This window comes from Crocodylus siamensis, chromosome 3 (genome assembly GCF_052110815.1).
Source record: "Crocodylus siamensis isolate JL-2025a chromosome 3, ASM5211081v1, whole genome shotgun sequence".
In the NCBI taxonomy this organism is placed as follows: Eukaryota; Metazoa; Chordata; order Crocodylia; family Crocodylidae; genus Crocodylus; species Crocodylus siamensis.
Window position 1 is genome coordinate 801,050 of NC_143397.1, and position 64,513 is coordinate 865,562.

The 64,513-nt window shown below is 55.5% G+C and overlaps 2 protein-coding genes and 2 non-coding genes across 11 annotated transcripts; all 4 read left to right on the plus strand.

Annotated features, from left to right (window-relative positions):
• Nucleotides 1-2,986: 2,986 nt before the first annotated feature.
• Nucleotides 2,987-6,821, plus strand: LOC149867871 (B-cell differentiation antigen CD72-like). Of its 2 annotated transcripts, XM_090037473.1 has the most exons (7): nt 2,987-3,141; nt 3,214-3,312; nt 3,946-4,035; nt 4,252-4,566; nt 4,978-5,126; nt 5,480-5,589; nt 5,836-6,821. In XM_090037473.1, the coding sequence occupies exons 1-7, from the start codon at nt 3,057-3,059 to the stop codon at nt 5,984-5,986; spliced, it is 999 nt and encodes a 332-aa protein (XP_089893599.1). In that variant the 5' UTR covers nt 2,987-3,056; the 3' UTR covers nt 5,987-6,821. The 2 variants fall into 2 exon arrangements, with proteins under 2 accessions (XP_089893599.1, XP_089893598.1); XM_090037472.1 differs by having other exon boundaries at nt 4,252-5,126.
• Nucleotides 6,822-23,091: 16,270 nt separating this feature from the next.
• Nucleotides 23,092-23,163, plus strand: TRNAQ-UUG (transfer RNA glutamine (anticodon UUG)). Its single transcript has one exon. It is a non-coding gene; the product is annotated as a tRNA-Gln (tRNA).
• Nucleotides 23,164-24,859: 1,696 nt separating this feature from the next.
• On the plus strand, nt 24,860-24,931 carry TRNAQ-UUG (transfer RNA glutamine (anticodon UUG)). Its single transcript has one exon. It is a non-coding gene; the product is annotated as a tRNA-Gln (tRNA).
• A 9,881-nt stretch (nt 24,932-34,812) lies between these two features.
• LOC149867874 (natural killer cells antigen CD94-like) lies at nt 34,813-47,323 on the plus strand. Of its 7 annotated transcripts, none has more exons than XM_090037475.1 (8): nt 34,813-34,938; nt 36,244-40,904; nt 41,423-41,512; nt 41,921-42,160; nt 42,486-42,634; nt 43,088-43,185; nt 43,586-43,754; nt 43,900-47,323. In XM_090037475.1, the coding sequence occupies exons 2-7, from the start codon at nt 40,712-40,714 to the stop codon at nt 43,707-43,709; spliced, it is 894 nt and encodes a 297-aa protein (XP_089893601.1). In that variant the 5' UTR covers nt 34,813-34,938; nt 36,244-40,711; the 3' UTR covers nt 43,710-43,754; nt 43,900-47,323. The 7 variants fall into 7 exon arrangements, with proteins under 7 accessions (XP_089893601.1, XP_089893606.1, XP_089893605.1 ...); XM_090037480.1 differs by lacking the exon at nt 34,813-34,938 and having other exon boundaries at nt 35,445-40,736; nt 40,806-40,904; XM_090037479.1 differs by lacking the exon at nt 34,813-34,938 and having other exon boundaries at nt 35,445-37,022; nt 38,132-40,904.
• Nucleotides 47,324-64,513: the final 17,190 nt, after the last annotated feature.

The following is a 64,513-nucleotide window of genomic DNA, read 5'->3' on the forward strand; positions in this document are numbered from 1 at the left end:
CCAGTAACTTCCTGGGAATTGAGGTGAGAGTGGTGGGTCAATAATTTCCTATGTCCTCTCTTGTCTTTTCCAGAGAGGGCTCCATGTCTCCCTTATCCCATCCTGTGGACCCCACCTGTGTCCCACAACTCAGTCAGTGTCATTGCCAAGGCCCCGAGGTCCCTCTGTCCAGCCCTTTGGTACCCCAGAGTATAGTCCCCGAGGCCCTGGTGACCTGAGTTCACACAGACTCAGCAGGCACTGTCTAGAAAGGGCATTGAGGGGGTGATCTCTTGTTGTAGACCAAGTCCATGGCTGGGAGAGAGGCCAGACAAGCTTTTGGGCCCAAAGGGCCTTTGCTGTGGGTGGGAAATGTCTCAACTGCAGCCCCAGCTCAACTCTGAAGATAATAGAGACCAAATAAACGGCAAGCTCTGTGGCATGTGACATGTGACATATTTCCCACTTCCTAACCATGACAACACCCACGTTTCTTATGTTCAGCTGGGTGACAGCACCGTGCCCCAGCCCACTTGACTTCACAGCTCCTTGTCGTGTCCGTGATTCCTAGTAATTGCTCTTCATTCTACCCGTGCTAACGACCCTCTCTCCTTGCTCACGGCCCTGATGTCCCATCAATCCAGCTGTCCTTTGTCCTGCCATGTTGCTGGCTGCTCCTGGTCCTGTAACTCCCGTTTCACAGCCCTGCAGACTGTTTTTAACTCATTCCAAGGAAGTTCTAGTCCTTTGTGCTCCAGTCTTACATTGAATAACCCAGCTCTGGCCTAGCTGTATAAGTAAAGCTTCCCATTTCCTTTTGGCTGGGGAAAAATCTGTGTTGTGTTAGATGTGGTGATGCACCTCACCATTTGCACCCCCATTTTCAAAATCCTAGATCCTCCGTCCATAAATATACTTATTTACAAGAGCCGACATACCGTGATCACTCCCTCCCCTGCCCCCAGGAGTTATTCCCTATTCAGACTTGCAAAATGTCTGCAGAGGAGTCCTGTCATCTGAAATAGCACCAAGCAAGATGCACACGACCACAGCCACGCACGCCTACCCAGAGCACAGCGGTGTTAGTGCCTGGCTGGAAGCAGGAGCTCCCTTTCCTGCCTTCCTGGAGCGCAGGTGCTGGTCCTGGTGCGGTGGGAGTAGCAGAGCACCGGTCTGTTGTGACACCTGTGCTGCTATGACCAAGGTGCGCAGTGTCCTGGGAGGACAGGTCTGTGCTACCCAGCTGAGCTGTGGGGCAGGGTGTGAGCTGCCAGTACTGTCTGGGGCTGGTCTCATCTGGGTCTGCTTGAGGGGTGGTGATGCTGAGTCCCCCAGGCTCCAGTGCCAGCATTTTGGGCTCTGAGCCCAACAGGGACACCGCTTAAATTGGGGCAGGTGATGCTTTGTGTGGTGGTGTGGAGGGTGGGGGAGGCAGGAGCTAATTGCTCACAAGCAGCTTCTACAACTGAGCACAGAGCCAGGCTGGTTTGCCCTGGCTGGGCCTTAAAGAGCCACCCAGGCACCATCCAGCCCCGAGGTGCAGGGCACACGGCACAGAGACACCCGCCCCAAGGCCCCACGAGACTGGGGCTGGAACAGCGGGGCCTGTGGGCCTGGTGCAGACTGGCATTCTGGATCTTAGGGAGAAGCAGGAGGACTCTTTGTCCTCATTAAGCCGTTATTGTAACAATGAACCTGACCAAAAATGACTGACCCCTTCCGGTGGATGACATCGCTCTTCAGTGATACCCCCCTTTCTCAAAGGAAAACTTGATACACAGCTACAAAAAGAACCTAAACAAAGGAGAAACTTGGTAAGTCTCTTTGATTAGACCCGACTAACTCACAGGTCTAATCTCTTCGGTGCAACGGAGGTGCGTCCAGAACTAGTGTGATAAACAGGTGCAATTTGGTGGAGAAGTTCTCAGTTTCAGTGGAGAAGGCCACAGGGCGGGGTGGGCTGCCTGCTTACTGTAGTGAGGCAGACGGGGGTGTCATTTTTCCACACCTGAAACAGCAGAAACCAGATCGAGTGCAGGCCGTGTGGCACGTGGTGTGTTTCCTGGTTCCTCACTGCACCAACAGTGTGCCAGCCCTGCTCCCAGGCTGCCTGGTCCTCGCCTGAGTCGCCTTGTGCACAACTGCCGTGCCCTGCAGCCTGGGCAAGTGTGACCCAGAGCCCCCATCTCCAAGGGTCCCATAGACAGGAAGGGTCCTATGGGGGAAGGAGAAGGGTTACGGTGCAGCAGCTCAAACCGATGTTGCTGGTCATGTGCAGTTCCAGCCCGCCCACCTCGTGTGCATGATGCTTTTCTGTTATTGTGCATTCATGCATAAGTGTGCGAGGACGTGCGTATGTGCTATTTTGGGGAAAAAAAGCATTGTGAGGATGTGGTGCAGAAACGTGATGCCTGTGCGCTGCCCATGGTACGTGGTGCAGTCTCTGTCAACGGTGCCGTGCCGGGTGCCTCACGAGAACAGAAGAGCTGCCCTGGGCCGGCTCAGACCCCAGCTCTGTCCTGCCCCGTCTCTGGTGTCACACGACGGCAGACAGCGGAGGCTGGAAGGGAGAGTGATCAGGGCTTGGACAGGCTTTTCCCCGTTCCTTTCTCCCCCTTGCAGCCTCCAGCACTGAAGGTGCAGGCAGGTCTGATGCAGAGGCTGTGCCCTCACCCCCTGCTCAACGGCAACCGATGCCCCTTTTGTCCAAGCATGTGTCCAGTCCCTTTTTGGGAAAGGGGGGTCAACTAGATGCTGGTGTGAGTGACCCTGAGGCCTCTGGTGCCCCAGTGCCTGAGGGTGGTGCAGTGCAGGATAAGCCCAGCTCCAGCACCAGGTGGGGGCTTTCAACCCTGTCCAGCCCCCCCAGCCCCTGGGCCCCGCCCAGCCCCGCCTGTGCTGGGGGGAGGGCAGGGCCCTGGCTGCCAGAGCCAATGGCAGGGCCACCACTAGGCTTGGCTTCCCCTGCCTGCTGTTGAAGCTGCTTCTGCTTCTGCCTTGGCACTTTCCTCTTGCTGGGACAGCCACGCCACGCCGGCCCCAGCAGCCCGGGACCTGTTCCATGCTCCATCGCTGGGATGAGTGAGGGTGTGACGTACGCCGACCTGCGGTTCTCCAGGGTCCCCCCAGGACGGAGTGTGACCCCCCGGGTGCAGGGGGCAGGTAGGAGCCAGCACCCCTTCCTCGCCCGTCCCTGCCCCAGCCCCACACCCTGACCACCCGCCGTGTCTGCAGCCCCGGCAGCCCCGGGTGAGGCTGACGACACCTACGAGAACCTCCAGCGGGGCCCGCTGGGCGAGGGGCCGGCCAGGCACGGGGTCCAGCAATGCAGAGGTGAGTGTGCAGGCATCCCCCGCCCTGCCCAGGGCTCCCCAGCAGGGATGCAGAGAGCTCCCGGGGTGCACAGCTGGCTCAGGGGTGAAACAGGACTGCAGGGGCCGAGATCAGAGGATGGAGGGGCTGTGCTGCCCCAGGGCTGAGGGGTGGCTCTGCTTGCTGTGCCCAGGCTGCAGGAGAGAGGGGGCTGCATAGCTGCGGCTTTGCTGGTGGCCACATGGGCCGGAAGGAGTCTTCCCCGCTCCCTGGTTGCTGCAAGCATCAAGGTTTGCTTTGCCGCCCTCAGAGGCTCTGGGTGCTGGCTGCAGAGAGGTGCTGGGCTGTGGGTGTGAGCGCAGGCAGAGCCAGTGCAGCCCAGGCTGGGGACGGGGCAGGGCTGAGCCAGTGCTCCGGCTGGGACCAGTCCTGGCTAGAGCGCCTTGCCCCTGTGCTCAGGCTCAGCCCGGGGCTGCAGTGGGGGCAGGAAGGGCTGGGGCGGGTGTGGGGGCAGGATCTTGCTACTCCCCAGCCCCTCCCTGCCCTTGCAGAGCTGCTTGCTGGCAGTGCTGGGGTGGGGGTGCCTCTCCCTGGCATGGGGGCTGTGGGGCTGCGGGTGCTGGGGCTGCTCCCACAGTGCCTCGTCTCTTGCAGAGCGCCCGTGGAGCGCGCGGCTCCTGCCCCTGGGCCTGCTGGCAGCCTGCCTGGCCCTGCTGGTCAGCACCATTGCCCTGGGGGTCTGCTGTGAGTGGGGCCCTGCTGGGCGGGTGGGGGGGGAGATGGGCAGGGTCAGGAGCCCTGCGCCCGTGCCCTGGGCGGCTGCTGGCTGCACGGCGCCTGTGGCCCCGTGGTTGGGTGGAGGTGTGAGCAGGGAAGCGGTCCTGCTCCTGCCCAGGCACAGCCTCCAGCCAGGGAGGGGTGCCAGGCCCTGCCCCCGGCACTGACAGCCCCTGCCCGCAGACTGGCAGGAGGGGCAGCGGCTGCAGCAGGCGTGGGCTGCCCACGCGGCCGAGCGCGACGGCCTGGGGCAGCTGGCGGGCGCCCAGGAGCAGCGGCTGGGGCAGGCGGGCGCGGCGCTGGCGCGGGCCCAGGAGGAGCTGGCATGGACCCGAGCGGAGCTGGTGCGCGCATGGCACGAGGGGAACCGCAGCCAGGAGAAGCTGGAGGAGACGAGGGCGATGCTGGCGCGGGCGCAGGGGGAGGCTCAGGACCTGCGGCAGGAGCTGAACAAGACTGCCACAGCCCTGGCCAGTGCACGGCCCTGCCAGGTCACAGGTAGCCCCCAGCAAGGGAGACAGCACCAGCCAGGACCCCCGGGGCTGGCGGGGGAGTGGAGGGCAGTGCCCAGGCTTATGCACCAGCCCCGGTATGCCTGGGGGTGGGTATGCCTGAGGTGCCTGGGGGTGGGGTTAGGCAATTCCCAGAGACCCCCGGGGCTCAAACCAGGCTGCCGGGGCGGGGGCGTGTGGGGGGCGTTGCTGGGATGGGAGCTGGTGGACGGCAGGGGCTCCTGGGTTGCACAGAGCCAGGCTCAGAGCCCAGCCCTGACTTCAGAGCTGCCCAGCGCCTGCACCCGGGACCGTCCCGAGCAGCACAGAGCAGGCCCTGGGCACCCGCGGGCGGGAGGGAGACCCTTGGGCGGGGACACAGAGCGGGACTTGGGTGCGAGCGGCTGCCTGTGCCCAGACTGCTGCCCAGAGACCTGGGTGCTGCACCGCGGGAAGTGCCTCTTCTTCTCCAAGGAGGAGAAGACCTGGTTGGAAAGCAAACAGGCGTGTGAACGAGAGTCCTCCCGCCTCCTCATTTCCTGGGACTGGGACCGCGGGACCATGCCGGTACGGGCCTGGGGCTGGGGAGGCCGTGGGAAGGTGGGGCCTGGTGGGGGCGGGGGGGCACAGAGACGGTCGGGTTGGGTTGGGCACGGCTGGTGCTGGAGGAGCCTGGTACTCCATCCTGCTGGAGGGGAGATGGGGTGGGCAGAGCCTGGGGCAGCTGAAGGGAAGAAGCAAGGCTGGAAACCTCCTGCCAGCTCAGCGGCCCCGGAGGCTGGAGCGGCCGACGTCCCTTCTGCTCCCCCCTCCCGGTCCCGCGGGTCGGCCCCAATGCCCGGGGCCCCTCCGGGAGCGGTACCCAGTCATCGGGGTCTCCCTGCCCTGGCGCTGTTTCACCGCCGTCGTGACCTCCCCAGAGCTTTCTTGCCCGCCTGGAGACCCCGTACTGGATCGGACTCAGGTGGCGATGGGAGATAAGGACCGAGGAAGTTCCGTGGCAGTGGGAGGACGACACCCCGTACACCTCGTAAGCTGGCACTGAGCTCCTAGCCCGGAAACGCCTTGCACCCCCTTCCCGAGCACCAGCGCCGGCGCATGGGGAGCTCCCTGTCAGCCCACCGCAGCGCAGGCCTCGATGGGGGCACTGGTGCAAGGTCAGGCTGACCACGGGCTCCTCTGCGTCGCAGCTGGGGCTGAGGCTGCAGCCAGGCAGGCAGGGCCTTGCGGGGGCTGCACTGGTCTGGGGGCCCTGACATGGCCTCTGTCATTGCAGGTCTGAGAGTGCAATAGGTCATGGTTTATTTGGAATAATAAAAAGGGGCAGCATAGAGAAAGAAGGCTGGTACAACGACAAGCACCCCTGGGTCTGCGAGAAGCCGGCCCGCCGCCCCCAGGAAGCCACAAGGGCCCACCCCGGGCGATGAATATGGGAGGGTCCCGTGAGTACAGGAGCGCATGTCTGCAGTATCGCAACACCAGGGACGTGTCCTCTTCCCCCCTCATCCTCATCCACTGGACCCTGCACCCGGCGTGCGTGCATCTGGGGCTGGTCCGCCTGCCCCACTCACCCTGCCTCTTGCCTTCAGCTCCATTGGCTCCAGGGACCAGCTCCAACCTGCACCAGCATGATCCCCTCACAGTGCCATGGACTCAGCACTGCCTGCTCCCCAAACTGCCCGGCAGACAGGACCTAGCAAGGGCATTAGGGGATCCTAGACGTGTAGGACACGAGGGTGGAAGGGACCTCAGGAGTCATCTAGTCCAAGCCCCTGCTCACAGCAGGACCAGCCCCAACTCCATCCTCCCAGCCAAAACATTCCTGGATGCTCCCAGGACCCCCGAGCTACACCGGACCCCAGCTGCTGGACCCCATAGGCAGGGCCGACAGGCAGAGCCCCGTTCCCTGATACAGGCTGCTGTCCCTTTCCCCCGTGCCCAGCCAGGGCAGGAGGGGCCCCTGAGTCCAGCCAGGGGGTCCTGGCAGCCCCGGGGTTGCTACCTCCACGGTGCCAGGTACTGGGCCCCCAAGGAACTTGTGCAGACCAGGGAGACAGCCCCCCCCCCACAGGCCTGTTTGTGCCCCCCGTCCCATCCCCATGGAGCTTCATACTGGGGGCCTTCTTGTGCCCCGGGCACAGGACAGGCAGGACGCATCACGGGACAGGAAGGTTTACTGAACATTGTAAAGAAGCCAGGATATATTACTGCTATTTGTGCTGCTCACAGTCATGGGCATATTATTAAACCCCAGCAATTGCATTCACCAGTGCAGTGTGTCTGGGGAAGGGAGCGCTGGGGCAGGAGCCCCCTGGCCGCCTTATTGCACACAGGCCTCCCCCAGTAGCTGCTCTATCACTGGGACCCCCACACCCCTAATTCCTCTCCCACCCTGCGCCCGGGGCTGTACACACTGTTCCCACCACCCTTGGGAGACCAGTCTGGAGGGGCAACACACAGGCTGTGAGCCCCTCCTCTGTGCACACCTGTCCCATGGCCCTGGGCAAAGGGGGCAGGCCAGCTGACCTCCCCCGCCCATCTCTAGCCCTGCCCTGATCCAGGACCCCGGTGCTGGCTTCCTAGATGGTGATTGAGGTGACCTGAGGCTGGATGGACAGAGCTGCCGCCCCAGCCCATCACCTCAGAGGTGGGGCATGGGGTCCCCCAGGAAGGTGCATGGGGCAGTGTCTCCAGCTGGCAGGGACCACTGCCCAGTCTCTCCCACCTGGATGGTGCCGAGGCAACCCTGTCATTGCACTTGCACCTCGGTTCGTGGCTACGGGGCATGCTGGCTCCTGTCGTGCTCACCAGGGGCATGGGACTGCAGCACAGTCCTACCAGGGCACCAGGGCTCGCTGGCGAGTCAGAGCAAAGCTGCATCCTCCCTGGCATGTCCACCCCACCGGCCAGGCCTGGAGCGGTGCTACCTGCCAGGACGAGCCTAGGCCCATGTGTCATTCACTGCAGGGGGCTGCAGGGCAGGGAGGCACCAGGCACAGGATCCTGGTGGGTCTGTGTGGGCTCTGGACCTGGCCGCGGCCGTCGTGCCCAGGACTAGGACCGTGCCTCAGGCAGCTTCATGCTGTACTTGGCCAGAGCCCATCAGCTGCACCCCATGGGGCTGGGTGGTGGCGAGCAGACCCCCAGCTCTGGCTTCTGCCCCCAGCACAGCAGCAGGAAGAGCTCAGGGAGTGCAGGGGCCTGTGGGAGATGGACCTATGCCCAGTGCACTCCCAGAAGCACGTGACCCCCAGATGTCCCAGGCTATGGCACCATCATCCAGCTTGATGTGGGTGGCCCGATTATTCCCAATTTAGACATGACTGCAGCTCCAGAAGAAAGAAGGAGGCTGCCCCTGGAAGCCCAAACACCCAAGGGGAAGTGCTGGGGAGTGCTGTTCTGCTGAGAGCAGGGCACGCAGCTGTAAGGGGCAGCCAAGGGGTGCAGACCGGGTCTCTGGAAGAGCTCCTTCACTGTTAGAGCAGCAAAACAGCAGAGCAAGATCCCTGCTAGCAGGATTTGAACCCAGACCCCCATAAAGAGACACAGGCAGCAACACCACACAGGAGGTGCTGAAAGAGCCCCCTCAGCCCAGCCTGGACCCCCACCATAATGGGAACCAAAGGAAGGTACCAGCCCCTGGTGGCTGGGCTATAAATCCTCTCCCACCTGCCCTGGGGCCTTTCCTGAGCCAAGGGGCCCGAGGTGCTGCTGTCCCAGACCCTTCTGCCTGATTTGGGTGCTGCCTTGGCTGTAGTTGTGGCTCCCCAGCACCCTAACCCAACAAGACCACAGCGACTTGGCTTCTGGTAAGTCCCTGGCTCTGATCCTCATGCCCTGGCTTCACCTGTTGCTTCTGGTCTCCTGCTCCCCAGGTCCTGCTTGCCTAGGACCTGCCTCTCTCCTTGTTTCTGGTTGACCCCTGCCTTGGACTCCCACCTAGGGCAGTGGCAGGACCCCCATTATTGGAGGTGTCCAAGAAGAGGTTGTAGAAATGTTGTTCTAGGGGGAGCGGGGCTCGGGGGGTGTCCTGAGACTGGAAACAGCAACTCTTGGAGGCCAGGGATGTTTTCCACCCCAGCTCCTGCCCTGGGCTGGCTGGAAGATGCTGGGAGCAGCTCTACAGCCCAGAGCAATGAATATCGGAGAGGGCTTTTCTCAGCAGCAGAGGAAGGAAGCAGCACTCATCACCGGCTTGGGTATGAGAGGAGATGAAAGGCACTGGGATAAGGACTTGGAGGAGATGCAAAAATACAGTCCTGGCTGAGCAGGGAGGGGGCTGAGGGGTGGTTCTGCTTGCTGTGCCCGGCTGCAAGGCAGAGTGGGGGTGCATGGCCGCCCCAGGCTCCAGGGCTCTGCCGGATCACACATGGGCTGGAAGGAGTTTGCCCCTCCTGCTGTTAAGAGACTTTTCACCTTCCTCTGCAGTGTTTGGTGTTGGTTGCAACCCAGGCTGGGGATGGGGCCTGGGCTTTGCCACTGCTCCTGCTGGGACCAAAGCCAGAGAGTCCTGGCTACAGCATCTTGTCCCTCTGCTCGGGGTCAGAGCGATGCTGCCTTGGGGGCAGGAAGAAATTTTACCTCTTGGTCAGTATGGTATGGACTGGGGGGGCAGGGGGGACTCTGTAGCAGGGGGAACAACCTCTGTCTTGAATCTTCACAACTCCTTTCTGCCCTGGCACCTTGGGACACTGGTTGTGCCCTTGGCCTCCAATTTTTCTGTGGCAAGTGAGGCTGTTCTTGCTGATTTCTGGGACTGTGCCTGGCTCTTGGGCAAGGGGGTTGCTTATGCCATGTTGTTAGTCAATTAGACACACGCTTGGTTGTAATGCTCTGGACAGAGCTGATTTTGCCCTTGGTGGGGCGTTGGACTAGATGTACCTTCCCAAGGGCCTGGCCAGCCCTGCTTAACTCCGGATGTAGTTGCATGTTACACTTAGACCATGCTAAAGGCACTTAAAATGCAAGCATTGGCATGTTAAAGCTCATTTGGGCAGGGGGCTGGACTCGATGATCTCCGAGGTCCCTTCCAGCCCTGATGTCTATGAAATTATCTTATGCTAAGTGCCCTCTGAGTTTCAGTGATGCCACTTCAGAGGAGGGTAACGCTGCGCTGCACTCATGTTAGGGTAATGTCAGTCCGTTTCATGGAGATGAATGGAGCAATCTGCAGTCCTACAGCATCCCAATATGCGTGGCTCCCATCTGCCCCCAGCAGGGGTAGAGCCCAGGTATCTCGGCTTGTAGCCACGCTCCTGCTCACCAGCCCTCTCATGCAAGTCGGAGCCACGCAAACAAGTATTGATGTTAACCCCTTAACATGCAACGTCTCCCAGCATCGTCTTAATTTTACCCTGCTTCACGTTGGGGCTACCATGCCTGCGTTTTCTGGACATGTCCTCTCTCCTCACTGCCCCCCGCCCCCCGCACTATCATATACCCCTTCCCCCTTTCCTCTCCACCCCCAACGGGTGTCCTTTTTTGATCCTGGAAATATGGGAGCCCTACTTCATGTGCCCCTCCCCACTCTGGCCATAAAACTGGTGGTCTGGCTCAGACGGGAGCCCCAGGACCCACCCGCCGCAGCTTGCAGCATCTGTCTTCAGGGACAATGAGGCTTGGGCGTCCCTGAGGGACATGGCTGTCTGACCCAGCAGGGCAGGGAGGCACCAGGGATCGCCGGTCCCTGGAGGAGCCTGGGCCTGGACCTGGAGCTGACCCAGGGCCCTTGCAGAGGATAGAGGGTGCAGGATTTCCCCACAGGACTGCAGTGGCGCACATGCCTTTCCACTGTCCTCACCTCTGCCAGGCCGCGGACATCTGAGCTGCACAGATCCCACCGAGGGGGCTTTTCCTAGGGCAGGCAAGGAAATGCCCACCCTGCAGGCTGGGAAGCTGGACTGAGGCTTGCCCCCTTGCATGCTGATCTCCTGGCCCAACAGCACCATGGGCTAGAGCAGAAGCAATGTCTCTCATCCCTTTCACTGATGTTGGCTGGGCTCCCCCTGGCCAGCGCGGGCCTGTGCAGCAGGGAGGGAGGGAGGGAGGAGTGGTCAGCCCCCGTGCAGCCAGGCTGTGCATGGCACTCGCCAGTGCAGCACAAGCAGCTCGTGCCTGCCCTGGCCATGCTGCTTAAATCTTTCCTATCCAAGCTGGTTGTGGAGCTCTGCTTCCTACCCCTGAAGAGCACGGTGCTCCCCAACATCCACCACTGTGGGTTGCAGTGCTCCTCCCATGGTCTCCCAGTGATCTGGGGTGAAACACCGGGGCGTGGGGATGGAGCTGTGCTAATGCGCCTGCTGGGACCAGAGCCAGAGGGTCCTGGCGAGCGGGCTTTGCCTCTGCTCCGGCTCAGACCAACACTGCACTGGGGACAGAAAGGGATCCTGCCCCTGCTCAGACTGGCCCAACTGGGGGGGGTTCACCTTCCAGATGTGACCATGCAAGGGGGTTGGACAGATTGAGGGGGGCCACAGTGAGAGAGGGAGTGGGCCTGGCTTGGTGGCTGGGGCAGGGGCTAGAGGAGCTGCTCATCCAGGCACTGCCTGGGCCTGGGGTGGGGACAGGACTATGGGACGGAGCCACGGGCAGCTTGGTTGGGGCAGGTGGCAGGGTGGGCGGCCAGGCAGGGAGCCCTGAGCCCTGCCGTGGGCACCCTGCATCCTCCCCTGCCCCCCATGAGATCGGGTTTGCTGTGCGGTCTGCAGGGCGGGGAAGGGGTGCCACGTGCACACCCCTTTCATTTTCAAAAGGTGGTCACCCTCCATGGGAGGGTCCAGACACGGCCCAGGAGACCTCGCCATTGCAGCCTGTGCCCTGGGACCTGCTCAGCCAAGGTGCGAGGGCGGCTGCCTGCCGCAGGGTTGCTGCTGCTGGGATCTCATTGCCCTGGAGGACAAAGCCCATGAAAGTCGAGCCAGCTGCAGCGCCCTGGGGCTGGAGTCGGCAGAGGAGTGGGGGGCAGAGCGGTGTCCCGGGGTGACTCCAAGGGGCTTCAGAGATGGTTCGTCAATCCCCTACCCCCACATGCCTTGGGTAGCCCCAGCCGTGCCTGCAGCTTCTCGGGCCTGGGCAGAGCCGGTACAGCCTCCAGGATGCTCTTGGGCCAGAACCCCCCTGCCAGCTCCCGCCAGGCCCTTCTGTGCCGGGAAAGCAGAGCCGCGGCTGCCAGAGGCGAAGGCAGGGCTTGAGCATCCCGCCGCGCTTGGCTGTCCCTGCCCGTAGCTGAGGCACGTTCAGCTTCTGGCTGATGCCACAGCACTTTCTGTCCTCTCCTCCAGCAGCTTCGCAAAGCTGAGCTGCTTGCAACGTGAGCCGTTGATCGCGGGATGACTTGCCCTGATGGCTCCTACGAGGCCAGGTGGGCCCAGGGTTGTGGCCTGGCCTCATTGCAGTCCCCTTTGCTGGTGGGTTGTGAGCCGGTTGTCTCTGCGCCTGGCTGTAGCTACGCCCAACTTGCGCGTCTCCAAGCTGTGTGTGAGGAGCTCATGTGGGACCTGCTTAAAGCTGAGGAAATAGGAAGAAAGATGAAAAAGTGGAGGAAAAAACCCAAAGCCACAAAAACTTCAACTAAAAGAAGGCTTGGACCTATTTGAAAGTATTCATTAAACACCTCTCCCACTTCTCAGTCCCCTTGATGTCGGTGTCAAGCTCAGATATGATCAGTATTGCTCCTGCAGGAGCATGTAGCAGCCCCAGCCATGGGGTGGGATCGCATTGTGCCAGATGCTGTACACGCACGGAGCAAAAAGACAGTCTCCGCAGGAAAATAAAACAAGAAGAGAAGAGGTGCTGCGTCGGGCTCAGTGATGGGTAAGGGAGAGTTTCTAGCCAAGAATGGAGTGAGTCGCCTCGGCTGCTGCCTGATGTGGTTGGGGCAAATCCCATGATACCCTCTGCACAACTTACCTGGCAGAGAAAGTCGGGTGACTACAAAGGCCAGCTTCCCAGGGTGAGGTATGTGTGGTGGGCTTTGGCCTACTTTGTGGTCTGGACCCCCCATCATTTGCCCCGGCACCTGCGCTAGGGGCAGGTGTTTTTTCTCTCCCCTTTGGACTCCTGGCATCTGGGCACACCTGGAGATGAGCTGTGCTGATGCAGCCAGGAGGGCTGCAGCCTCCGGAGGAAGGTGAGCAGCGGCGAGACCTGAACAGGAGACGTATCCTGTCAGGATTTGGGTAACAGGCAGCCAGGAGCACCCCACGAGCCTCCCCAAACACGTGTCCGGAGAGGAATTCTCCAGGAAAGTGCTGCGAGATCTGCCTCAGACAAACAAGGCTGATTAGTTTTACGTGATTTACCTGGGCTTCACCTCAGCTTGGGAGACTGGCTTCAGAAACCCTGCCTCCAGGTTGAATTTCTGGGACCATCTCTGAGAGCAGGGTCCCAGACTAGCTAATCTGTGGTTTTTTGGTTTGTTTTCTTTTTGTGGGGAACTGCCCTGGGAAATGGAGGCAAAAGACTGAAAAACTGCAGTTTTACACTGCAGAAATAGAGGAAGACATTTGGATCTGGCTGGGAAGACGCTGTGAATCGGTGGGGTCTGAGGAGGAAAAAGATGGAGAGGGAATCTGCACAGGGGCTTGGATGCCAGGGTCCAGTTAAAATGTGCCCCAGATAAACCAGGAGCACTGCAGCATTTGTCAGCAGCCCTGACCCTCGGGCACTGCCAAGGGTTTGGGTTTTTGTTTTTTTTTTAATTATTGAGAGCAACCCAAGTGATGCCGCAGACGTGGAGAGGAGGGCCATTTGTGAAAAGATTGTAAAGTGGAGATCTGTGCCATGTGCCAGGAAAAAGGACCTAAAATAGGAGCCTGTGGGCAGGCATGGCACTGCAACCTCGGTGGGGAGGAGGGTCACCCGTTTAGAAAGTGCCCCAAGGAGAAAGCTAATGCAGACAATGGAGAGGAGAAGGAAGATAATGTCCTCTCAATGCTCTCTGACACTTTGTACTGGGGAAATACTGATGAAATTAGCTATGAGGAAGGAGAGCACGAGAGAAAAGAGGAGGAAGAAGGCAGCCCAAAGACACAGGCCCCCAAGAAATGGGAGCAACCATTAGCCAGCTCCTTCAGCGGCCTAAAGAGTCAGGTTCCCGGCAAGCCCTGCAAAAGAGCAAAGCAGTGAGGATGGGGGTCAGAAGGAGTAATGGAGGTGAATGAAGAAACCCTTGAGGCAGAGCCAGCCCCAAGGGGAAGGAGGAAACTCCAAGCTCTGGGCCCCCAAGTCCGAGCCGGGAACCTGGAGATAAGTGACTGGGAACCAATCTACAGGCTGAGGCAAGCGCAGAAGAGCAACCGAGAGTGAAAACCCCCACGCTCGCCAGGAAAACAGCAAAACTGGGCTGGGAAAAACAGCTACCTAAGATATGAACACAAAAGATGTAGGCTAGAGGCTCTGGTCGCAAGAGGGAAAGCGAAACCAGGCCCCCCGCTTCCTCCCCCTCCGCCCCTCCCCCCCGCTATACAATCAGCAAAATGAAGAGGCTCCATCTTGCTTCAGTCAATGGTAGAAACCTCCCTGGGCAAGGGAAATGGGGCCGGATCTGCCAGATCTTGGAACAACTAGAGGCAGACAGTTTGGCTGCACGGGGCAGCGCCGTGGTTGGGGGTGGATGACATGAGGGCTACTGGCGTCACAATCCTGCGGCGAGGAGTCACCGTACACACCCTGAAGCATGGAGAAACAGTTGCAGGCAGGATGCTACAAGCCACCATAGAAGCAGAAGGGACAATTTTCTGAGTGGGGTGTGTGTGTGTGTGTGTGTGTGTGTGTGTGTGTGTGTGTGTGTGTGTGTGTGTGTGTGTGTGTGTGTGTGTGTGTGTGTGTGTGTGTGTGTGTGTGTACGCGCCAGTCGACCCTGTGACAGGGGCAAGCTTTCTTGCCACACCTTGATGTAATAATTATGTGGGAGGATGCCCATTATGCACCCCAATATTTGGGGGGCCCTTTTGACCCCTATCTGGGTCCTGGCCCCAGCATTGACCAGTCAGGCCCCTCAGTTATAACTAAGCCACCTGCCTGCACTTGGGGATTGGGGTCTTGGACCACCGCCTCCTTGCAATCCAGGCTGAAATGGGAGGGCAGCTGGAACAGGACAGAGGGGTGTGGGAGCTAAACACCAGTCTGTCGGAAGATGAGAAGACCCAGTGCAGATTCAGAAAGCATTAATTAGACAGGCTGGAGGACCCTCGAGGGCCTGTACCCAAACCAGACAGTGGTGGGCCAGCATCAGAGACAGGACCAAAGGTTTCTTCCACAGAAGGCAGCATGAGTGCCTGACCCGTAAGTTGCAGGTCCTGCATTGGCAGGTGGCGGTGGGCTGGGATGTGAAGGAGGACACGCGGGAGGCAAAGGCCCAGTTTGATGCCTGGTACCAAGAGGAGGCCAGGAAAATTCATAGATTCATAGATTCATAGCTGCTAGGGTCGGAAGGGACCTCAATAGATCATCGAGTCCGACCCCCTGCATAAGCAGGAAAGAGTGCTGGGCCTACATTACCCCAGCTAGATACACATCCAGCCTTCGCTTGAAGACCCCCAGGGTAGGGGAGAGCACCACCTCCCTTGGGAGCCCGTTCCAGACCTTGGCCACTCGAACTGTGAAGAAGTTGCTCCTAATATCCCATCTAAATCTGCTCTCTTCTAGCTTGTGGCCATTATTTCTTGTAACCCCCGGGGGGGCCTTGGTGAATAAATACTCACCAATTCCCTTCTGTGCCCCCCGATGAACTTATAGGCAGCCACCAGGTCGCCTCTCAACCTTCTCTTGCGGAGGCTGAAAAGGTCCAGTTTCTCTAATCTCTCCTCATAGGGCTTGGCCTGCAGGCCCTTAACCATACGAGTGGCCCTTCTCTGGACCCTCTCCAGGTTATCCGCATCCTTCGTGAAGTGCGGCGCCCAGAATTGCACGCAGTACTCCAGCTGCGGTCTGACCAGCGCCCGATAGAGGGGAAGTATCACCTCCTTGGACCTATTTGTCATGCATCTGCTGATGCACGATAAAGTGCCATTGGCTTTTCTGATGGTTTCGTCACACTGCCGAAAAGGATCAGGGCCCATTGGGTGGAGGAGGGAGAGGAGTAGTTTGCTTGCTTCTCCAAACTAAACAAGGGCAAACAGAAGCCCATGACGTGCCTGAGAGATGGGGCAGGAGTGGAGCACCGGTTGAGGGAAGGCATGCTACATGCAGTGGCCACTTCCGACAGGGAGCTCTACACCACACGACTGGAGGACCCAGGGCCCAGGCAGCAGTGCCTGCAGGAGCTCACCCGGGGCCTCGGAGAGAAGGAGCAGCAACAGCGGACACTGGGAGAGGTCGAGCAGCCCCTCTGGGGATTCAAGAATGGCAAGGCTCCTGGGTCAGACGGCCTGCCCGAGGAGTCTTTACATGGCCTTTTGGGACCTAGTGGGCCCTGACCAGATGGAGCTCTTTCCAGAGCACCTGCAGGAGGGCCATCTCGGGGCAGGGATGGACTGGGACATTGTGACCATCTTGCACAAGAAGGGTCCACAGGAGGAACTGAAGAACTGGAGGCCCATCACCCTCCTGAACTTCAATTGTAAACTGCTGGCCAAAGTCTTGGATGAGCTATTTTGATTGTGTTCTAGATGCCATCATCCATGAGAACCAGTCGTTTGTGGTACCAGGACGCCAGATTCACGGGGCCCTGCTGCAAGTGAGAGATGCGCTTCAGCTGGAACCGGGCAGAAGGTGGTGGTGCTGAACCTGGACCTGGAAAAAGCCTATGGAGGTGTCACACTGGTTTCTCTTGGAGACACTGAAGTGAATGGGTGTCCCCCCAACCTTCATTGCCTGGATAAGGATGCTGTACATGGACCTGAGCAACAAGGTGCTGGTCAACTGTTTCTTGAGCGTGCAAATTGTGGTAGAGTCTGCCAGGGCTGCCTGCTCTCCCCAGTCCTTTTTGTCTGCGCCATTGAACCCTTGGCTCAGTGCATTAGGCAGGACCCCAGGATACATGGAGAAAGCAAAAAAGTAGCCAAGCTCCTAGCCTACTTGGACAACCTGAACATCCTGTGTTGGAATAAGTGAGCTGTAGAAATGGCCCTGTGGCACATGCGGGTTTACAAAGTGGCATCTGGGGCCAAGCTCAACATGAGCAAAACACCTGCCTGGCCATGGGTGAGCTCAGGAACCTCGAGCCCCTGGGGGTCTCAGTCCCCTGTGAGGGGGTCAGGATCCTCAGGGTGGAGTTTGACCCCAAGCTGAGAGGAAGGAGGGCCTGGGAGATGGAGGCCAAGGTGAAGCAGAGGCTGGGTCTGTGGCATGCACGCCAGTGCTCCCTGGGGGGGGGCATGTGGCACTCATGAAGGTGGTGTTGCTACCGGTGCTTCTGTACACTGCACTGGTCTTCCGCTTCCCTTCTCCCCTCCCCACCGTGCATCACCCACACAATCCAGAGAGCCGTGTATGTAGTTTTCTAGGGATCCCAAATGGAGAAGGGGGCAAGGAAGACCCTGTACAAGAAGAAACGGACCGGGGGCAGGGGGATGCCAGACCATCTACCTGTTCCTGTAGGCACAGTACAGGAGTCAGATCTTCAAGCTGGCAACTCTTGAAGTGGTGTGGACAACATGGAGAGGGTCCAGAGGAGGCCACTCGCTTGATCAGGGGCAGCAGGGCAGGCCCTATGGGGAGAGGCGACGGGACCTGAACCTGTTCAGTCTCCACAAGAGAAGGCTGAGGGGGGTCTAGTGGCCTGTTACAAACTAGTCCGAGGGGATCAGCAGGCATTGGGGGATCCCTGTTCCCCCAAGCACTGCCAGGAGTGACCAGGAATAACAGTCACAAGCTGGCAGAGGGCAGATTCAGGCTCGACATCAGGAGGCGCAACTTCACGGTCAGGGCGGCTAGGATCTGGAACCAACTTCCAAGAGAAGTGGTGCTGGCCCCTACCCTGGGGGTGTTTAAGGGGAGGCTAGATGTACACCTTGCTGGGGTCATTTGACCCCAGTACTCTTTCCTGCCATGGCGGGGGGTCGGACTCGATGATCTGTTCAGGTCCCTTCCGACCCTAGAAACTATGAAACTGAACTGGAGTCCAAACCATCCCGTGTTATAAAGTGTTTTGCAGATCGCCTCCTGAGACCATTTGGGGGTGGGGGAGTTGTATGCACCAACCAACAAGAGACTGTGTGTGCACCATGGAGCACCCCTGGTTCCACGGGGTCCTAAATGAGTTCTGACACCAGTTTGGCCTGCAAAACTGGCCTTTCCTTACGTCCAACCATGGGAAGATACAGAAGACAGTCAAGAGACAGGCTACTCCTGGAAGATGACTGCCAAGCCCGCTGGGACTGGGATTTTCCACAAGGACCTCTGAAAGGGCCACAGAGGCACTTTGCCACTTTGAGTGGCAAGGGAGCAGCCCCAGCTGTCCTAGGGAAAGCTGCCAAGGCATCGCAGAGACAACTGGACACCTACTATGGCTTTGCCCCTTCACCAAATGAGTGTGAAGCAGGGTTTCATAGATGTCATAGACATTAGGGCTGGAAGGGACCTCGGGAGATCATCGAGTCCAGCCTCCTGCCCAAAGGGCAGGAAGTCAGCTGGGGTCATAGGATCCCAGCAAGATAAGCATCCAATTTACTCTTGAACCAGCTTCGTGAAGAAGTAACAGAAGTAAGGTTGACAAGGGAGGTGGCACTGTCCCCAACAGCCTGCTTTGACCAGTTTGTGTCCTGCGTGAGGAGTGCCCTGACGAAATGCAGGAATTTCCTGTGGTACAGACACGTCGAATTTGAGGAAACAGACTGTGTAAACATTTGAGGACAAAAAGTACTGGAGTGCAAAAAATAAAGTCAGGCCGTAATAAGGAGCATAAGTAAAGGCCAAAAAACAAAGGGACCTTGAGATAAACTTATGGAGAGACAGCTAGAGAAAACACGTTTAGTCTAGCGAGACTCCAGGGTGATTTATTGTCAGACTGCCAAGACTGTATTCAGGGGGAGGCTCCTGTGTGTCTTTTTCTCACAAGTATATAACAGAGTCTGTATTCTGCAGCTGCAGAGAATTAGCCGCCCTTGCTTCTTCTCCTGAGACCATGAAAAATAAAGTGCTCTGTTAGCCAAGCAGTGATCATGTCATAATTTCCACATCAATATATAAGGTTATATATAATAATAATAAAACAACCTCTCTGCACAACTTTCCTGCTGCTGCCTGTCTCTCTGGACATGACTGAGGGCAGACAGCTCCTCAGGCACAGCTGCCTGTGGGTCCTCCTCTTGCCTGCAGGGCCCTGGGATCGCGTGATGCCCCATAGAGGGGCAGTTGCTCCATGGTTGCGCAGCTGGCAGCCAGAACAGATGTCTGATAGACTGCAGCACCTAGGAAGCCTTCAGGCTGTAATATGGGAGTATGTCCCACTACTTCTACCTCTTGTGCCATCTCTCCTAGTCCCTAAAAGCTGCTGAATTCACCTTTGTTGTTGGTAGGGGCTCCCCACAGTAGTGTAGGGCTAATAATTAGTCCTGCACCTCACTGGTGACCATAGACTTGCTGCTGACTTACAGCCATGTGAGGGAGTGGAGAACGTGATTCAATGCTGTGAAACTCAGGATGAATTTAAGCTCATGGTCTCACTCCAGACTTGTGGGATGGCTCCATCTCCAAGGGAGGATCCTTGCAATGCCCCTGTGCACCTATGAGGGTGACAGTGCAAGATGTGGGCTCTGATCATCCTTTGAATGAGGGGCACTTTCAATGGGACGGGCAATGCATTGTCCATGACCAGATTTCCCTCTCCTCCTCCAAGCAATCACCCTTGGGGTGGAGGTGGGCTGTGGGGGGTGGTGTGCTTCAAGACCAAGTGTAAGCTGGAGTGTAACAAGTATTGAAACTGCTAGCTCTTTGCCAGGCCTCATGACAAGTTTTGCAAACTCAGATTCTCCAAATAAAGACCGTTCTGCTATACCTTGTTAAATTTACCCTTGCACTAACCCACAATAATTTTACCCTCATGGTAAGGAGAAATACAGGCTGTTACAGCCAAAATAAGAATGCCCACACAGCCCTTAAGTTTCACAAGCAAATGAATAGAAACTGGAAGGCTATCCCATGGGAACAATTAGTGAGCAATCAACTTGGTAATGGCTACCTTTGTGAAGTCAAGTAGCTCCTTGACCACAAACAATGGTAAGATTGTCATTTTTCTCACCCTCCCCCCCAAGAAGAAACCAGGCTCAGAATAGCAAGCAAGTAAATGTTAATCTTTATAGGAAGGAAAGATTTAACTTTGCATTGCATGCATGAATGCATGCATAGCTAAATTTAAAGTTAACTATGTAAGCTTAAATATTTAAGCTTTTAATATTCATTTATTTATTTAAAAATTAAATATTTAGCCTTTGGAATACTTGAATTAAAGTTAACTAATTCAAACTAAATTAAAATTCAATATATATATATAATATATGTAGAACAACCCCACACAGAGCATAAGCATTCAAAGTACATGAATCAAATCTAAGTGGTAAAAAAAATCATGGCATGTAAGCACCATCCAGTGGTGCTATGAAGTACATAACTTAATGCACATGATCGAATGAACCTACACCATGCCTGCAGAGAGCAGGTGGAACTAAATCAGATGCAGTTGAAGTGACATTCAGATATATCTTTTGGACGTGCATCAAGGCCCTAAGAGACTTGCTGAGGAGCCTGAGAGAGTCGATCCAAGAGTGTGTGTGGGCTGGGTGGCTGGAGACCTGACCCCAGTACAATCTCACTGGTCTGCTAGCAGAGCCAGGGCCCAGAGAGGGGCCAAAGGCTGGAGGCAGCCACAGCTCTCAAGTAACCCAAGGTGGGGCCAGGGCCTAGGAGAGGCTGCAGGTCCAGGGTTAGCCAGAGCCAGAGAGGAAGGGTTGAAAACCCAGAAAGGGGCTGCATGACAGCCATGAGACCAGGGCCCAAGAGAGGGAGTGAGCCAGGGCCAAGGGAGCATGGGGGGGGGGGGTTGACATCAGCAAGGGGCCAAGGAGCTTGTAGCCAGGGTTGTTGGCCAGGGACAGCATAGCTCTGTGGACCTGGTCCTGGGTAGGACCAAAAACTGCACACTACTGGGGTTTGGGGTGATGGTGGTGGGACTGTGTGTTGGTGTCACTGGGCATAACCCTAGGTAACTCAGAGGGATGGAAGACCACGAGTGTCGATGAAGCCCCTCTGCTCTGGGCCCAGGCGAGCCAGGTCCCCCCCCGCCCCTTCCTGAACCTTTGTAACCTTTTCTTTGAACTTTTTGTAACCTCCTGTAATACTGGAAAAACAGGATGAGTAGCAGGCAAGCTGAAACTCCCTAAAACTGTTATCTGTGGAATGCAAGGGCACCGCTCAGAGAGGGAAGGGAGGAGGGAAGGGGGTGGGGGGGGTGGAAGCCAACTAGTGGAAAACTACTGCAGAAAGTGACCAGGGTATAAATATACACTGTTGCAGGGCTAGGGGCGCAGGATTTGAGACCATACAGTCTCCCTGCGCCTTTTACTTGAGCTCTAATAAACTCTGTCTACTTCTCCCCCCAGTGTGTTTATTGGCGCGACGCACACCGGGCAACGAACCCAATTGTTGCCTCCCTCGGGCACCTTGTGCCGGCAACATGTGTGTGGTGGACCAGCCCCTAGAAACTGCCACCAGAGCCAAACCTCAGAGAAGGGTGAGTGGGTGCCCCAAAACACCAGCCCTCACTGCCTTGCTAGTTACCCCTTGGTGGGGAAAGGGAAGAGGAGTGTATCCCGATCTAAAAGAAATGCAGGGCCACATGGTTCAGGCCCAGGAAAAGGTCCATGAATGAGTCTAGGGTCCAGAGGCACAGAGTGGGGCGTAGAGAGGGAGTGAAACCAGAGGGGCCCAGAGGTCCAGGTGGGTGCCGAGTAGGAGCGGGACCAGATGGACCAGAAGCCCAGGTAGGGGAGAGGGAAGACAAGAAGCAGAAGGGACCAGAGGCCCAGGAAGGGGCTGCGTGAGCGCACGTGGGAGACTGCTCCGGAGAGAGCAGTGCAGAAAGGGAATTTGGGGGGGCCTCCAGGGGCTTATGGCCACCCCTGGGGAGGCTGCCCCATTGCAGGGTGACAGCAGGTGGGGGGCTACCTAGAAGCTGGTCTCTTTGGCTTGATGCACTGGCACAGGCCATATCAGGGAGGCTATGCCTGGACTCAAGCTGGGGTGTGAGGGAAATGGGGCTGTGGCTCGAGGGGTGGTGCTACTTCTGCCACCAGCCCAGGGGCTCGGTGGGGGGCGGGAGCCAGGCCCTGCAGGGAGTTTTCAAGCCGGGCCTTGGTGCTGCCCTTACCCATTCCAGCCCAGGGGAGCTCCTGCAGCAGGACAGTCATGCAGCCTTGAGAGGGGCGGTGTGGGCCCTGCCAGTTGCGGTTCCTCCTGGCACCAGCACCCCCAGGCCTTTAAGAAGCCAGCCAGCCCAGACCCGCTTCCCTTGCCCCCTTGGGGATGCAGGAGATGGCCCCTTGCCTGTGGCCGGGATGCATCTGGGAGTGCAAGAGCATGTCCCTGATGGGGCTGGGGCAGCAGGAGAAAGGGCAAACAGAGGTCCAGGGGCTGAACTGTGCTGCTGGCAGGGCAGGCTCCGCTGCCCTCACCGTACAGCTCCTGTCACTGCAGGATGAGACTGTGACGTACGCCCCCCTCCCCAGTTGCTGCAGGCATCGAGATTTCCTTTGCCACCCTCAGAGGCTCTGGGTGCCAACTGCAGAGAGGTGCTGGGCTGTGTGGGTGTGAGCACAGGCAGGGCCGGAGGCACCGTGCACACTCATCCATTCAGACACACTCGCGCTCACTGATAAACAGCAGCGACAAACCTGTGTGCGATGCTGCCACCTTCCCTGCAGCCCAGGCAGAGGCTGGGGACCGGGCTATGTCAATGCTTCTGCTGAGATCAGCCCTGTAGGGTCCTGGGTACAGGGTCTTGCCCCTGCACTGTGGTTAGACCAAGGCTGTAGGGGGGCAGGATGGGCTGCGGCAGGTGTGCGGGGAGGATCTTGTGACTCCCCAGCCCCTTGCTGCCCTTGCAGAGATGCTCATTGGTAGTGCTGGGGTGCGAGGGCTCCAGGCTTGCTGCCCTCTCCATGGTGTGGGGGTCACGGGGGCTGCAGGTGCTGGGGCCGGTCCCAAGGTGCCTCATCTTTTGCAGAGACCCGGTGGGACCATTTGTTTTCCTAATTTCCACTTATTTACATTCTCACTGGCCTCCTGTCACACTTTTAGCTTCTTTAATTCCTTGGACTCTCAGAACAGCAGAGACTTTCAATGCCTGAAGAAGGGTGATTGTGCCTGAAAGCTTGCAAAGAACTTTATTCCAACTACTCAGTTGGTCTAATAAAAGATATCACATCTACCCAAAGAACTTTTCTTGCCCCAGCTTCCCTGGGCAACCCAGTCTCTCCAGATCTTGTTGTGGCTTGGGGACCCCAAGTCTCTGAGTTCAAGGCAGGCTCGTCTCAGCATAGAAGTAGGGTTGGAGGGGACCTTGTAGGGTCAGAGGTCGGAAGGGACCACCACAGCTGGCTCTGTGGTGTAATGTTTAGCACTCTGGACTTTGAATCCAGTGATCTGAGTTCAAATCTCAGCGGAGCTAACTTTCTGCTCTAAATCCCTTCCTGTGGAGATGCCCAGCAGGTTTGGTGACCTTGGAGCTGTGGTGTCAGAGTGTGTCTGGTGGTGCCTGTTCCTTTGGGGCTGGGCACTGGTCTTAAGCCATCCAGTCATGCTCCAGCACCATTTCAGTACCCTAAGTGGTCCCTATATTTTCATTTGGTTGAGATGGCATTAGGTCCTGAGCCTCCTGTTGTGAGAGGCTGGGCAAAGACTGGGTTGCCTCTGCAGCCAGGTCCTGATCTTTCACCTTCACACCCTGCAGAGACTCCTGTATGGTGCCGGTAGCCATGCAGCGTGGAGTCAACCGACACCTCTTCTACCTGCACGGACTCAGTCTTGCATGGGGCTTTGGGAAGCTGGTCTTTTACCAAGACCTCCTCAAGGCCTGGGGGCTGATCTCCACCTCCAGGTTCCCGTTGTGGGTGGCCCGGGGCAGCGACTTGCTGGCTGAGCTGCTGCTGTGGAAAGCCCCATTTGGTGGTCCCGGTGGCTGCATTGCCCTGGGTGTACCACAGGATGGCCCAGGTGGGGCTCACCTGGATTCGAGACCTCCTGGACTATGCCAGGCTGGACTGGGTAGGCCCCGCTGTGCTGGCCCAATACATGGGTCTCATCATGGAGCGGGCATCCTGCTTGTGACTAGTTCAGGAGGTGAAAGGCGCCTTGCCTGTGAATGCCCTTGCCCATTTAGAGCTAGTCCTGCATGAGGGTGGTTCCTGCCCACTTGTATCCCCCAGGCTGGGGGAGCTGCTGGTGGGGCCCTTGCTCCAGCTGGCCCCACAGCACTCCCCGCTCCATCATATCAGTCAGCTGGAGGACACACGACCAGTCCACTTCTCCACAGCCCCACTGGTGCCCACTCTAGACACTTATCCACCACATGCTACATCACATCGCCCTCACGTCCTGCCCAGACACTAAGTGGCAGGACCCTGGTGGCACAGTTTGTACTCCACCCTGATCCCACGTGCTGCTGGGGACTTAGGTTGGTGGCTTCTCCATGGAGCCATCACGATAGGTGTGTACTAGCACAGTTCAAGATGGCCCTTGACACATGCCCATTTCGTGGGCAAAGGGAGACCCTGGCGTACCTGGTCCTGGAGTGCTCCAGGTTGCAGCCTCTGCACGTCCTCCTCCTCCAGAACCTCCTGCTGAGGTTCTGGCTGCATTTTTCCCCATCCAGGTTTCTTTTCACACTCCCCATTCATGGCCTCACCAAGGTCTGGGACCTCCTGGCCTTGGCCACACTGGCCATCTCACTTACCAGGAAGGAGGGTCTGGCTGGGAGAGTCCCTGGGGACTGTGAGGCCTGTTTCCTGGGCCTGTTCTGGTCCTGCATCCGAGCAGAGTACTGCTGGGCAGTGCACTAGCTGGAATGCTCTGTGCAGTGTTGCCTAAAGGTGCACTAATTTTAACCATTATGACCCCATTGACACTCTTTTTTTTAGTATTTTTTTTGCCCTGGAATCAGTTGCTGGCTTGGATCCCACCGCTGCCCAACAGCAGCAGCCCACAGGAAACTAGTGGGCTGAGGTCCACAGGCCAAGTCAACAAATAGGTCTGCCCAAAGAACTTTTCCTGCCACAGCTTCCCCAGGCAACCCAAACTCTCCAGATCTGTGTCATGGTTTGGAGAGTGCAAGGTTCTGAGTTCAAGGCTAGCTTCACCTATCGCATGGCTCTGTGGTGTAATGGTTAGCACGCTGGACTTTGAATCCAGTGATCTGAGTCCAAACCTCAGTAGACCCAGCATTTTTCCCCCAAAGCCCTTCCTGTGTCCCTGTGCAGGTGCATAGCAGGGTTGGTCTGTCTGGGAGCTGGTACTCTGTGGGTGTCAGAGTGGACTTCAGAATGGCACAACCCGCTGTGGTGGTGCCTGTGGCGGCCAGTAGGGGGCACTCCTGCATTGAGCCGCCCACCCCCCTGCGCCTGACTGCCTGCCCGGCTCCGAGTGCCTCCCTGGGGGCTCCTCATGCTCGGCCGACCCCTCTCCCGGAGCACACTTGCTAGCCTGGGGGTAACGTCGCCCCCACCACCCCGAGAAGGGACTGTCTCGGCCCTGTGTCCTTGGGGAAACACAGGCCTAATAGTCCAACGGGTACTCGACCCGCTACAGGCACTTCCCCAAGTCAATGGGGCAAAAAGTCAAGTCTCCCTTAGTCCGCAGACCTAAGGGGTCTCTTAGGCATAATTTAGACCCACCCCTCAATAAATCTCCCACACCGGTCACAAAGGAGAACTTTATTGATTACAGAGGTAGGGTAAACTAGGGTACAGGGTTGCGCAATATCCTAGAAATCCTAAAGAGCAAACAGTGTGGCGGAGGTAGCCTTTTGATCACGCATCTGTGTTACCGCCAGCTAGATATCTAATCCGAATGAGTAGCTTACTCACACGCATCTTCCAGAGGTCTCCAGTTTCCCCTCTGGAGTCTGGGGGTGAGAGAGAGCTAGGTCCAGACGGCAAGGCTCCTCTGTCTCCCCTGCCTTGCTGCTGCTTCCCCTCATGGCCGAAGAGAGCGAGTCTCCCTCCCCCCCCAACCTATACAGCCCCTGTGACCTCATTCACCCGGTCCAGTGGAGGCCAGCCCCGGTTGGCTGTCGGCCAACCAATTTGAAATGCATCACCTGTTACCGGGCAGATCCCAGCCCCCCAGGTAGAAACCCCCCACCCAGGTGGCTGATGCCAGTCCCGTGGGCAGAGGGAGCAGGTCCCCCCTCCCTCAGGACTGCAGCCAGCTCAGGTCACCTGAAGAGACAGGCTGAGGTGTGACCCCTCTGTGCTGGCCCCTTTAATCACATTGTCACAGGGCAGAGATTTTGGGGAGAAACCAAGGTGGCTTTCTGCCACACTTCCCCCACCTTTATAAAGCTTGGATCCGTAGCTTCACAGAGGTATGGAGACAAGCGTGCTAGTTTGGAGGGGTCACCTTTCGACCCTACAGAGAAATTACACACCACATAATACTGATCCTAACAATAAAACATATAACACATAACAGCACACTCAGGAACTTCCCCGCCCGAGCGCTCTCAAGCAGGTCTGAGCCCACCCGACCCACGACCCCGAGTCCTTTCGTGACAGGGCGTCTGCGACCACGCTCTGGCTTCCCTGGATGTGCTCGATGGTGAAGTCGAACTCCTGAAGCTGCCGGGCCCATCGCTGCAGCTTGGCAGTGGGGTTTTGCATCGTCTGCAGCCGCCGCAGTGGGGCATGGTCCAGTAGGACGGTGAGCTGCTGCCCCCATAGAGAGGGCCTCAGCTTGTTCAGTACCCACACGATTGCCAGACACTCCTTCTCCATAGACGACAGGTTTCGCTCCCGAGGGATTAACTTCCGGCTGAGGTACACCACGGGGTGCCGTGTCTCTTGGTGCTCTTGTAGGAGCACGGCTCCTCGTCCCGCGTTGGAGGCGTCCGTGGTGACGTAGAAGGGCTCATCCGAGAGCGGTGCCTTCAGGATCGGGTGTTTGACCAGGGCGGCCCTTAGGGTGTCGAATGCTTCTTGGCACCCCGGCCTCCAGACCACGGGGTCAGGGCTTCCCTTCTTGGTCAGCTCGTGCAGGGGAGCCGCCGTCGCCCCGAATCCCGGGACAAACCGTCTGTAATATCCGGCCAGGCCGAGGAAGGCTCTGACTTGCTTCTTGGTTTGTGGAGGCGGCCAGTCCTTTATGGCCTCGATCTTGTCCCATAAGGGAGCAATATGACCTTCACCCGCCCAATGTCCCAAATATACTACCTCAGGTAGTGCCCACTGGCACTTCTTAGCTTTCACCGTAAGACCAGCGTGCTTGATCTTGCCTAACACGGGGGTCAGATGGCTCAGGTGCGATTCAAAGTCCTGACTGAAGACGGCGATGTCATCGATGTACGCCACGGCAAACTGCTTGCACCCTTGTAGCAGGTTCTTAATCAGCCTTTGGAAGGGTGCAGGAGAGTTGTGCATACCAAAAGGGAAAACTGTAAACTCGTATAGTCCCACCAGGGTGGTAAAGGCAGACTTGGCTATGGCATCCGGATCCAGCGCCATCTGCCAGAATCCTTTGGACATATCGAGAATAGAGATGACCTTGGAGGGACCCAGGCAATCGAGCAAAGTGTCCATCCTGGGCATAGGGTATGCATTGGGGTGGCGATAGCGTTCAGCTTCCGGCAGTCCACACAGAACCGGATGGGCCCGTCCTGCTTCCGGACGAGCACCACCGGGCTGGCCCAGGGACTCCCTGAAGGCCGGATTACCCCTAACTCCTCCATCTCTGTGATCTCTCGCATTATTGCTTGCTTCACATTCTCATTAACTGAGTACGGTCGGGAGTGTACAGGGTGATGGCTGCCCGTGTCTATGGAGTGCACCGCCAGGTCCGTTTTACCTGGTTTGTTGGAGAACACTGTCCCAAAGTCTTTGAGTGCCGCGAGCAGCTTGTCCTTGTCCTGGGAGGGCGGGTGGTCCGGCAGGCACGGTTCCTCCATTCCTGCCTCCCCATCCCAGTCACCGGACAAGACCGGCTCCTCCGGGTCCTCGGGTGATCCTTCTACTGAGGAAATCCAGAGCACCGCATCCCCTCTGTCAAAGTGTGGTTTAAGCATGTTCACATGAACAGTCTCAGGCTTTCTGCCACTCCTGCCCACAACATAGGTCACATCATCCAGCTTGTCCAGGACAACATGAGGACCTTCCCAAGCGGCTTGTAGCTCGTCTGTCTTTGGTGGCAGGAAAACCATAACCTTATCACCGCGGTCAAAGGTACGCAAGCGAGCCTTTTCATCGTACCAGGACCTTTGCTTCTCCTGGGCCCGTCCCAGGGACTCTCGTGCCACTTTCATCATGTCCGTCAGGGTCTGACGAAAGTTCAGCACATACTCCACCACGGAGGTCTTGGTGGAAGGGATTTTCCCTTCCCACTGCTCTCACCAAATCGAGAGGACCTCGGACTCGCCTCCCAAACATCAGTTCGACTGGGGAGAACCCCGGGGACTCCTGGGGCACCGCCCGGGAGGCAAAGAGCAAGTGCGGCAGTTTCTCATCCCAGTCATTGGGGTTCGAGTCCACATCGGCCTTCAGCATCCCTTTCAAGGTCCCACTGAACCTCTCCACTAGCCCACTTGTCTGAGGGTGGGAGGCTGTGGTCTTGAGGTGTTTCACCCCCCAGCACTCCCACAGGCACTTCATCACCTCCGCCAGGAAGTTTCCACCCCGGTCGGTCAGGATCTCAGAGGGAAAACCCAGCTGACAGAAGATCTTGGTCAGGGCATCAGCAACCACAGGTGCCTCGGCGGAGGTCAGGGCAACTGCCTCCGGTACCGAGTGGCAAAGTCCACTAGAGTCAGGATGTACTTTTTCCCTCTATGAGACTTATGCCTCAGAGGGCCCACAATGTCTATCCCCACTCGTTGGAAGGGCTGATCAATGATCGCGAGGGGCTGTAGGGGAGCCTTTCTCTTGTCCCCACTTTTGCTCACCCGCTGGCAGATTTCACAAGATCTGCAGTAGTCCGTCACATTCTGGGCAATTCGGGGCCAACAAAAATTTGCCTGCAGTCGCAGGCGTGTCCGTTCCCTGCCCATGTGACCAGCACACGGTAAATCGTGAGCCATGGAGAGCAATCGTTGTCTGTATTTGCGAGGTACTATGATCTGGCGATGGGGTTCCCCGGTCTGGGCGCAGTTCTTGGGCACCCACAACCGATAGAGAAGTCCCTTATCCCAGACCACCTATTCCCTCTTCTCTGGGGTAAACTCACTCTCCTGCCCCTGAGCCATCCCCCGGAGGTCCTCCAGGCTGGGGTCCACCAGAACCTCCTGCTTGAACTCCTCTCGCCCGGCTAAGCTGTCCGCAGAGAGTTTGGGGGCTCCTGCAGGGAGTGCGCCTTCACCCTCAGGGGCTTCCCAGGACTCCTCCCTGAGAGTCTCTCCTTCCTCTGCCACTGACGGAACTAGACACCTCCCTGGGACTGTCACTTAGCCCACCCTCAGGGTTGCTAGTTCCCTCAGGGTCCGGTGTGCGTTCACCCTCCGCTGGGGCCTCTCCCAGGGCAGCCAATGGCGTGGCTGTCTCTTGGGGAGTTTCTAACCCTCCCCCTCTAGCCTTTTTGCTCTGCAGACGTGTCACTGCATTAATGTGGTAGGGCTCTAGCTCTAGGACCTGGTCCACCTCCTGGTGCAGAAGTTCTTGATTAAGTATATCCTGTCCCACCAGGATGGGGACCGGAGCCTCTTCCAGCACCCCCATTTCTACATGCATCGCGCAACCTCTCCACTCGATGGGTGACCGGGTTACCTGTACCTCGAATGGCGGAGACCCCACCCCTTGAGTGGTAAGGGTCTTCTCTGGGATTATGTCTGCAGGTGAAACTAGGTTGGCATCGATTAATGTCACGCTGGACCCCGTGTCCAGTTGCCCAATAAGGGTTCTCCCATTGACCGTTATCTTGGTCCGGTGGGGGCCATCACCTCCCCTGGGTTTGTGATCCTGTAGCAACAGGCATGCCCCTCAGAGGGGCTCGGGTCTCCCCCCTCACTGCGTACAGCTGTTGCATGTCTGACGGGCTTGGGTTTGTTGCTTAACTTTGGGCAGTTGGGCTTGATGTGGCCCGGCTCCCCGCAGTTATAGCACCCCCTCTTTTCCGAATTTGGAGGTTTGGTCGAATCAGGGGCCTCCTTACGCTCGATCTAGGACGGCCCCTTTTCCCCTTTTGGACCTGGCCCTCCCTTCCCCACCTTTGGACCCCTTTATGTTCCTTCCCAGAGTAGGGAGGCTCCTTGTCTGACCCCTCACCATTAAGCAACAGCTGATCCGCAATTTCAGTGGCCTCAGGGCCGGTTTTGGGGCCCCTGTCCTTGACTAGGGTTTTAATCTCCCTTGGACATCGGTAGTAAAATTGGTCCAGCACCATAAGGTGGATCAGCTTCTCTCTAGTGTCAGCCTTGGCTCCGTCCGCCCATTTAACGAGTGCATCCCACAACAGGGCCATAAAATCAGCCATTGACTTCTCGTGCTGTGGGATGAGATTCCGGAATTTTTTCCGGAAATAGTCTGGTCTTAACTTGAACCTCGAAGCCACAGCCCGCTTAAAGGTATCATAGTTTTCAGCTGCATCTGAGGGCAGGCTGTTCAGGACCACCGCCAGGTCGCCATCTACCAAAGCGGCTATGTGCAGCATACTCCTCCTCGGGCACCTTTAACCATCAGGCTTGCCTTTCAGAGATGCTAAGGAATAAGTCGGGGTCATCTCCAGGTCGGTAGCAAGCGAAGGCTGAGGAGTTCGGTTTGGGGCGTTCCCCGGGCGCTCGCGGAGGGCTCTCACCTCCCCCGTTGGGCTGCCGCTGGAGTACCTCCAGTTCGTGCTTGTGCTTGGCCTCTGCCTCTCAGGCCTCCGCCTCGTGCTTGAGCCTTGCCTCTTCAGCCTCGCGCTGTGCTGTCTTCTCTGCCAGGTCTATCTTTTTCAGCTCCATCTGGGCCTCCATCTCCTTCCTTTTCATCTCCATCTCCAGCTCTGCCTTCCCACGCTGGGCCTCCATCTCCATCTTTTTCAGCTCCAGCTCATACCTGAGCTTGCCCTGTTGCTCCTCCGTAGGGGTTGATCTCCCAGAGGACAGCGAACTTGGCGTGCGGCGCTGTGATTCGGGGGAGGACTCAGGAGCTGGCGAGTGTGGAGGTTGCTCTATGGCTGAGTCATGGTCGCACAGGAGTTTAATCAGTTCATCCTTCTTTAGTCCTTTCTTCACATGAAGGCCTCTCTCTTTTGCCAGCTCTTTCAGTTCAGGCACGGTCTTTTGGGTGTACTGCTCCGCCATCCTGGCTATCTACACTATCCAGTCGACCCGATGCCAAATTAGAAATTGTTTGCTCAAGGGATTTCAGTGACTCTATTACTCTTCCCAAATTATGTCTGTAAAACAGCCGGGTATTTGTATTCCACCATCCCCACCATGTGTGGCGGGCCAGTAGGGGGCGCTCCTGCATTAAGCTGCCCACCTCCCTGCGCCCGACCGCCTGCCAGGCTCTGAGCGCCTCCCTGGGGCGCCCTATGCTCGGCCGACCCCTCTCCCGGAGCACACTCGCTAATCTGGGGGTAACGTGCCGCCGCCACCCCGAGAAGGGACTGTCTCGGCCCTGTGTCCTCGGGGAAACACAGGCCTAATAGTCCGACGGGTACTCGACCCAGTACAGGCACTTGGGGCACTTCCCCAAGTCAGGGGACAAAAAGTAGAGTCTCCCTTAGTCTGCAGACCTAAGGGGTCTCTTAGGCATAATTTAGACCCACCTCTCAATAAGTCTCCCACACCAGTCACAAAGGAAGACTTTATTGGTTACAGGGGTAGTGTGAAAATACGGTTCAAGATTGAGCGATATCCTAGAAATCCTAAAGAGCAAACAGTGTGGCTGAGGTAGCCTTTTGATTACACATCTAAGTTACTGCCAGCTAGATATCTAACCAGATCTCGAGTAGCTTACTCACAAGCACCTTCCAGAGGCTGGTGAAGTTTCCCCTCTGGAGGCAGGTGCTTTCTAGCTCATGAGATTGGGGGAGAGAGCCAATTTTGGATGGTAAGACTCCTCTGTGTCCCCTGCATGGCTGCTGCTTCACCTCATGGCCAAAGAGACTGCCTCCTCACCCATCCTAACTTATATAGCCCCCGTGACCCGAGCCCCTCTGAGGGGCGTGCCTGTTGCTACAGGATCACAAACCCAGGGGAGGTGATGGCCCCCCACGGGACCAAGATAACGGTCAATGGGAGAACCCTTATTGGGGAACTGGACATGGGGTCCAGCGTGACATTAATCAATGCCAGCCTAGTTTCACCAGCAGATATAATCCCTGGGAAGACCCTTACCATTCAAGGGGTGGGGTCTCCACCATTTGAGATACAGGTAACCCGGTCACCCATCGAGTGGAGAGGCTGCACGATGCATGTAGAAATGGATGTGATGGAAGAGGCTCCGGTCCCCATCCTGGTGGGACGGGATATTCTTAATCAAGAACTTCTGCACCAGGAGGTGGACCAGGTCCTAGAGCTAGAGCCCTACCACATTAATGCAGTGACACGTCTGCAGAGCAAAAAGGCTAGAGGGGGAGGGTTAGAAACTCCGCAAGAGACAGCCACACCATTGGCTGCACCGGGAGAGTCCCCAGTGGAGAGTAAACGCACACCAGGTCCTGAGGAATCTAGCAACCCCCGGGGTGGGCTAAGTGACAGTCCCAGGGAAGTGTCTGTTCCGTCAGTGGCAGGGGAAGGAGAGACTGTCAGGGAGGAGTCCAGGGAAGTCCCTGAGGGTGAAGGTGCACTCCCTGCAGCAGCCCCCGAACTCTCTGCTGATGGCTTATCCAGGCAAGAGGAGTTCAAGCAGGAGGCTCTGGCGGACCCCAGCCTGGAGGACCTCCGGGGGATGGCTCAGGAGCAAGAGAGCGAGTTTACCCCAGAGAAGAGGGAATAGGTGGTCTGGGATAAGGGACTTCTCTACCGGTTGTGGGTGCCCAAGAACTGCACCCAGACCGGGGAACCCCATCGCCAGATCATAGTACCTCGCAAATACAGACAGCAATTGCTCCCCATGGCTCACGATTTACCGTGTGCTGGTCACATGGGCAGGGAACGGACATGCCAGCGGCTGCAGGCAAACTTTTATTGGCCCCGAATTGCCCAGGATGTGATGGACTATTGCAGATCTTATGAAATCTGCCAGCGGGTGAGCAAAAGTGGGGACAAGAGAAAGGCTCCCCTACAGCCCCTCCCGATCAGCGAGTGGGGGTAGACATTGTGGGCCTGCTGAGGCATAAGACTCATAGAGGGAAAAAGTACATCCTGACTCTAGTGGACTTTGCCACTCGGTACCGGAGGCAGTTGCCCTGACCTCCGCCGAGGCACCTGTGGTTGCTGATGCCCTGACCAAGATCTTCTGTCAGCTGGGTTTTCCCTCTGAGATCCTGACCGACCGGGGTGGAAACTTCCTGGCGGAGGTGATGAAGTGCCTGTGGGAGTGCTGTGGGGTGAAACACCTCAAGACCACAGCCTCCCACCCTCAGACAAATGGGCTAGTGGAGAGGTTCAGTGGGACCTTGAAAGGGATGCTAAAGGCCGATGTGGACTCTAACCCCAATGACTGGGATGAGAAACTGCCGCACTTACTCTTTGCCTCCCGGGAGGTGCCCCAGGACTCCCCGGGGTTCTCGCCAGTCGAACTGATGTTTGGGAGGCGAGTCCGAGGTCCTCTCGATTTGGTGAGAGAGGAGTGGGAAGGGAAAATCCCCTCCACCAAGACCTCCGTGGTGGAGTATGGCGTACATCGATGACATCGCCATCTTCAGTCAGGACTTTGAATCGCACCTGATCCATCTGACCCCCGTGTTAGGCAAGATCAAGCACACTGGTCTTACCATGAAAGCTAAGAAGTGCCAGTGGGGACTACCCGAGGTAGTATACTTGGGACATCGGGTGGCTGGAGGTCAAATTGCTCCCTTATGGGACAAGATCGAGGCCATAAAGGACTGGCCGCCTCCACAAACCAAGAAGCAAGTCAGAGCCTTCCTCGGCCTGGCCGGATATTACAGACGGTTTGTCCTGAGATTCGGGGCGACAGCAGCTCCCCTACATGAACTGACCAAGAAGGGCAGCCCTGACCCCGTGGTCTGGAGGCCGGGGTGCCAAGAAGCATTCGACACCCCAAGGGCCGCCCTGGTCAAACACCCGATCCTGAAGGCACCGCTCTCGGATGAGCCCTTCTACGTCGCCACGGACGCCTCCGATGCAGGACTAGGAGCCGCACTCCTACAAGAGCACCAAGGGACGCGGCGCCCCGTGGTGTACCTCAGCCGGAAGTTAATCCCTCGGGAGCGAAACCTGTCGTCTATGGAGAAGGAGCGTCTAGCGATCATCTGGGCACTGAACACGCTGAGGCCCTCTCTATGGGGGCAGCAGTTCACCGTCCTACATTGCAGCGGCTGCAGACGATGCAAAACTCCACTGCCAAGCTGCAGCGATGGGCCTGGCAGCTTCAGGAGTTCGACGTCACCGTCGAGGACATCAGAAAAAGCCAAAATGTGGTCGCAGACGCCCTGTCACGAAAGGACTCGGGGTCGTGGGTCGGGTGGGCTCAGACCTGCTTGAGAGCGCTCGGGCGGGGAAGTTCCTGAGTGTGCTGTTATGTGTTATATGTTTTATTGTTAGGATCAGTATTATGTGGTGTGTACTTTCTCTGTAGGGTCGAAAGGTGACCCCTCCAAACTAGCACGCTTGTCTCCATACCTCTGTGAAGCTACGGATCCAAGCTTTATAAAGGGGGGGGAAGTGTGGCAGAAAGCCACCTTGGTTTCTCCCCAAAATCTCTGCCCTGTGACAATGTGATTAAAGGGGCCAGCACAGAGGGGTCACACCTCAGCCTGTCTCTTCAGGTGACCTGAGCTGGCTGCAGTCCTGAGGGGGGGGACCTGCTCCCTCTGCCCACGGGACCGGTACCTGGGTGAGGGGCATCTGCCTGGGGGGCTGGAATCTGCCCGGTAACCAGTGACGTATTTCAAATTGGTTGGCCGACAGCCAACTGGGGCTGGCCTCCACCGGCCCAGGTGAATGAGGTCACAGGGGCTGTATAGGTTGGGAGGGGGGGAAGGAGGTGCTCTCTCTTCGGCCATGAGGGGAAGCAGCAGCCATGCGGGGGACACAGAGAATCTTTACCAACTAAATTGGCTCTCTCCCCCAAACTCACGAGCTAGAAACCGCCTGCTTACAGAGGGGAATTTCACCGGCCTCTGGAAGATGCTTGTGAGTACGCTACTCGAGATCTGGTTAGATATCTAGCGGGCAGTAACACAGATGCGTGATGAAAAGGCTACCGCAGCCACACTGTTTGCTCTTTAGGATTTCTAAGATATTGCTCAATCCTGTACCCTAGTTTACCCTACCCCAGTAATCAATAAAGTTCTCCTTTGTGACCAGTGCGGGAGACTTCTTGAGGGGTGGGTCTAAATTATGCCTAAGAGACCCCTTAGGTCTGCGACTAAGGGAGACTGTACTTTTTGCCCCCTGACTTGGGGAAGTGCCCCAAGTGCCTGTACTGGGTCGAGTACCCGTCGGACTATTAGGCCTGTGTTTCCCCGAGGACACAGGGCCGAGACAGTCCCTTCTCGGGGTGGGGGCGACGTTACCCCCAGGCTAGCGAGTGTGCTCCGGGAGAGGGGTCGGCCAAGCATAGGGGGCCCCGGGGAGGCATTCGGGGCCTGGCAGGCGGTCGGGCGCAGGGGGGTGGGCGGCTCAACGCAGGAGCGCCCCCCACTGGCCCGCCACAAGCACAATGGCCCCTTTGCACTGCAAGAGGAATTTCACCCTGTTAGCTCACTCACCCCAAGTCACCAGAGCTGGAACTTGAACTCAGAGCTCCCCTCGCTGCTACACAGCCACTGGTGCTGGCACTGCTTCTGGCTGTGAGGGTTCTTGACCTGCCAGGAGCCCTGGCCTCATGTCAAGCTGATTGGAGATGCTGGAAGCAGGGCTGGGAACCCCTCAGGTCACTGCTCAGATCCTCGGTGGAGCTGGGGAGCCTCTGCTGCCGTCCACAAGCCGCGCTGCTGAGGACCCTGGTGCTGCCCGCAGCTCTCAGTCCTTCAGGCTCTTCTGGGGCAACTGCTCCTGTCCCGCTGGCTCAGCTCTTTGAAGCTCCTTCCTTGTGGTCTCTCACTGGTCTCCCCTGAGTCAGCCATGCTGCCCCTTTTACCCCCCTCCAGGTGACCCAAGGGGCCAATCAGGGGACATGGAGGGTGAGTCTCTGGGGCCTGATTGGTGCAGAAAGGGAACCCCAAGTCCTCCAATCATCTTTTACTCTTTCAGCCCCTCTGGGCCAAATCAAATCATCTTTTACCCCTTCAACCCTCCTGGGCCAAATCATTACCAGATTGGTGAGGAAAGGGAATCCCAAGTCCTTCAATCATCTTTTGCCCTTTCAAAACCCCTGGGCCAGGTCACTGCTGGCCAGCCCGTCACACTATAATAATTAATCAAAGATAGACATTTCATACAGTCACATGCCTGACACATAGGAGCCTGCTTAAAATCCATCCTTCCTTTCCTCAGGATCCTGAACTCAATCATATCATGGTGACTGTTGCCCAAGCTGCCACCCGCTACTACATCCCCCAACAAGTCTTCCCTGTTTTTGAGCAGCAAGTCAAGAAGAGCATGGCCCCTAGTTGGCCACTCCAGCACTTGCACCAACAATGCACCCACATGTTGATCTGCAGGATGCACCTTCTCCTGCCCAGGCCCTTTCCCTTATGGTTACCATTAACTAGAATTTTCTATCCTTTGGAAATCCTTTCATTCTTATGCGTGGGTAAGTTTTCCTCTGACTGCTCCTTTTCCCCCAGGCTATATTTATTCAATTTTATTAGTCAACTTCCCAATTCTTTCGAAGCCAGGAACATATTTTTTCATCTTCTCCTTTTCAGCATGTGCAAGTCTCAACCACAATTCAGGCTAGGCTCCCAGCTTCAGCTAAGCACAAAGATCAAAATTTGGCCTGATGCCTGTGGGTCCCAACAGTGGACAGCAGCTTCATGTGCACGATGCTGTCGCCTTCAGAGAAGCCCAGGTCGGGGCTGGGGATGGGCTGTGCCAATGCTTCTGCTTGGGGCCAGCTTCTCAGGGTCCTTGCTAGAGGTTCCTGCCCCTCTGCTGCCCCTCTTCTCAGGCCCTTTGCTTAGGCATTGGGGCAGCAAGGGCTGAGGGAGTGGGACTGTTTGTACTGTACCTCATCTCTTGCAGAGTCATCATGGAGCAGGCAGCCCCTGTCCTGGGCCTGCTGGCAGCCTGCTTGGCCCTGCTGGCCATGACCCTGACCTTGGGAGTCTGCTGTGAGTAGGGCCCTGCTCCGTGGCAGGGAGCATGGGGGTGGGGGAGATGGGGAAGGATGCAGGTAGCATGGGGCACAGAGGGGCTGCCTGGGCAGAGGTGTGATCCCCCCACTGGGGGAAGGGCAGATGGGTGAGGGGGCAGGTCCCTGAGCCAAAGAAGAGCCATAGTGGCCCTGGAGATGTGCCCAGGGGTTACTTGCAGCAGGGGGTCATCTGTGCACATGCTTCTGCACATGCAAAAGCAAGCATGGGACCTACAGCAGAAGTGAAACACATCTAAGATGGCCCTGGCCAGGACACAAACCTCCAAGGACACAGGTACCCCAGAGGGGGGCAGGGTGGGCAGTGAGACACCCCCAGGGCTGGCAGTTTGGGCAAGACAGCCCTTCCCCTCCAGTTCCTGCTGGGCCTAGGTCCCGTGGGGATGTTTGGGGGGCATTGCTGAGGGAGGGAACCTCAGTTCATGGTCTGGCTCACCCGGACCCTCCATCCCCTCCTTCCCCTGCTGCCCCATGCTTTGGACACTGCCTGGATCCCTCCGTGTCCACACCAAGGCTGGGCTGTGGGCAGAGTTCAAGGCTCCTGGAAGGGCCATGTCCCTGGTGCTCCCTAGCAGCCCAGCAGCAGCCTGTGGCCCTGGTACCTGGCAGGCGCAGGTGTGAGCAGCTGCCTGTGTCCAGACTGCAGCCTGGAGAGACCTGGGTGCTGCACCGCGGGGATGCTTGTTCCTCTCCAAGGAGGAGAAAGCCTGGTGGGGAAGCAAAGAAGCGTATGGACAGGAACCCTCCTGGCTCCTTGCCTTTTGATATTAGGGCCACACGACTGGGGGCTGGGGGCCTGGGGGTCAGCAGGAAGGCAGTGATTGATGGAGGTGGAAATTAGCAGTCTGTCTGGGAGTGAGATGCTGGGGGTAGGGCAGAACAGGGTGGAGTGGGGTAGTCTTCTCTGGGGACATTTCCCTGGGGCTGGACACAGCCAAAGCACGGAGAAGGTGGTTCCACACTGGCCGCTACTTTATCCTGTCTCTGCCACCCTGGCTTCAGTGGGGGGAATCCAGCCCGGCTTTCTAGCTTGCTGAGATCCACCTGCACTGTGCTTGCATCCTCCAGGGTGTTTACAGCCCTTCCCAGCATCGTGTCATCCATCACTTGCTCCAGAAGCTTCCTTTGCCAGTGTCCAGATGCGAATAGACATGATGAGCAGCCCCAGGCCCAGGACAGACCCCTGTGTGGCTCTGCTCAAAGCCTTCTGCCAGCCTGACATAGACCTGGTCAGAACTGCCGACCCCTTTGCTGGTGGTGAAGGAGCCAGTTGTCTGCCCACTGTGTAGTAGCTTTGTTCAGACCACGGTTCTCCCCTTGATTTATGTGGCGGTCATGCGGGACCTTATCCAAAGCCTTGCTGAAGTGAAGAGACATGACACCCACAGCAGGCCTTTCATCCACCCCTGCAGTTACTCTGTTGTAGCAGGAGAACAAGCTTGCTGAACACAATTTGTTCACAGTAAACCCACACTGGTTACTTGGAACCAGCCTTTCTTCCTCCACATGCTTGCAAATGGCCTTCCTTAGCATCTGCACCTCTAACTTCCTGGGGATCAAGGTAAGGGTGACGAGTCTATAATTCCCAGGTCCCCTCTTGTCTTTTCCAGAGAAGGGCTCCACATTGCCTTTGTCCTGTCCTCTGGACCCCTCTTGTGTCCCACAGCTTTGTCAGTGTCATTACCAAGGGCTCCAAGGTCCCCTTTGCCCACCCCTTTGGTGCCCTGGGGTGCAGTTCCTGAGGTCCTGTTGACCTGAGTGCACACAGACCCATCCAATGCTGTCTCGGAAGGGGCTTGGTGGGGCGATCTCTCATTGCAAACCAAGTCTGTGGTTGGGAGAGAAGCCAGAAAAGCTTTGGGGTCCAAAGGGCCCTTCCTGTGGGCTGGAGCAGTACCAGCTGCAGCTTCAGTTCAGTCCTGTAGACAGAAACCAGGTCAACCACAATGTACTATAGGGGGAAGAGGAAGTCACTAGGGATTTTTTACTGACTCTGTCACCAAGCAAGAACTAGGGGCACAGAATAAAGTAGGTAGGGATTTTCAAACTGACAAAGGGAAGTTCTTTCCCACACATTGGGTGGGACTCATGGCCACTAGATGTGGTGGGAGCGGAGAGTGCAGCCAGACTCACCAGGGGACTGGACTTGTCCTTGGAGGAAAAGTGCACTAGTTGCTACTGAGGAGGAGAGTGAGGGGCATGTCCTTTGAATCAGGGCTTCATAGACCTTCAGTGCTGGAGGCTACAAGGCAGAAAGGAACAGGGGAAAACCCTGCTCAGTACCAGCCACTCTCCTTCTAGCTTCTGCTCCCTGCTGCTGTGTGAGAAAGCAGATGGGGCAAGAACAAGGTGGGGTCTGACCCAGTCCATGACAACTCTTCTCTGCTTATGGTCTGAGGCTGGGAGGAGACTCTTACAAAAAGAGCTACAAAATACGATGGGATCCTGCATGATGCTGATCCCTATGTCTGGCCGGAGGATTTGGCTCCAATGACAGGATCTAATGCGTGGCAGGGGAAGGGGATGTAGACTCTAGATCAGTAGAAGCAGAAGCATGAGGACCGGATAAAGGAAGCTAAAAATGTGGTAACATCCGTGGCTGGCAGGGCTAGACACCAGCTGAAGGGATGGGCCCTGTGCTCTCCCACATTCCCAACGGGGGCTTAGAAATGGGCACAGGTTTGGGAAGGAGCTCCCAGGGGCTAGAAGGCCTGGCTGCAAGGAGTGGCTGATGGTGTCCAGCTGTGGAGGGAAGGGAAGATCTAGATATCTGACCACAGCCTCTGGCCCCTGGGGACAGGGTCTCTGCAGCACGGTGTGCTTTGTTCCCACAGGCCTGGGAACAGGGCACAGGGGGTACAAGCTGGTGCTGGGTGTTACTGGGCTGGGGCTGGCTCTGGAGCTCTTCTCTCTGGCATGGGGCTGGCACAAGCCATGCCAGGGAAGGTCTGCCTGGCCTGGGCTACTTCTGTCACGAGAGCTGAGATGGCTCTCGAAGGCAGGGCAGGGGTAGGGCCTGCAAGGAGTTTTTGGACACAAGATGGTCCTGCATGGAGGGCCCTGACACGGGCATGGAGACCCCATCATTGCAGCCTGTGTGCTGCTGACAAGGTACATGCCCAGCCAAGGGTTGATGCTGGCTGTCTGCTTCACAGATTGTTGCTGCTGGGGTTTGCTCTCTGGGAGAAGAAAGCCCATCAGACTGAGCCGACTGGAGCTGTCTGGGGCTGGAGTCAGCAGAGGGGTTGCAGGAAGGGCTGCACTTTGGAGCTCAGGTCTTGTTGCCCAAGGGGCTGTGGGCTCACCCTGGTATGAGCTGGAACCGGGGCGACTCTGAGGGTCCTCAGAGACGATCTCTCCATCCCCTTCACATGCAATGCCTAGGGAAGCCGCAGCCCTGCCAGCAGCTTCCTGGGCCCAGGGTGACTGAGCATGGCCTCCCAGATGCTCTTGGGCCCCTGGCCTTCCCTTCCAGCCCCTCATCCGGCCCACTTTGGCCACCCCCGTCTGTGGTTGAGGCCACTTCTGCTTCTCACTCATTCCCTGACACTTCCTGTGCTTGCTCCATCTGCATTGTGAGCATCTCTGTGCCTCACCGCTGGCGTGTATGAGACCCTACAGTTCTCCAAGGTCCCCTCTGGATGGACCATGACCCACCAGGCAGAGGAGGCAGGTAAGATCCAGCTCCCCTCCCCACCCAGACCTGCCCCAGTCCCGCACCCTGACCAGCCCGTGTCTGCAGCCCCTGCGGCCCCAGGCACGGCTGACGGCTCCTACGGGAACCTCCACCTGAGCCCAGTGGCTGAGGGGCCGGTGGGGCACCGGGCCCAGCAGTGCAGAGGTGAGTGCAAAGCCAGCAGGATCCTGAAGCAGAGCGCGCAGCCCACTCGCATGCAAGAAGATCAACAGTGCTGGGAGAAGTTCGCGGGGGAGCTCTGGCTGTGTAGGGAGAAGTCTGAGCGGAGGGGACTCTGCTTGCTGTGCCTAAGACAAAAGGCAAAGTGGGGGGTGTGCAGCTGCACCAAGCTCTGGGGATTTTCCCACTGCCTTTGAGGGAGGCTTAAAATTGGACTGTAGCCCAGGCTGGGGCTGAGGATGGGGCTGTGCAGATGCTCCTGTGGGGACCAGCCCTGCAGGGTCCCGGCTAGAGGGTCTTGCCCCTGCGCTCAGGGTCAGCCCAAGGATGCAGTGGGGGCAGGACGGGCTGGGGCGGGTTTGAAGAGAGGATCTTGTTCCTCCCCAGCCCATCCCTGCCCTTGCAGAGCCACTTGCTGGCAGTGCTGGTGTGAGAGGGGCTTGGCATGGGGACTGCAAGGGCTGCAGGTGCTGATCCCTTGGCACCTCCCTCATCTCTTGCAGAGCCCTGGCAGAGTGCATGGCCCCAGCCCCTGGTCCTGCTGGCAGCCTGCCTGGCCCTGCTGGTCACCACCATTGCCCTGGGGGTCTGCTGTGAGTGGGGCCTGGCTGGGCTGGCAGGGAGTGCCGGGGGGGAGGCAAGGAAAGGACATGGGCAGGGATGTGGGTAGTGGTGGGGGACACTTGGGCCACCTGGGCCTGGGGGGAAGGGATTGAACCCCCACAAGGGCAGGGGATCTGTGGGGAGGGAACAGGTCCCCAAGCCATGGAGAAGTCCCCAGGGGTGACCTGCATCAGCGCTTGTCTGTGGACACCCAGTGCCCTTGGGACGGGGCCATGCAGCGGGGCCCTGGCTTGCGCCCTGGTGTCCAGCTGGCTCCAGTGCCCAGCTGCCTGCAGGTGCCTGCCAAGCTCCTGCCAGCCCATGCACCATGGCATGGCTGCAGGGCCAAGCTGGGTGTGCCAGGTCCTGCCCTGGCACTTACAGCCCCACTCCTGCAGACTGGCAGAAGGGGCAGCTGCTGGGACTGGCAGATGTGGCGTTGGTGCAGGCTCAGGAGCAACTGCAGCCAGCCCGAGAGGAGCTGGTGCAGGCCCAGCAGGCGTGGGACCGCAGCCAGGAGGAGCTGCAGGAAACCAAAGCGGATCTGGAGTTGGCACAGGGGAAGATCCGAGACCTGCAGCAGCAGCTGAACGCAGCTGTGAGAGCGCTGGCCACCGCACGGCCCCCCCCGGTCAGAGGTATCTGAGGGCAGGACAGGGAGGGAAGCAGGGCACCCCTAGACCTGGCACTTGAGGCAGGACAGCCCTTCCTCCTCCCCATGGGGAGTGGGCAGGGGCATTGGTGCGGGAGGGAAACCTGGCATCCTGGTCTGGCTTCCTTGGACCGTCCTTTCTGCCCATGGCCCGGGCACTGCCTGGTTCCCACTGTGACCCTCCCAGGGCCGGGCTGAGGGCAGAGCTGACAGCTTCTGGGAGTTTGCACATCCCTGGGGCTCCAGAGCACCCCCCGAGGCAGCCTGTGGCTCTGGCAGGGGTGCAGGTGTCAGCGGCTTTCTGTGCCCAGGCTGCTGCCCGGACACGTGGGTGCTGTATCACGGGAAGTGCCTGTTCGTCTCCAAGGAGGAGAAGACCTGGGAACAAAGCAAAGGCGAGTGTGAACGACAGTCCTCCCAACTCCTCATTCCCCGGGACTGGGACCACATGACAATGCCGGTAAGGGGCCAAGGGGCCTGGGGTGCAGCAGGAAGGCAGTTCCTGGTGGAGGTGGGGATCAGAAAACCTGCCTAGGAGTGAGATGCTGGGGGCAGGGCAGGGCAGGCTCCCTGGGGGCATTTCAAGGGGGCTGGGCAGAAGCAAAGTCTGCAGAGGGGTTGGTGCTGTGCTGGCTGTCATGTTGGCTCATCTCTGTTGCCTCTGGTCCCCAGCTGCAGTGGGACCTGCAAGGGGCTGTGGCCAGGAGCAGCTGGAGCTGATGTTGGTGCCCTCGATGTGTGAAGCCACCCGGGGAGGGGGGTACTTGTGGGGGGCTGTTGGCACTGACAGCCCTGCTCCCTTGTTCCCTTCCTGCTTCCCATCCAGAAGGAGGTCCCATGGCCCCAGCTGCCCCAGGTCCTCTAGCTCTGGGCCAGGTCTGGGTCTGTTTCCAAATGGTTGCTCCCTCCCCAGAGCTTCCTCACAAACCTGGATACCTCGTACTGGATTGGGCTGCAGCAACATGGGGGCAGCCGGGGCTGGACTTGGATCGATGGGACTCTGCACCCAGAGTGAGCTGCGCTCCGGTTCCTTGGCATGGGAGCCCTGTTCAGCTCCTGTCACGCTATGGTGTGGGGAGGGGGGTCAGGGCAGGGGCTGCACCCAGTGGGAGGATGGGATCTGTGCAATGTGGGCAGGGGAGCTGCCAGGAGCCTTGATCCCAGGCTCTGCCTGTGCCAGGAGCTGCCTGTAAGGACTGAGCTTGGCTCTGGCAGCCCTGCTGTGGCCTGGCTATGATCAAGGGGCTGCTTAATGGCCCCGTGGGCAGGGGGAGTGGGGTCGGACCCGGGCAGGGCACTGCATGGGTCAGACTGGCTGGAATGGGGCCTGAGCTGTGGCTGCAGTAAGATGGGTGGGGACTTGCAGGGGCTGGGATGGTCTGGGGTGCTTACCTGGCCTCTTTCTTTGAAGAGGTGACAAACTTCAAGGTTATGGTTCTTATGGAGTAATTAGAGGGGGAAGGACAGAGAGAGCAGGCTGGTATGGTGATAAATGCCGCTGGATATGTGAGAAGCTGGATGGCTGCCCCATGTGAACTTCGGAGACCATCCCCAGAGCATGAAGACAGAAGGATCTGTCGGTACGACAGCGTGTGCCAATGCTGGGTGTCTTTGCTGCACCCTTTTGCCCAGAGACTCCTGTGCCCTTCTCCTCTCCTGTCCTGGGAAAGGGGGGTGTGCTCCACCTCTCAGCAGCCCCAGGTCACCCTGCCCCTTGCCTTCCAGCTCCTGCTGCTCCAGCATGACCGCACCTGGCGCGCTTCCCTCCGTGTTTCCAGCACTCGGCATTTCCTGCTCTCCTGGCCCTGCCCTGCCTGGGTGCCCTTGCCCAGCCACCTCCAACACCTTCATCCTGCCTGTCCCACAGCCCAGACCCAGGTGGGCTTCTTTGTGCAGCTGCAGCACACTGCAAACTCCTCTTGAGTTTGGGATCTCCCAGGATGCCCAGGTCCTTCTCCATAGCACTGCCTCCAGCCGTGACTTGCCCACTCTGTACCTGTGTTCACGATCCTTCCTCCTTGCACTTGCCCACTTGCCCACGCTTAGTTGCATCCTGTCAGCTCCAGCCCAGGTTTCCAATCTTTTGAGATGACTCTGCACTGCGCTTGCACCCTCCAGTGTGTTCACACCTCTTCCCAGCATTGTGTCATCTGCAACTTGCTGCAGAAGCGTTCTGTGCCAGCGTCCAGAGCATGCATGGACACGTTAAGCAGCCCCAGGCCCAGGACAGCCTCCTCTGGGGCTCTGCTCAAAGTCTTCTGCAGTTTGGATGTGGGCCCAGTCAGAATGACTGACTCTTTCACTGGCGGATGTGGAGCCAGTTGTCTTCCCACTCTATAGTAGGTTTGTGCAGCCCATGCATCTCCAGTTGATTTAGAAGGAGGTCATGCACGACTTTGCCCAAAGCCTTGCTGAAGTACAGACACATGACCCCCAAGACATGTCCTTTGTCTATCCCTGCATTTAAGTTACTCTGTCAAAGCAAGAGATGAGTTTTGTTGGATATGATTTGTTTGCAGTAAGCCCATGCTGCTCAGGACCAGCCTTTCTTCCTCCATGTGCTTGCAAACTGCTTTCCTTAACATCTGCTCTGGTAATCTCCTGGGGATTGAGGTGAGGGCGACTGTTTCCTTCTGGTTGCATTTGTGGTTTGGAGTGAGCTTAACTGATTAATGAGACCTTTCCAGACGCTACTCAATAGCTGCATTAGCATACACAATAGCAAGGACTTATTGGTACTAATGAAGACAATACTTATGCAGCCTTGGGATCAGGAAGAGCAGGTCTGCAACCCAGGTCTCTATGCTTCCTGGGGACTCTCACTGAGTTTTTTTTTTCTTCTGAGCTTCAGGAAACGTCATTTTGTCACTTGTCCCAGGTCCAATATTTATGGGTGGTTAATCTGACATGCTAATAATTGATCTCTGATAGTTTTATTTAAATGTCTTTGTTTCACTGGGAGTTTTGGAACTGGATGGCGGCAGATTTCAGTGGTCCTGAGAAAGGTGTCAAGAAGTCGACTTAGCTAAGGCTCCTTATTTTTAGGTGTCTGACCACAGTCTGTCAATCATCTGATAATCTTTACTGCAATCAAAATCATATTCATCAATTGAAATGTATATTTTTTGTGATAGCGGAAGGACAGATTTCTTATCTCCTTTATGTCTTGCCTTTTGGCCCTTGCTCAAATACCAACTAACTGTTGGCACTCGCACACATCGCAGTCGTCATGATGTACACATAATGAAAATGTCATTTGTGTGGCTTACTAGCATCACACATTACATGTGTGGGGGCTTTGGATGAGTTTGCATAGTTGCAAACTAAACTACATCTGGATTGCAGCTGTCAGCTCTCCAGCCATTAATTCAAGGAACCATTGGATTGGGCTGGGTACTGCCTCTGAGCCCCATGCCATAATGTGATGGAAAAATTGAAATGGTGGGTTTCAATTAAAAACCCACCATTTCAATCTACAGTGCATAGAATAAAACCTGTCATGTGTACAAGCGCTGTGTGGCCTGAAATGGTGGCTTCACTCTTTCCATCCTCAAGGCTGCCTTTGTGTCTAGGACCTTTTGAACATGTTAGCAAAAATCTAGCAGAACATTATAGCAGAATAACAATCCACTTGCTCTCCTGTGCTTTTATTTGTTTTTGGATGGAACTGTAATGCAGAGTATGTAGGATTCCGGCCTTTGGCTTGCTTTTCAGCCACATTTCTGCAGCTTTGAAAATTGCCAAGTCTGACATCCACACTTTTCCTGCAATTTGGTTATGCTTTGAATAGCTTATGTTTGATGGAGTTATAGTGTTGTTGGTCACCCATAGCTCATGCTGCAGAAGCCTGTACCTGGCTACAGTGACTTCTCTTTGATTTCCCAGGTCCCCTCTTGATTTTTTGCGATATGCCCTCCCCTCCCCCCAGTTGCCCTTCTCCCATCCTCTGGAACCACATCTGTATCCCATGACTCTCAATGTTGTGACCAAGGGCCCTGAGGTGCACTCTGCCCAGCTCTTCAGTGCCCTGGGGTGCAGTTCCTAAGACCCTGCTGGCCTGAGTTCTTGAAGACTCATCAGCTGCTGTCTAGGAAGGGGCTTGGTGGGGTGATCTTTCATTGTGGACCAAGTTCATAGCTGGCAGAGGGGGCAGACAAGCACTTGGTGCCCTTCCTACAGCAGCTGCAGCCTCAACTTAGTCCTGACAGCCAGAGAGACCAGATCAATCACAGTACATTGCAGGGGGAAGAGGAAGTCACTCGAGACATATTACTCACTCTCTCTTACCAGGCAAGAACTAGAGGCACAGAAGGAAACCGGCAGGCATAAAGTTTAAACTGACAAAGGGAAGTTCGGTTTCCCCCAGTGTGTCATTAACTTGTGGAGCTCATGGCCACCAGATGTGGTGGGAGCTGAGAGTGCAGCCCGGTTCACCAGGGGCTGGACGTGCCCTTGGAGGAAAGAGGCATCAGCTGTTGGCAAAGACCTGGCACAATCATCAGGTGTGTGTACTGGAAGCAGAGCTAATGGAGAAGAGGAGTGTCCCAAGCTGCTTGGGCTGGGGGGACCAAAGAGAGCAGATATCTGCATTTCCATTTCAAGGCAAAACCTGTAAGTGGTGAGACTGAAGTGTCTGAGAAGAGACAGAGACACAGAACATGAGAGTTGTGCTGTGCTACAGGTGAGGGCCATACTATACGGGACGAGGATCTAGGCACCCATGGGGGAGAAGGGGGTGCATATTAGGGCTGTGCAGAGCAGGTAATATTCGATTCGACAGCCTCCACTTCCCACCTCTGGGCAATGTATCCAAACTGCCTTGCCCCTGTAAGCGTGAGCATCGGCTCTAGGGCTGCCAGCCCTGCACTGGCCCTCAAAGGACCCCTGCAACCCTTCACCTGCTGGAGGGGCAGGCACCTCCCCTCTCCCCCCTGCCCTGCAAGCAATGCACCTCCGGGCTCTGGCTTGGATGATTCTCTGTAAGTAATGACCTGGAAACTAGCCAGAAGTCTAGAAATAAGTATAGGTAGTTGTGTTTAATAGGATCATTGACTCCAATAGCTGCAAACGCTCAAATTATTTTTGGTTGCTCAAAGTGTATTTCTAATTTCCTTGTACTACCCCCTCCCCACTCTGATCAATAAAGTCATCAAGTGCCTGGCTGTGGTACTGGGTGAAGGGAGAAGCAGGCCTTTTGCTCCCTTCGCTTGGCTAGTGAAGTTGGGCTTGGCCACACCCTGGGGTCCTTTAAAACACCCCCCACACCAAGCAAAATAACCATAGATTGATGGTTCTGTGGATTGATGGGGAGCTCCAGGCTGCAGTGCAGAGGCTGTGTGCCATCAGGGATGGGGAAGAGGAGAGTGATGCCTACTGCCAGGCTCTTTGCCTGAAGAATGAGGATGGAAGAGCAAGGAAGGATAGTAGGATGAGGGTGGACAAGAGGAGCCCCCTGTGAAGTCCAGCTGGAGGTTACTGGGACAAAGGTTGTCTCTGGCCTCAAGGCACCCTGCACCATGGTTACCTCCCCCCTGGAACTTCACAGCAGATACAAACCCCTCACAGCAACATCAGCAGAGCCAGCAGAGTCACCGGTTCCAGAATTTGAGGAAGAAAGACAACCAGTAACCACCCCTAAGAAGAGACGTGGAATGGTTGTTGTGGCAGAATACCATCTCTGTCCCTCCCCAAACTCTGCTATTTGACAATTTGGTTACTGTGGTCACTGCAGAGGGGAGACTCCTCTGATCCCATCAGCTTTAGGTAAACTTTAGTTGTAACCTGAGCTGGACACATTCCTGAGGGAGGGGGGAACCTGCTCCTTCTGCCTATGTGACTGGCCTCACACACCTGGGTGAGGGCTAAAACTCCCTATTGTTCTGACCAATGCCAGTATGACTAGGAGGGGGCTAAAGACCCTGCCAGTCTACCCAGCAACCAGTGATGCAGTTCAAATTGGTTGGCTGGCAGCCAACAACTGATGGCCTTCATTGGATCAGGTAAATGAGGTCACAAGGGCTATGTAAGTGAAGGGTTGCCCAGGAGGAGGGCTAGGGTCTTGGTAATTCTATCAATGTACTGCTTGTGTTACTGGTGTTTCTCTACGGAGCTGTATCTCGCCCCTTGCAAGCCCTCACCCCCAATGGAGCTATCTTGCAGGACTCAGTTAAGTGGGGCTGGGTTCCTCCAGTCCCTAAATCAGTCATGCACACAAACACACACAGATTAACGTGACACGCCTGACCTGGCCGGGTTGATCAGCATGGACAGGCTGACACCCTCATATGCCAAGAATCAGTTCATCAGAGCAACAATAACCTACAGTCAGACACAAGCACACAGTTAAACAGAAGACCTCCGAATCCGGCTGGGTGTCCAGATGACACCCTCATGGGCCAGCATTCAGTTCGTTAGGGCACGTCTGAGCCAAACTGGGTCAATCAGCCTGTACAAGCTGATCCCCTTATGTGTTTCGAACTCAGCATGTCCCAATCTTTTAGCCTCTTGATGAGCAGACCCCACAGTATTTTTGGGCTGCACAGGGATCTTTAGCTTAGGTAAAAGGAGCGTTGCTGCAGAGCAAGTGGGGGAAAGAGAAGTAAAGAAGGCAAAATATACCCAGTTACCACCACTTTGACTATAAAAGTTATTTATTGCTAAGTAGATGAAATATATATTGACACTAGTAGTGACAGACATGCAAAGGAAAAACAAACACAAACAGTCACAGTATACCCTGGTTTCACTAAGTATTTGGGGAAACTTAGCTCAAGCTTAACTAATACAGTTCAAGTTCAGAAATCTGTGCTTAGAGAGAGAGAAGAGAAAAGAGAGAGGGAGCTGGGATCTCGCCAGTCCAAGGCACTCGGGTTGCAGAGCCGACAGGTCGAAGTTCTCAGCACGATCCTTGAAGGGAGATGATCTTCCTCCTGCCGCCTCTCCAGAAGAAAGCGAGTGGTGTCAGCACACACTGCTGCTTCTTTTTCAGATTTTTATACCCCCCCAGTTCAGCTTCTTTCAAGCATTCTCAATTTGTAAATCAAATTGTCCTCTCTATTGACAAGGGGTTATCTGGGTGGAACATCTCAGGAACTTGATTCTCAGGAAACACCTACTTGGGAGCCAGCTTGACATTCCTATGGATAGCAGATATACTTGATGGGATATCTCCTGGTGTCTTCAGAAACAATAGATTGCAGCATCAGGGTTTTGGATTTTTACTTGCTGTGAACAAGCCTCAGCTTAGCATGACTTTTCCAGATCTTACTATAATCTTTTAATAGACTTCAGGCAATTACTGGAGTGTTCATAACCTGTTGCAGAGAGGACTTCCACCCGTCGTCTCGGGAAAAGTATGACAGCACTTGTGGACAGGGCTCCCACGGGCTGGACGCGGTGATGAACCCTGTACCATTGTTCAAATGTTGCCCGTACCCCCTTGGACTCGGTTATTGCCTCAGCGCTCCCTAACCCGGCAACCGTTGTAGCCAATTAAGTTTCCATCGGCCTCCCATAGCGGGACCGGGGAATGTACGGCCCGAGATGCCCAATAAACTTACTTTTGCTTAGAGGTGTGTGTGGGGGGGGAAGGAAAAGTCCTTTGTAAATCCAGATTAGAACTGGTCTGATAAATGCTGAGCTGGGTGTGGGGGTTGATGAGCATTTGGAGCACAGATTCCCCATCATGCAGTGCTTCCCTGCTTCGGTGATCCCAGAATTCACTGCAGTCTCTGCTTCAGGGTGTCTGTTCTCCATCTCTCACATAAATGAATGGTCATCTGTTCCCATCTCCAATGCAAATGAGACCTAGGGCAGTTGTTTCACTCTTGTCACCCTGATCTGGAGGGTTTTAGGTGCGTCCCGCACTGCATCTTAATCAGCTTCTGTTTGGGGGGGGCGATTCTTTGTGAGTCAGACAGTCTGCGTCCTGTGTCAGGGCTCCCCAAGAACAGGGAGCGGACAGGTAACACAGGCAAGGTTCTTTGTGAAGATGTGATATCTTTTATTAGACCAACTGTGTCTAATAAAAGTCTCAGTGCCAAAAGCTGCAAGGGAGAAAGGGACAGGGCAAAACCCTGCTCAGACTTGGTTCCTCTCCCTTTCAGCCTCTGCATTGTGCCACTTTGTGACACAGGAGATGGGACAAGATGGACCTGGGGTTGGAGCCAGTCCATGGCAGCTCTTATGTCCTTATGGTTCTCTGATGCCCCAGCACATCGAGTAAGGAAACAGCGCTACACACAATGGCCACGTTCCCCTCAAGCTTCTCTTCTCTAAGCTGAACACACCTAGACCAACCCAGCCATTTCCAAGAGAGCCCAGGGGGTCCTCAGCTTCCTCCCCTGATCTGAGGTCGTGGAGCCTGTTGAGCAATTCTGCTGCCGCTAGCATTGCTCTGTTGTCGAGACACCAGTGGAAGCCAGGAGCTGGCACTGGCTGAGCAGGCCTGAGTTGACCGAGCCTGAGAAACTCCGAGGTAAAACTGAGCTGTCGGCTAGGAGTAGACTCTTTCAACGAGGGCTTTAAAATACTCTGAGATCCGCACAGAGCTGATCCCTGTGACTGGCTGGAAGATTTGGCCCCAGTGACAGTACGTAACACGTGGCAGGGGAAGTGGATGTAGACACCAGATCAGGAGAACGCAGAAGTGTGGGATCATGGTAAAGGAAGCTAACGATGTTGTGGTAATGCCTGTGGCTGGTGAGCCTGGACATCAGCAGAAGGGATGGCCCCTGTGCTCTTCCAAAGGGGCTGAGAAAGTGGTTTGGGTTTAGGAAGGAGAAACTGCCCAGCTGCCCAACACCCCAGAGTCATCTCCCTTGTCCCAGGGAGCACAATAGATGGGCCTTTGGCCTGAGGCTGGACCCATCTGTGAGTGCGAGAGCTTTTCCCCAGCGGGGCGGGGGCAGCAGGGGAGGGGGCAGGCAGAGAGCCGGGGGGCTGTGCTGGGCTCCCCTGCCCGTGCCTTCCAGTGCTGTCCTGCACCTCGGCACTTCGCCTCCCAGCACCTGGGACCCCCCGGACCGGAACCTGTCCTGAACCTTTCACAGTTCCTGACCTTAACAAAATTTTGGGCAGCATCAAGTCTAGCACTGCCCCAGGCTGTGACAACACGTCCCCAGTTCCTGAGGCAGCTCAGCCCATGCTCATTCTTGGTTGGTTCAGTTCTGTACAAGGGTCGCACATGAGGGAAAGCTGTTGAAGTTCTGAGTCGTGTCAAAAATCATTGGCCTCCCCAAACCAGGAAAAGACCCAAACCAGATGTTCAGGTATTGCCCGATATCGCTGTTGTCTGTCTGTTTTGAAGTCCTGGAGGGCCTGATTCTGCAGCCCAGATCCCCAGAGGTGGAGAACATCCCCAGTATTGATCCAGCAGGTTTCCCACAAGATTGAAGTTTGTGCAGCCAAACACTTGTGCTGACAACATTCATTAGAAAAGGTTTTCAAAGGAACCTCAAGACTGGCACAGCTTTCTTTTGCCTCACAGCAGTGTGTGATACCACCTGGCACTGGGCTGCCCATAAAGAGAGCAAGAGTCCTACCAGCATGCGAAACAGATGTTGAATTGCTTCTCTGCCACAGACAGTTCAGGGTGCGTGGGGGTGAGAGGACAAGTACTTGAAGAAGGAAGCAAATGGACTGCCTCAGGGACCTCTGCTTGGGTCAGTCAGTCAGTATGTGTGAAGGGAAAGCCTCAGGCACAGGGGAAGTCTGCCTCAGGGTTGACCCCTCTTCTTTACCTCTTCTCTCCATTTTTCTTGTTCTGGTTTTGGAGTACAATAATCCCATGTGGGTGTCACTCCAGGCAGCTGATGAGCCAGGGCTAAAGCCTGGCAGCTTTGCTGGTGTGGTCTGGCCAGGGCCGACAGCCCAGCATATTTTAGTTGTGACTGCAGCTTCTTTTGGTTCCAGCAAGGGGTGCGGCTGTGCATCTTGATGACATGGGGTATTAATCCTTGGAGCAAACTGCCCAGGAGTGGAGTCCTAGCGGTTATGGGCCCACGTAGACCTTTGTTGTTTCATAACTTGTTGCATCCTGGGTTACCATATTTCCAGGTTCAGAAAGGAGGACACCTGTCATCGGGGGGGCGGGGGGGGGGGAGAACAAGCTGGTGCCCTGCCCCTGCCCAGTATTGCTCCTCACTGACAAGCTACCCGCCTCCCTGCCCACCTGTCCCACTGTTGCCCCTTGGGATAATGACATGGGGTATTAATCCTGGAGGAAACTGCCCAGGAGTGGAGTCCCCAGTAGACCTGCCCCCCTTGTTGTTTCATAACTTGTTGCATCCCAGCTAGGGTTACCATATTTCCAGGTTCAGAAAGGAGGACACCTGTCATCGGGGGGGCGGGGGGGGGGGAATAAGGCGGAGAACAAGCTGGTGCCCTGCCCCTGCCCATTGTATTGCTCCTCACTGATTGTCATCGGGGGGGCGGGGGGGGGGGCGGAAAATCCTGACCCCTGGTGCTGCCAGTGCCCTGAACACCCAATCCACAGTCACCAGTCCTATCCCCCTCACTCCTGATCTGCAACCCCCTGCCTCCCACCCAGCCCTGGTGGCACTGCTCACTCCCGGTCCACAGCCCCCTTACATGCCCTGTCCCCCAGCCCTGCCAGTGCCCCTTACTCTTGATCTGCAGCCCCCAGCTCTGCTCCCCAGCCCTGCTGGTACCCCTCACACCCAACTCACAGACCTCTATCTCCCTCCCCAGCCCTGCTGCCCAAGCCACTCCTGCACTGTACTGCACCCAGTCTCTCTCTCTCTCTGTCTCTTTACCTTGCCCAAGCCAGCGTGGGGAGCACATGATCCCTGACAGCCAATCACCTCACCCACTGCCCCCAGCCACAAGCAGCCAGCAACAGCAAAATTCCTGTACATGTTGCTCTTATTTTTAAAAACCTGTCCAGAGACAGCAGAGGGGGCTAAAAAGGAGGACATGTCTGGGAAAACCCGGATGTATGGTGACATCCACCAATCAGGAGGCAGCAAGAGGACTTAAGTTACACCCCTTTCCCGAGGGAAGGGGTAGAGGAGCTCCTGCCCCCCCCCACTCACTTGATTGAAGACTGCAACACTCAGGCCAGAAGACTTCAGGGGCGGAGCCCGGGGAGTATAAAAGGAGCCGCGTGCCCAGCAAGAGGGGAACACATCCAGGACAGAGAAGAGGGACGAGCAAGCTCAGAAGATCTGAGGAGATCTGCTCAGCAGGGTGGAGCAGTAGCCCGGAAGTGCCCGTGAAGGCTTCTATCAGCAGAGAATGGCGGACGGCTCCAGCAGCACAGCGCATGGCGACACCCTGGGAGCTGCGCGAGGAAGCTCAGGTCTGCAACCTCTGGCACGCAGCCAGAGACACGGTGCACAGGTCCGTGCACAGAATAGGACCTTTGGAGCACTTGGGTGGCTCCCAGATGGAGGCTGGGAGCTTGGTGCAGGAGGCACTTCATGGAGGGTCTGGGAACAGACTGAGCCTGGTGCTGCACGAGGCAGCCCAGGCCTCCGATCCACAGCAAAAGGTTGAGTCCAGGGAAGCAGACAGTGGTCAGGCTACTGAGCCAGCCAACAGGGCCAAGCCAGAGGCCCCAGAAGCCCTGCATAGAGGGACCCTGTTCCATGCGAGAGCGACCCCCACAAAGCCCACTGCAGGCAAGAGAGCAACTTGGCACGGAGGATGAGGACCACCCTCCAGGCCGAGGAGCCGTAAGTTGCAGGGAAAAGAGTATTCCCACAGGGGAGGTGAGTCCCCCCGATTAGTTAAGGGCTCCTGAAAGTGTTTATGTTTATATCCATGTTTCTTTTCCTCGTGATAAGTTAATGTAACTACATGTGTATATAGTTAAGTCCCCTGACTGGCCTGGCCTGGTTCTATACTGACGGAGGGAAATTGAGCGGTCTCCGGTCCCCCCACAGCACACCTGCCAGCTAACAATTCCCTTCAGTTGGAGAAGGGGAGGATATACCCAAATTACCTGGGCTACATACCTTTGGGGCTGGCTGGCATGTTTTGGACCTGGCACAGGTTGTTGTTGTATCTCTTTCTGGCACCCAAGCAGTGTGGTTGGTACTGGTCACAGGTCAGGCTCTTTTTCTGTTTGCTGGCCCATCTTTGGGCTCCTTTGCAGTTTTATGCTCCAACACATTGTTGCAAAAATGCTGCGGTTTGTTTTTCGGGAGGCGAAGAACTCTCAGACACACACTATTAGCAACACAAAAGGTATATTTGCAAATAGGGTCAGAGTGAAGACAAAAGACCACACTCTACCTCCGAGGAAAACTCTCAGCTGGGTTTTATCCCTTCCCTCCTGGGCACGTATGCAGAAGCAGGAACTCTTACAACTCATTTCCGGTTCATACAAACATATATGAAATGACGTCACGTCATCCGTCGCATGTGCATTATAATTAACTACTTAAGTATGCGGGGCGGATAGGCATATATGCATTAGCTAATTACGCATGCTTAGAAAGCTCTCCAGGTTACCAAAAGTTCAAACCCCGCTCTTTCCCAAGGACACAGCCAATTAAATCACAGCCTTTGTAGTTTACAAGAGTAGAGGCAGAGGAGTTTGAAGGTATGTGTGATTTAGTGTTACAAAGAGATAGTAAATTAGTGAGATGTCCTTGGTGGTGTTTCTCCTTATCAGGTACGAGATACAAACTGTGCAGTTCTAACAACACTCTATTCACTATACATTTTTAATAATATTTCTAACAACATGACTGACTCGTGCCCCCGGGGGGTGGCAGGGCACGGTGGTGATGGAAGTGCAGTGGAGGCAGCACAGTGGTGGTGTACGGGGGAGCTCCTGCAGACACCACCAGCACTGTCAGCAGCAGTGCCGGGGGGGGTGGCTAGCGCTCACCAAGGGATGGTGACCAGCCGCAGCAGCCACCAGCAGCATTGGCGGTGGCCTACGGGGCTCGCGGACTGCTTGTAGACGCTGCTGGCAGTGTCAGCAGTGGGGTGGCAAGTGCCAACCTGCTGCAGGCACCACTAACAGTCTCAGCACTGCCTTTTTATAGGGGGCACACCCCCATGCTCAGGGAGTGCACGTGCACCTGCGTGTACCCTCTACACATTGCCTCTGCTCCAACAGAGCTGGGATCAGAACCAGGGATTTTGGCATGCACCATGCTGGTGGGAGCCACAGTTAATCCCTCAAAAGTCACTACATAGAAGTGGAGATTGATGCCCTACAGCTTTATAGGGAGCAGTGAGGGGTACCTTGAAACCCAGAAGGTCTTATGCTATTGAGAAACTTCCTGTAGCACAGGGAACCCAAGAAGCAGGTCACAGGACCCGCTGCTGTGAGTCTAGAGGGCAGTTATAGTAGTGCAGGCCCCCAGAACTACCCTTTGGAAGACACTCCAAGTACGAGACTGCCAGGGCATGGGGAAGCTTCCCCCCAGAGGGTGCAACCTATAGACTACACCTTGGCAGTTATGGGCCCACATAGACTTCCCCCCCACTTGTTCGTAGATTCATAGATTTGTAGAAGTTAGGGTCGGAAGGGACCTCAACAGATCATCGAGTCCGACCCCTGCCATGGCAGGAAAGAGCGCTGGGGTCAGATGATGATTGCTGTTTCATAACTGTTGTCTCCCAGCTAGGGTTACCATATTTCCAGGTCCAAAGAAGAGGGCACCTGTCACAGGGAGGGCAGTGGGGGAGTAACATGCTGGTGCCCCCAACTTCTGACCCGCAAACCTCTGCTCCCCACTCCCTGCAGCCTGTGGAAGAAATCAAACTTTGCATTGTGGTTGACTCAGAATCAACAGAGCCAGCTTTTCTTTAATTAGGGCTATACCGTGATCACAGGGAGAATGCCATACAGCAAGGGGAATCACCCACTTGTCTGTTTCAAAGGATTTCTCCTACTCTATAAATTTACACACATATTTATACTTAAGACAGAGAAAGAGAAAAAAATATGACCTTGGAGAAACAAAATAGAAGTGAATCACACACAGACATTTTACTTAAAGAAAAGGGAAACATGGGGTACTATATCAAGACAAAACAAGGCATGCAGGATTCCTTACCTCAGAACATGTAACTGAAATAAACAGTGTCAGCACCTCTGGTCTCTGTCTGTTTTCTTAGTCAAGTAGTTAGAAGCCTGATTAAATTTATTACCACAAGCCCAAGCAGCTCCTGCACTGTGCGTCTGCCCACTCTGTCTCTCTCTCTCACACACTCTCTCTGTCTCTGTCTCTTTACCTTGCTGGAGCTAGGGTGGGGAGCACATGGCCCCTGACAGCCAATCCCATTGCACGCTGCTTCCAGCCCCAAGCAGCCAGCCCTGGAGAGCAGAGGAACAGAAAAAGACTTGGATATTTTGCTCTTATTTTAAAAAACCCATCCAGATGCAGCAGAGAGGGCCAAAAAAGAGGACATGTCCAGGAAAGCTTGGACGTGTGGTAACTGTAGTCCCAGCGGAGCTGTGTTGCTGAGGCTAAATGTCCACGTTGGAACTGAACAGCCCTTGCACTGTTTTGCTGTGTGCTCAGGCCCTTTTGCAGGACAGGCTGGGCCCTCTTTTGTTGTTTTACAGCTGTTGGGTCCCAGCAAAGCTGTGTGGCTGAGCCCCGCTGTACACTCACTGCACATTTGGGCCTGGCTTGGGGCCTGACATGTTTTGGACCTGGCACAGGTTGTTGTTGTTGTAGCTCTTTGTGGCACCCAAGCAGTGTTGTTGGCACTAGTTGCAGGTCAGGCTCTTTTTCTGTTTGCTGGCCCATCTTTCAGCTCCTTTGCAGTTTTATGCTCTAACAGACCTGGGATCAGGACCAGGGATTTTGGCGTGTGCTATGCTGGTGAAAGCCACGGTTAACTCCTCAAAAGCCACAGTGTAGAAGTAGAGATTGATGCCTTACAGTTTTACAGGGAGCAATGAAGGGTAACTTGAACCCCAGAAGGACTCATGCCGTCAAGAAGCTGCCTGCAGCACTGTTAGAAATATTATTAAAAATGTATTATCAATAGCTGTTAGCTCCCATCAATAGTGTTGTCCTCTGGATAAGCACAGCTGCTTAGCTCTCCTTGTCTCCTTGGTGGGAGAAGGGGGGGTTGGAAATTGAAGGGAAAACTACCAAAGGGCTCTTTGTACTAAGGTATCACTCTCTCTTTGTTTTGCAAATTTACTATCTCTTTGTTACAGTAAAGCTTATACTCCTTAGCGTTCTCATGCAGATAAGAGTAAATTGCCATTTTTTTTGGCTCTGCCCTTGAAGGCAGCAGAGGTTTGAACTTTTGTAAACCAAGGTTTTTTCTAAGCACGCGCAATAAGCTAATACATATTAAGCCTATCCGCCCCGCATACTTAAGTAGTTAATTATAATATACATGCGATGTATGATCTGACGTATTCACATGCATGTTTGTATGAACCGGAAATGAGTTGTAAGAGTTCCTGCTTCTGTACACGTGCCAGAAGAGAGGGGATAAAAGCCTGCTAATGATTGTTCCCGGGGGCAGAGGGTTTTGATCTTTTGTCTTCTCTCTCTGACCCTATTTGCAAATATATATACCTTTTGTATCACCAACGTGTGCCTAAGGATTATTATTCACTGAGCCTCCAAAGAAACGAACCGTGATTTTTACATCAGAATTTGGCGCCCAACGTGGGGCTTTCTTTGGCTGACTCCGGAGTTCGTCGGCGCATCGTCTCTGCCCCCTGGAGGGGTTGCGCGCCGAGCCTTTCTTTTTGGCTCACCCTGAGGTGGGGCTTGAGGCGTGAGCCGGGACATCCGGAACACTAAGGGCTCCTATGCAAATTTTGTTTTTTTTTTGGAGTCTCCAGGTACACATTTTTGGATTTGGATCGAGATCTCTGGGGTATCTGAGTGAGTATACGAATTCTCTTTGCCCAATTTGGTTCTGGGTGCAGATCAGGAGGTGTGCATGTTCGCTGAGGAACTCTAGGCTCAGCTCTCATGGTAAATCATCTGCTGTAAGGGACTTTTTGGTATTTGGTGTGCCTTGGGTGCACTTTTGTGGGCAAAATGGGTACGGCTAGCTCCCATGTAGAAAACGCGGATACCCCTCTAAAGTGCTTATTACGTCATTTTAATAAATTTGCAAAGCCGGCCGATTATGGAGTAAAAATGAAAAAAGGTGATTTAACTAAGTTTTGTCAACTCGAGTGGCCAACATTTGGGGTCCACTGGACCCCGAAAGGATCCTTTGTGCTAAAAGAAGTGATAGCTATCCATGAAATTGTTATGCAAAATGGGTATTGGAATCAGTTTCCTTATATTGATTGTTGGTTGTGGGTGGTTCAAAATCAGCCACCTTGGATTAAGAATTACTTAGTAAAGTCTCATGTGATGCTTGTTAAGAAAAAGACTCGGGGGGGGCGCCTGTACTTCCTGAGTCTAATGAAGGGGGGGGATTCTGAATTGGCTGAGTACCGGACCCGTGCTCCGGTTGCCCTGTCGGGTAGCGAAGATGAGTCAGACGCCTCCTCGGCATCCAGCCCTTCTGCACCACCGCCCCCTCCCTTAGAGAGACCACCACCGACGTACCAAGGCATACCTAATGAGTTAGAGCGTGAGCCTCAGCCAAGTGCCTCATCTGAATCAGGAAACAAGGGTTATTATTTGCGCAAGCCTGTAGAGTCACAGCCGGTGTTGAACTGTCTGATGCGAGAGGTTATTGGGGAAGGAGGCACTGCAACTTTTGTCTACACCCCATTTAGCACTTCAGATTTATTTAACTGGAAAAATCAGAGCCCCTCTTTTCGTGAAGACCCTGAAAAGATGAGGGACTTGTTTTGATCTATTGGGCAGACTCATCGACCCACTTGGGCTGATGTCCAGATGATGCTCCAGACTCTCCTAACCCCGGAGGAGAGGAGATTAGTGTTGGGTATAGCGGAGCGTATTGTGGCAGCCAGAGTTGAGTCAGAGGGTGCTGCTGGTCGTACTCTGCGTGATACCTGCCCTGTAGAAGAGCCGAGATGGGACAATCACACTGCCGAAGGCAGAGAGCTGAGTGCACAGTATCTGGGAATTATAGTGGAAGCAATGGGAAAGGCAGTGCCTCGGGTTACCAATCTGTCTAAATTGTATGAAGTGAGACAGGGAAAAGAGGAGGATCCCTCAGCTTTCCTTGGGAGGCTGTATGAGGCGTTTCGCAGGTTTTCGGATCTGGATCCAGAAGCCCCAGATAACCAGCGCATGGTAAATCTTATGTTTATTGGTCAATCTGCTGCTGATATCCATAAGAAGTTACAGAAAACTGAGGGAGGTGCTGGGAAACCGATTTCAGAGCTGGTGGAAATTGCATATAAGGTGTATGGGAATCGTGAGCAAGTGCAGGAGCGCAAGGAGGATAAAAAGGCTCAGCGACAGATGGCAGCACTAGCAGCTGCTATAACTGGAGGGAACTCTGGAAAGGCTGGGATACAGAAGGGGAAAGGAGAAAGAGTGGGAGCAGACGTTTGTGCTTATTGCAAAGAGAAAGGACACTGGAAGAGGGAATGCCCGAAGTTGAAAGAGAAGAGAGAGAGGGAACCGAGAGGTCACCTCATGCGGGCAGAAGACAAGGGTGAGGATTCAGAATGAAGGGGACAGGGATCTAAGACCACTACCCTTCGGGTTGGAGCCCGAGAAGATCCCATGGTAACCATTAGGGTTGGTGGCAAAAACTTTGAAGCCTTGGTGGATACTGGGGCTACATTTTCAATGATTCCAGAAAAACCCCCCTGTGCAGGAACTACTGAACAGCATGTACTTGTAGAAGGGATTGAGGGAACACAATCCCGACTCCCTGTTTGTAAACCACTCCTCACCAAAGTGGGGGATCATTTGCTCGAGCACTCCTTTGTGTATTCTCCAAGTTGCCCGGTTGCACTCCTTGGGCGGGACTTACTCACAAAATTGCAAGCTGAGATCTTTTTCAGAGACGATCAGATGGTGGTCCAGCTACCTGTCAAGCAGAGCTCGAACTATCAGATGGCTCTCCTGGAGGACCGACGCCCTGCAGTAAGTCCAGAAGATCACATGACTGGAGTAGACCCCTCGGTATGGGCTGATGGAACCCCTGCGCGAGGTAAGTTCGTCTCCCCGGTAAGGATCGTACTCAAGGATGGGGAGGGGCCCGTTCGGGTAAAGCAGTACCCACTCAGCCGAGCGGCCAGAGCTGGACTCAAGCCGTTAATAGAGAAATACAAGAGGTACGGATGGCTAGTGGAAGGGTCTTCACCCTATAACACCCCCATCCTTGGAGTGCCGAAGGCAGATGGGGTCTCATACAGACTGGTCCAAGACCTACGGGCAGTAAATAAGAAGGTCCTTTCAGACCATCCTGTAGTCCCGAACCCTCACACGATTTTGACACAAGTACCGGGGGAAGCTGAAATATTTTCAGTGCTAGATTTGAAAGATGCTTTCTTCTCTATTCCCCTTCACCGAGAGAGTCAAAAATTGTTTGCTTTTGAATGGGAGGATCCAGACACCTTCCATAAAGCCCAACTCATGTGGACAGTTCTCCCACAAGGATTCGTAGCAGCCCCTCATATTTTTGGACTTGCCCTTCAGAAGGACTTGGAGGAGTGGAAGGGATCACACCCCACAGTGACTCTCCTCCAGTATGTGGATGACCTGCTAGTTGCAAGCCCAAACTTGCAGCTCTGCGAGGAAGCCACCAGGTCACTCCTAAACACTCTGGGGGGAAAAGGATATAAAGTCTCTAGAGAGAAAGCCCAGATATGTCAGCCTGAAGTCACATTTTTGGGATATAAGCTCTCAAAAGGAGTCAGAGCCCTGAGTGCAGATCGCATACAGGCAATCCAAGGTCTAACCCCACCTCAGTCACCCAAGGAGCTGCGGGCGTGCCTAGGGCTAACTGGGTTCTGTCGACTATGGATACCAGATTATGGTGGGAAGGCTAGACCACTGTATGAATCCCTGACTAAGGAGAGTCTCACTAAATGGAAATGGAATAAAGAAATGCAGCATGCCTTTGATCTGCTTAAAGCAGCATTAACCCAGCCCCCTGCCCTGGCCATCCCAAACAGTAAAAAGCCATATCGACTGTATGTTCATGAGAATCGAGGGGTTGCATCAGGGGTGCTGACACAGCCATCGGGCCGAACCTGGAGACCCGTGGGATATTACTCAAAGGTTCTAGATCCAGTGGCACTCGGGTGGCCAGCCTGTCTTCGGGCTGTGGCAGCCACAGCAGTGGTTGTTGAAGAAGCCCAGAAGATAGTCATGGGTGCGGATATGGAAATACTCACTCCTCATGGAGTTCCCCAGATCTTAGGGACTGAGGGAGGGAAATTTCTTAACCCCTCCAGACAATCACGGTATGAGATATTTTTGCTCTCTAATCCAGGACTTACTTTCAAACATACTACAGCCTTAAACCCTGCAACCTTGCTGCCGGAGCCAGGGAAACCGACGCATGACTGCCTTGAGGTCCTGAATCAAACTACGCAGGTGCGACCTGATCTTGCTGAGGACCCAATTGAAGACCCAGATGTTGAATACTTCGTAGACGGCTCCAGCTCTGTCATCGATGGAAAAAGACGAACAGGATGTGCAGTGGTAACCTTGGATAAGGTAGTATGGAGGGAGTCATTACCGAGCTCATGGTCGGCACAGGCCGCAGAACTCACTGCGCTCACCCGAGCATTACAGCTGGGGACAGACCAGCGAGTTAATATATATACTGACTCTCGATATGCTTTTTCTACAGTCCATGCACACGGACTATTGTGGAAAGAAAGGGGTTTCATTACGGCCTCTGGGAATAAAATTGCTAATGGCCCCCAGATTATCAAGCTACTAGAGGCACTCCACCAGCCTAAAGAGGTAGCAGTCATGGGCCCATGGGAAGGCTGCTGAGGAAAAGCATAAGCTTGGAAATGCAAAGGCTGATGCAGCAGCAAAGGAAGCTGCGTTTATTGGGGGAGAAGCGGAGGAGGTATCCAAGCAGGCCATGTCCCATGCCATATGGCCAGACGTTCAGGATTTAGTCCCACAGTATTCCCCTGAAGAAGATAAATTTGCACAGAGAGCTTGTGCAAAAAAGAACTCCCAGGGGTGGTGGATAGTACCAGGAGGGAAAGTCATGATACCCAGGCCATTACTTCGGGAGGTGCTGCAACAGCTCCATGCAAGAACCCATATGGGAGGTTTGGCCATGGGTGATCTAGTGATCCGCCAAGCAGTAGCCCCAGGGCTATATGTAGAAGCTCAGCGCATTGCTACCAAGTGCATCACATGCCAGAAAGTAAACCCCCGAAGGAAACCCCCTGTGCCAATGGGAGGTAGACCCTGGGCAGTGTACCCTGGACAGGCATGGCAGATTGATTTTGCCGAGCTCCCACGGTCCGGACATCACGGGTTTTTACTTGTCATGGTAGACCAGCTCTCTGGTTGGGTCGAGGCCTGGCCCACCAGGACTGCCACTGCCGCTACAGTAGTGAAGTATTTGTTGCAGGAGATCATTCCACGGTATTCCCTGCCTGAGTCCATTGAGTCGGATCAAGGACAACACTTCGTGGGAAAGGTGGTTCAAGAAGTCGCGCAAACTCTCAAGGTTACTTGGAAATTACACACACCATGGAGACCACAGAGTTCAGGACAAGTGGAACGCATGAATAGGACTTTAAAGACTTTGCTCACCAAAATCTGTATTGAAACACGTCTTAAGTGGCCTCAAGCATTGCTGCTCGCTCTTACTTGCATTCGAAACACTCCCCGACAGGGCCTTAAATTGACCCCATATGAAATTATGTTTGGCAAGCCCCCTCGAGTCTTACCTCCTGGGATGCGAGAGAATGTAACTTTTGAATTAGGTAATAGTGAGCTTCATATGTACGTTATTGCTTTGCAGTCTGTCTTGTTTTCTCTTCACAGGTATGCAGCCTCCTTTCAGCGCCTGCCTTTAGACGTACCGGTACATGACTTCTCCCCGGGAGACTGGGTCTTGGTGCAGCGGTGGAAAAAGGAGCCTTTGACTGAGAGGTGGAGTGGCCCTTTCCAGGTACTTCTAACAACCCACACCGCTGTAAAGATTACTGGCCATGATCGTTGGATACACCATACCCGTGTGAAGCGACATCCACGAGCATTAGAGGACATCAACTCCCGAGACGAACTCACTCCGGAAGCTGAGCCGTCCTCGGAACAAGAAGCCAGCAAGTGGAGCTGTGAACCTACTGGTGATCTCCAAGTGCGCCTGAGACGGCTTAATCAAAGTTCAGAAAATTAGTCCAGAAAGTAAAAGGGAAAATATGGTGGGAATTTTAATGTGCCTTGTTGTTATCTGCATAATGAAAGAAGCAGGATTGCGTAGCCTTAGCCACTGGCCTATGCCCCCGCTTTCCCAAATTGCTCCCCCAGGGACAAATTTGTATGTTGATATGATGGAGAGAATTGCAAGTACTTTTAATCTTACCAACTGCTGGGCCTGTGGGGGGCTCCGAGAGGCCGGAGAACAGTGGCCTTGGAGGGCTTTTCCTTTGGCCCCAAAATGGTTAGTCAGTGACAAAGCGGATGTTAAGAGTACTGGTCAAGAATGGGATGAGGACCGCAGCTGGGATCTTTCCCAAGTGGCATTGGGAGAGTACTATATTAGCAGTAATGGTACAGGAAGGAGTTTGGGACATAGTCAGTGTACATGGACATTAAAATGGGCCCGAGTATGCAGCAAGTATGCTGATCAATGGAATTCTGCTGCCGTTAGGCTCCCAATCTCCACACAGATGCAAAATCTCAAAAGGACAAGAATATTACCTTTCGATCCTGACCCTACCAGATGTCAGGCATATGAAAAGGCCCGAGGCGAACGATTTACCTACATCTATAAGTGGCAATGGGCACACCCGAATGGCACAGTGGCAAGGTTTAATACATATTGGAGTGCCTTAAATGACACAAATGAAATAACCAAGTGTGAGTATAGGGATAAAGATGGCGTATGGAAATGTCAGTTTAAACTGAGTAACTATCACACTGGCCCTTTAGGGCATAAGGGCACCAAATACTATCCCCTTCTTTTCCACAGCCATGACCCCCTAGCCTTGGGAGGGGAACACAGGGCCCTAAAAGGACATTATTGGATTTGTGGAAAGCGTGCCTATACGGTCCTACCACGAGGGTGGACAGGAACCTGCTATATTGGAGTAATTGTACCATCTTTCTTTTTGTTACCATCTGAGGTTGGAAATAAGCTGGGAGTCTCTTTGTATGATGATTGGAACAGGGCCAAGAGAAGTATTGATGTAAGTTTGACACAGGGTGGCTCCCAATAGTGGAAGGAGGATGAGTGGCCTCCTCAGAGGATTATTGAGTATTATGGACCAGCTACATGGGCTAATGATGGGAGT

Excerpts from the sequence above, each read along its gene's own strand:
- LOC149867874 (XM_090037475.1), top strand. The coding sequence starts at position 40,712 with ATGACCCACCAGGCAGAGGAGGCAGGTAAGATCCAGCTCCCCTCCCCA. Across the intron at positions 40,905-41,422 it reads CCGGGCCCAGCAGTGCAGAG|AGCCCTGGCAGAGTGCATGG; the intron begins GTGAGTGCAAAG and ends CATCTCTTGCAG. Across the intron at positions 41,513-41,920 it reads CATTGCCCTGGGGGTCTGCT|ACTGGCAGAAGGGGCAGCTG; the intron begins GTGAGTGGGGCC and ends CCACTCCTGCAG.
- LOC149867871 (XM_090037472.1), top strand. The coding sequence starts at position 3,057 with ATGAGTGAGGGTGTGACGTACGCCGACCTGCGGTTCTCCAGGGTCCCC. Across the intron at positions 3,142-3,213 it reads CCCCCGGGTGCAGGGGGCAG|CCCCGGCAGCCCCGGGTGAG; the intron begins GTAGGAGCCAGC and ends CCGTGTCTGCAG. Across the intron at positions 5,590-5,835 it reads GACGACACCCCGTACACCTC|GTCTGAGAGTGCAATAGGTC; the intron begins GTAAGCTGGCAC and ends CTGTCATTGCAG.